The following is a 72,089-nucleotide window of genomic DNA, read 5'->3' as shown; positions in this document are numbered from 1 at the left end:
CGGGATCGGGGTGAACTTTTCTCAGCTTGGCAGCCAGCCGCGCTGTCTCCCAGGAAACTTCGTTCCATTCCCCCATCTCCCCAAATGCCTCCTTGCTTGCTGAGCAGACTCAGTTCACTTTGAGCTTTCCTGGCGCACTCAAACACTCCCCATCATTTCCCTTCCCCCCCAAAATTATTATTATTGCATTTGCAAATCTTGGAGTTCACTCAAGCAGGCATGCACCTCTTTCTTGCTCTCAAGTGGGTGGGTGACAGCACCTTTTGCTATATTAAAATCTATACTCTGAGAATGAGTCTGCTGTTAGTATCATGTTGATGTCCTTTTCCCATACAAAGAGCTTTTACGGGTTTTTTACCACGGGGAAAATCCTGTAAGTCGGGGGTAGTGAAGTCGTTTGTTGGATCATGGCTTCTGTCAACCAGTGGCCCAGGATGATGAAAGTTATAGTCTAGAATAATAACAATAACAATAACAATAATTTATTATTTAGACCCTACCCATCTGGCTGGGTCTCCCCAGCCACTCTGGGCGGCTTCCAACAAAGTATTATAATACAGTGCTCTGTTAAACATTAAAAGCTTCCCTAAACAGGGCTGCCTTCAGATGTCTTCTAAAAGTCTGGTAGTTGTTCTTCTCTTTGACATCTGATGGGAGGGCATTCCACAGGGCGGGTGCCACTACCGAGAAGGCCCTCTGCCTGGTTCCCTGTAGCTTTGCTTCTCACAATGAGGGAACCGCCAGAAGGCCCTTGGCGCTGGACCTCAGTGTCCGGGTAGAACGATGATGGTGGAGACGCTCCTTCAGGTATACTGGGCCAAGGCCGTTTAGGGCTTTAAAGGTCAGCACCAACACTTTGAATTGTGCTCAGAAATGTACTTGAAGCCAATGTAGATCTTTGAAGACCGGTGTTATGTGGTCTCGGTGGTCGCTCCCAGTCACCAGCCGTATTCTGGATTAGTTGTAGAAAAGGGCAGGTGGGCACTGTGTTGGCTAACCTGGCTGTGAGTAGATTAAGGTTAAGGTACTGTAGTCTGGCTAAGGTTAGAGAAGAGTCTGCTTGGGATACGCCCACGTTCCCAGGCTTTTATCTGCCTTTGGGGTGCTTTGTGAAGCCAGACGGGAGCTGTGTGCTCTTAAATTCCCAGACGCATCCTTCCAGGGAAAAAAGGAGGAGTCTTGCCTTCTGGTTCCCTCTCCCTTTCCACGGAAATGACTTTTGGCCGCAAACACTGTGACATGACAGCTTTCCCGCTTGCTCAGTAGAGGCGGGTTTCTGGCTCTGCTGGGAGAATCCTGATCTGCTGCCAGAAGTCACTCCGCATCCGAGGTGGCGTCTACACGGACAAGAGCGTGAGAAGCAGCACTTTTGCTCTCCCTCCCTGGAGGACGAGGGATCAGGTTAGCAGCAAAGTTTCGCAGAGGAGCCTGAACAGAAAGAGGTTTTTCCTCCGTTCCTCATCATACTAGGTCCGGGAGTCATCTGAAAAAGCTGAATAGAATCAGAGAATTAGAAGGGATCCCATTGGTCATTTCGTGAGTCCAACCTCCTGTAATGCAGGAATCGAATGTTGGGAGACTCAGAAAGCCATCTTCTTGACCATTGGACTCACTATTGGTCTTTTCTGCCCAATCCACCGAAGCCTGTCTTCGCATGTAGGGAGAGTCCCTGACTCACCGAGGGTTTGAGACAATTATGCCACTGAATGCCAGGATTTTATAAGCTATTGCGTTCATGCCCAACTTCTGCTCTTCCCTTAGATATCTGTTCAGCCACTCTGGGCATGGAATGGATCCCTGAGCATTAGGTCCAGTCGTGGCCAACTCTGGGGTTGCGGCGCTCATCTCGCTTTACTGGCCGAGGGAGCTGGCGTACAGCTTCCGGGTCATGTGGCCAGCATGACTAAGCCGCTTCTACCAACCAAAGCAGCGCATCGAAACGCCGTTTACCATATTTTCCCCTCTATAACACGCAGATTTTTTCTCCTAAAAAGGAAGGGGAAATGTCTGTGCGTGTTATAGAGCGAATGTGTGGTCCCTGGAGCCGAAAAATCAGAACAAAGAGCAGGGAAAGCCCCTCCCCTCCAGGCAAGCAGAGGGGAATTCCTCTCTGTGCTCCTCGGAGTGCTGCTGGGGGAGAGGGAGAGAGAGGGGGGAAGGGAGAGAGAGGGCGGGAGGGAGGGAGGGAGGGAGGGAGAGAGAGAGAGAGAGAGAGAGAGAGAGAGAGAGAGAGAGAGAGAGAGAGAGAGATGGCTGGCTTGGGTGGGGGAAAACATTTGCCTTTCTTTCCTCCCTCCCGTTAAATCCCTCTCCTGCATTCTTAGCCAGCTGCTTCTCTGCACACCCCTCTCATCTCCCTTCTTTGTTTTTCCTTCGCTCCCCACTTAAAATGTGGTTACAAAGCATAGATCCACATGGATCCTCAGGATCTTTGCATTGGGTCACCCCAAATTCACCATCAGATCACATAGCATGTCCATGGCTACAGCCTGCCCCCCCAAAATCACGCACCCACTGTTGCCTGGGGCTGCAATAGTGCAAAAATGTGGTTACAAAGCATGGATCCACAGGGATTCTCAGGATCTTTGTATTGGGTCACCCCAAATTCACCATCAGATCACAAAGCATGTCCATGGCTACAGCCTGCACCAAAAAAATCACGCACCGACTGTTGCCTGGGGCTGCAATGGTGCAAAAACGTGGTTACAAAGCATGGATCCACAGGAATTCTCAGGATTTTTGCATTGGGTCACCCCAAATTCACCATCAGATCACATGTCTTTGGCCACAGCATGAAGCCCAAAAATGATACATCCACTGTTTCATTCAGAATGTTTTTTCCCTTATTTTCCTCCTCTAAAAACGATGTGCGTGTTATGGTCAGGTGCGTGTTATAGAGCGAAAAATACGTACCTTTCTGCCGGAGCAGTACCTGTTTATCTACTTGCACTTTGACATGCTTTCGAACTGCTAGGTTGGCAGGAGCAGGGACCGAGCAATGGGAGCTCACCCCGTCGCGGGGATTCGAACCACCAACCTTCTGATTGGCAAATCCTAGGCTCTGTGGTTTAGACCACAGCGCCACCCACATCCCTGGACATGAAATACTGGACTCGAAATCCTGGCATTCAGTTTCATAGTAGTCTCAAACCCTTCATCGATAATGAAGATGCAATGGGATGAACCTTTGACCTTTTGCATGCAATGGATGTCCTCTCCCACTGAGCTTGCACCCCTTCCCTTGACTTGGCCACTGACTGATCAGTTCTGTGAGCTAAGCTAAGCTGGAAGATGGAAACTTGACAATGACGACCCAGTGGGCGCACATTTACCTGCGATCACTTAGAGATGGAGAAGCTGCTTTGCTCGAATTACCAGCATCTTCAGGAAGACTGGGAGAGGTCCCCAGCCCCAAACCCTGGAGAGCTGCTGCCAGTCAGTGTAGACCATACCAGGCTAGATGGTCTAGTGGTCTGACTCCGTATAAGGTGAATTCCTGTGTTCCTAGTTATGCATCTCTCACATTAGATAGCTCAGTTGGTAGATCACGAGGCTCTTAGTTTCAGGGTCATGGGTTCGAGTGCCATGTTGGGCCGATTTCTGCATTGGAGGGGTTGGGCTAGATGACCCTCGGGGTCCCTTCCAACTCCACGTTTCTATGATGTTCGACGTTTTATCCCACATGGCCTCCATTGTCGTCAATGCCGATCCAGTCCTGTCCATGACACATATCAAAGGGCGAGAGGGTAGGTCCTTAGGGGGGTTGCAATCTAGAAATAGACATGAGGGGAGGCTGAAGAGAAAAGGCAGGGCGAACAGGGGAAGGCTAGATCATTAATTTCAATTAAATGTACTTTGGCTTAGTTACAGTAGGATATTGGGACTCAGAGAGGTGTGCCAAAAGTTTAGTGCATGGGTGGGAAAGCATAATTCCGCCTGTTTTCCTTGCAGAGGAGTTGAAGTTTTGCAGGCAGCGTGGAGATAAAAGACCAGCGGCTTTAGCTTTACTCCATAAATGCTTAGTGCCGCCTTCCCCAGCCAGCCAGAAGTTGGTTGGACTACAACTCCCATCATTCCTGGCTGTTGACGGTGCTGGCTGGGGCTGATGGGAGCTGGAGTCCAGCAACATCAGGAGGGTGCCAGATTGTGTTTACAGGATTTCTGGTGCTTGAAGACGTGCTCCTCGGATGCAGAACATCCCAGATTCTGTTCCTGATAAGGTAAAGGGACCCCTGACCATTAGGTCCAGTCGTGATCGACTCTGGGGTTGCAGCGCTCATCTCTCTTTATTGGCCGAGGGAGCCGGCATACAGCTTCCAGGTCATGTGGCCAGCATGACTAAGCCGCTTCTGGCGAACCAGAGCAGCGCACGGAAACGCCGTTTACCTTCCCGCCGGAGTGGTACCTATTTATCCACTTGCACTAGGGTGCTTTTGAACTGCTAGGTTGGCAGGAGCAGGGACCGAGCAATGGGAGCTCACCCCGTCATGGGGATTCGAACCGCCGACCTTCTGATCGGCAAGCCCTAGGCTCCGTGGTTTAACCCACAGCACCACCCGCATCCCTTCTGTTCCTGGTATGCCTGGTTAAAAACAAGAAGTGGCTGCCTGTCAGAGCGAGTGAGGTCCCTATGAATGCTAGCACTTGCCTGACCCCTGTGTACTTGCTTCTGTAACCCTGCTCAACTCAGGATGAGCAATTAGATTATTTACAATAATCTCCAGCACCGTCTTCCTCCAAGGAAAGATGACTCCCCTGAGGCGGCTTGGAGGAAGAGAAAATACGTTCCCAGACAATGTAGGAAAGCACCTTCTCATTAACATGTCCTGCGCTTTGCATGCTGTTGTTAATGCACACTCCTAAGGCGCACACTTAAAATTGCAATCCTGAGTACACCCAACTAGCAGCAGTCTAGTCGGTCAGATTTACCTCTGAGCAGACTGGGCTGTGAAACATTCAGAACTTCAAACCTACAGCAAAATTGTGGGAACGTGTTTCTGCGTTAAGAGCGATGCACGGAATTCGCACCAAGGTCCTGTGTTTTCACCTGTGTGCCATTCAGAACGGCTTGTATTTTGTCTGCTAAATAAGTGCGGTTGGCAGGGAAGTTGCATTATTGATCACAGATCTAAGTTATATTATTTGAGAACGCAAGGGACCATCTGTTGACATAGTGTGTGTGTGTGTTTTGGGGGGAGATATTGTACCCTATATGGGATGCAGGTGGCACTGTGAGTTAAACCACAGAGCATAGGACTTGCCGATGAGAAGGTCAGCGGTTTGAGTCCCCGCGACGGGGTGACCTCCCGTTGATCGGTCCCTGCTCCTGCCAACCTAGTAGTTCGAAAGCACGTCAAAGTGCAAGTAGATAAATAGATACCGCTCCGGCGGGAAGGTAAACGACGTTTCTGTGCACTGCTCTGGTTCACCAGAAGCAGCTTAGTCATGCTGGCTACATGACCCAGAAGCTGTACGCCATCTCCCTCGGCCAATAAAGCGAGATGAGCACCGCAAACCCAGAGTCGGTCACGATTGGACCTAATGGTCAGGGGTCCCTTCACCCTTACCTTATTGTACCCTATACCGAAAGTTAACCCCTTATAGTTAAATGCGTCCTGTTTCCAACATATGCAGAGATCTGGAGCAAGCAGCAGGAGCCCATGCCAGTGAGATACCTGCAGGGGCAAAGAGTTTAGCCGAACAATTTGCTCCAGATGGCTTCAGTCTGCAAGTGGCTATTCCAAAATGCACCTCCACCAGGAAATCCGAGTGGAAGTCGACAAGGAATTCTAACAGAGAATTCAGATCACCCTCACCAGACTAATTCCCAGCTTTATTTGGTGGGAAGCACTGGCAAATCCGGTATAAAACTGGTACGAGTTCGTAGGATAAAATGCCTTTATTATATAGGATCGTGAGCCCCGTTTCCTCTCCCAATGCATTGAGGATTCCCTTGTATCCCCACAAGCACTTTAGAAATAGGGGGTGCATTCTCCTTTCTCACGATCATCCTGTTTGTTTCATCCCTTAATTGCTTCTGAGGAGTCCAAACCACAGTGGAATTCCTTTGAAAGCTGGAGTAACTGTTTGTGAGAACAAAGCCCTTGGTGAATCTTGGTTTTTTTTCCCAATGAGGCAAACTTTCTTAATATCCTCTAAATGTTTGCGTGGTCTGCAAAGCACGTATCTGAAGATAACATCAGAATTTTTTCTTTCATGAAAAGTGGAGCTGAGGGATGCTGATTTCATCTACGGAGGCCTTTTAAAATGCCTCTTCATCTTGTATCACTTCAGATGAAAGGATTTAACTGCACAGCACAGCTAACCATCACAGCTAATTAGGTGTAATGCTCTTTTCACACCAGCACTGATTTGCAAGGCAAAACTTTGGGCAGGTCTCCCTTTTCCCTAGGTACCTTGAGTCTGGAAAAGGGTTGTGAGGTTTGCATGAAGACAGGGAGAAACAGGCCTGGCCTGATCCACAGACAGATAGCCATGTCATTTGCCAAGTCCCAGACAACAGGCTTCTAAGTATGGCTGCTCATACAGGGTTGCCATGAGTCCTCCTTTTCCAGGACATGTCCTCTTTTTCAGGATCAAAGTTTCTGTCCAGGTATATTTTCAAAATTTGGCAAAATGTCTGGGTTTTTTTTTTTAAATTTCTTTACAGTAAGCCAATAAAAAAATTCTAGTGCATGACACTCAGATGTAAGGCACCCAGCTAAGCAGAGAATCACAACAGAGCAGCATCTTAAACTAGCTACATCACATATAAATCCCTTCTCTTGTCACCAAACTCAAAGGACTCTGGCTCAGCTACAAGATTTTGGAGAAGGAGTCTGGGAGGCCGAGAGTTAACATCCCCCCTGCCCTTAAGGAGAGTCCATATGTACGTTTTAAACAGTTTAATTAAATTGTTCTGTGCACACTGATGTTCACAAAGATGTGGACACGAGCCCCAATACTTTCGTGTCGCAGGTGAGGGAGCAATATCTATTATTATTACTATTTTCTTGTTGAAAGTTAAGAACAGCTACTAGCAGTGTATCACAGCTTCTATAGCAGAGGTCAGCAAACTTTTTCAGCAGCGAGCCGGTCCACTGTCCTTCAGACCTTGTGGGGGGTCAGACTATTTTTTTTGGGGGGGGGAATGGACGAATTCCTATGCCCCACAAATAACCCAGAGATGCTTTTTAAATAAAACGGCACATTCTACTCATTTAAAAACATGCTGATTCCCAGACCATCTGCGGGCCGGATTTAGAAGACGATTGGGCTGCATCCGGCCCCAGGGCCTTAGTTTGCCTACCCATGTTCTATAGCCTACATATAGTTAGGGATATTTAAAATGAGAGTTGTCATAGCGATCCATAGATAAAAGTAGGAGTCGGCAAATGTGTCCTCTTTTTTGATCTTCAAAATATGGCAACCCTAAGTAAGGATTGGGTGGTTTGGTTGTTTTTGTGTGTGTCTGAGTGTTAGTATTCAAAAACACACACACACACAATTTTATATACCACTATTACTCGGGTGGCGCTGTGGTCTAAACCACTGAACCTCTTCGGCTTGCAGTTCGGATCCCCGCAACAGAGTGAGCTCCCATTGCTCTGTCCCAGCTCCTGCCAACCTAGCAGTTCGAAAGCATGTCAAAGTGCAAGTAGATAAATAGGTACCCCTCCAGCGGGAAGGTAAATGGTGTTTCTGTGCACTGCTCTGGTTTCGCCAGAAGCGGCTTAGTCATGCTGGCCAGTAAAGCGAGATGTGCGCCGCAACCCCAGAGTTATGCATGACTGGAATTAACTGTCAGGGGTACTTTACCTTAATTACTACTAATGATAATGATAATGATAATATTATTTTCACCAGCATCTGGTTGGTCACTGTGAGAACAGGGTGGTGAACCAGATGGGCCATTGGCCTGAACCAACATAGCTCTTCTGTTCTTAATTGTATTTTGCATATGTGTCAAGGCAAAATGCAAGCAAAACAATTTACAAGCAAAATAATAAAAACAGCTGCTTTGGCTACATAAGCGAAGGTTAGTAATCGAATTGGACTCAGAATATAGAGTTAGAATAAGCTTTTACATGTCCAAATGAGATAGTTCTGAGAACAAAGGCCAGGATCTTGATTGCATTAATCATTAATTTGATCCGCAGCGCGAGGGAGGGCCACTTACTCCGGCTCTCAACGTTGTAATGGAAATGCAGGAAAACAGGAATTGATGGTTGTTCCCTCTGGCATGTCACTGTGGCATATCATCTTCAGAATGAAGCTGATGGAGAAGGCAGGATACAAACATCATTGTGTTAGGTAAAGTTGGAGGAGTTATCTGTGAGGTCCATTTGGGAGAGTCTGCATAGCAGTGTGCAGCAATCTTATACCCTAAAGGCTCAGTTTGGGGGCGGCTCATGGGCTGGTTGAATGACCTCTGTGGGCCGCAGGTTGGGAACCCCGGACTAGAGGATGCTCAGGGTCCATTCCAACTCTACAATTCTATGGTTCTATGGAAACCCACAAGCAGGATCTGGGAACAAGAGCACTTGTCCCCCCCCCCCAAGCAACTGGCATTGCTGCCTCCAACTGTGGAGTCACAGCCTAGCCATGGTGGCTAGTAGCCATTGACGGCCCGCTCTATGAATTTGCCTGATCCTCTTTCCAAGCCACCAAAGTCGGTGGCCATCCCTGCCTCCAGTGGCGGTGAGTTCCATAGGTTAACTGTGTGAAGAAGTACTTTGCCCGTCCTGAATCATTCAGCTTCCTTGGATGCCCACAAGTGTTGCGGGAGAGGGAGAAGAACTTTTTTCCAGATGGAAAGGACAGAGGTCTGTCGCCCCTGCTATCTATAACTGAACTTACTAGGTGGGCTGCCCTGCAGCCTTCCCACTCCTACCTGCGGGCCCGGCTTCAGAGAGCGCCTTTGGCTGACTTCACACAGGTTCCCACGTTGACCCACATGCTGTTTGAGATCTCTGCGAAGCTGTGGTTAGGGGGTTTGGAGTGCCATTTTGTCGGTGTGCAGAAGACACCCGGGCAGTGGCGTAGTGTGGGGGGTGCAGGGGGGGCCGGCCGCACCGGGCGCAACATCTGGGGGTTAGGGGGTGCAAATCCACGGGTTAGGGGGTCCAAATTACTTGCCTTGCCCCGGGTGCTGACAACCCACGCTACGCCACTGCACCCAGCTTTGCTTCTCCCTTGCATCCCAACCAAGTCGTGGACCGACACACAGAGATATTGGTGGGGTGGATGAAGGCCGGTCAGCAGAAGCTTAAATCGCAACAACCTGGAAGCCTGGAGTGGTTGGTGGTCTCTGGGTCAGGAATTTGGTAAATTGCGTGTTCTGGGTGGGGTTCTCCTCCCTGTGAAGGAACAGGTGCAGTACCCCTGGATCTGTCGCTGGAGGTGACTGCAGTGGTTTCAGGGGAGCCAGCCCGCAATATATCACATGGTGTATGTGAAGTTAACTCTTTATTAGAAGAAGCAAAGATGGCCTGCTCAGGGGTGCAGCAACGTACAGCAACGCTTCTCACTAGGCTGTTGCTTTCAGATACAGTGGTACTTCGGGTTACAGACGCTTCAGGTTACAGACTCCGCTAACCCAGAAATAGTATCTTGGGTTAAGAACTTTGCTTCAGGATGAGAACAGAAATCGTGCTCCAGCGGCAGTGGGAGGCCCCATTAGCTAAAGTGGTGTTTCAGGTTAAGAATGGACCTCCAGAACGAATTAAGTTCTTAACCCAAGGTACCACTGTATTGTTCCTTTAAAAGAAAGAAACAGGACATAGCATAATTTCTTTTTACCGCCAGTTGCTTTGGGCACCTGTGCTAGCGTATGAGTAAGGCTGTGTGAACTCTCAGGGCCATATACCCAGCTGCTCATTTCTTTCTTTTTTTGCCTCTAATCCGCCTTGCTATTGGCTGATGTTGTCTTTACACCCACAGTGTCCTTCGGTGTCGGCCTGTTCCATTTGATAACACCCCAGCCTTTACCTGCTCTGCACAATTCCTTATCGCACACAAAGTGATGCCTTTCCTTTAGTTTGGCCCGGCGTGACGCTCATTCGGGTCATTTCTCCTCCTGCTAAGTTCTGTGTTCTTTATTTCATTCCTCTGTTCCCCTGCGGCTTGATAGAGGTAGAAACCTTGTTACGCTGCCGTTTCTACGGGGATATACGCTCGGTATTTATTACCCCTGCTATGCAGAAATCTCCAAATGAATCCGAACTTCAATGTCTAAAATCCCTGGTAGAGGACAAGGATCCTGAGATCACGTTCAGGGTGGCCAAATTCTGTGCGATTGCCATAAAACCTAGGGAACAAGCTCTGCTATCGTAATGATTAAGGTTTTAAATGATAATTTTAGGTTATATGTTAGTGACTAAGTTTTAATTTATATATATATTAACTGTTGCTATATCTGTATTGTCCCTGTTATACCTAATGGCAAACTCAAATCTATCCCTATCATGTTTTATGACTTCCTTGATACAGTGGTACCTCGCAAGACGAATGCCTCGTAAGATGAAAAACTCGCAAGACGAAAGAGTTTTTTGTTTTTTGAGTTGCTTCGCAAGACGAATTTCCCTATGGGCTTGCTTCGCAAGACGTTTTTCCTTTTTCTTAAAACCGTTAATACCCAGGGAATCTGTGCTTCGCAAGACAAAAAATTCGCAAGACGAAAAAACTCACAGAACGAATTAATTTCGTCTTGCGAGGTATGTGGGCTGGAACTGGTCTGTAACAGAAATAATAAAATCATTCATTGATTCCGCTACTCCTGAAAGCGATAGGAAAATATTGCCACTGAGCTTCTGGGAACAAAAGGGGAGCCTGCAGGATCCGGCCAGGGACCCCTCCGGTCCAGCACCCTGTTCTTACAGTGGGCAACCCTGTGAGAAACCCACAATCAGGATTCGAACACAAGAGCACTCCTGTGTTTTCCAGAAACGGGTGAACTTTGTAGCCAGCATTGTCTACACGGACTTGTAGCAGCTCTCCAGGAATTCCGACAGGAGTCTCTCCCTAGCCTATCTAATATGTCAGGAATTAAACCAAGGCCCTCCTGTATTTTCTTTTCTGGTTTCTATGGATAAAATTGTAGAGTTGGAAAGGGGACCCCAAGGGTCATCTAGTCCAGCCCCCCTTGCAACCCAGGAATTTCTGCTAAAGCATCCCTGACAGATGGCCGTTTGCTTAAAAACCTCCAAGGAAGGAGAGTCCACAACCTCCCGAGGGAGACCATTCTACAGTCAAACAGCTATTACTTTCTTGTAGCTTGTAATGAGTCACCCGGAGTGGCCGAGTGGGGATTCGAACCCTTGTCTCCCAGGTCCTAGTCTGACATCTAACCACTGCACCACCCCTGGCGAGCCAGTTCTGGCCTTTGCACACACACACCTCTTTTTATTTTTCCGTTTTGGAAATGCTGCTTGCTTTGCTACCAGAGAGGCGTGCCGTTGAGTTGGGAATTTTCCCCGAGACATCAGCCTCAGACTTGCAACTCCCGGGAGCAAATGACAGCCTCCAATCTTCCTGTCCTCTCCTTCCTCTGGCCCTTTCACCTGGAGTGACTTGTCAGAGTAGGCAGCTAGTTAACTCAGACAGCTTTATAGGCAGGGCGTTCGCTCGCCTATTAAAGAGCATTAATGGATTCAGGCGTGTCTGCCTTCTCAAAGGAGAGCATCGTTTGGAACCATGGGCGGGTCTTTTGCTGCCCTTATTTGCCAGTTTGCTGTCTTTCAACGGGGCTGACAGATTAGCCAATCTCTCCTCCCTAATGGCGGTGGAATCTGCGCCGAGCCTTTAGGGGAGAGAGAATATCTTCAAGTCCTTAACTCTGCCCCCGGGCTCAACTGGGTGTTTGGGGTCTGGTCACAGCCACTCTGTCTCCTGCACATCACAGCAGTGAAGTGCGCAAGACGTGTGCCCAGTGTTAGGAACTCAGATATAGAAGCCAGGCGCCAAATGGCTCCTTAAACCAAGGTTGCAGTCGCCAAAACGGAACGTCTGGTTGCCAATTTTGGTCAAGGCGACTCTGCTGAAAAATAAACGAAGGACTGACCGTGATTGATTATCAGTTAAACACCTGTCTAGTTCAGATGACAACCTTGATCTGGGTTAAGAGCTTTGAGAACTTAAAGAAGAAAAGTCAGCTGATTCTGGGGCAGTCCACCGATATACAGTGGTACCTCGGGTTAAGAACTTAATTCGTTCTGGAGGTCTGTTCTTCACCTGAAACTGTTCCTAACCTGAGGTACCACTTTAGCTAATGGGGCCTCCTGCTGCCCCCACACCACCGTCGCGTCACCATCACAGAGAGGGCAGGGATGGTTTGTGTGTGTCATTTAGGCAACAATAGCTTTATCTATTTTGAATGCCATTGGCTGTTTTGAGTTTATTGATTTATCTGTTTGTTTTGGCTGCAAACTCGTTTGTTTCTTAATTGCTGTGCTGTCCAGAGATTTCATTTTTCTGTGTGTGTTTAATTTCATACGGTGTGAAACCCTGGGGAGCCACTGGTAGACAGACACCGCAGAGCAAAGGAGGCAGGTGGTCTCAACATAGAATCATAGAATCCTGTAGTATTGGAAGGGTTGACCCTCGAGCATCATCTAGGCAAACGCCCGGAATCTCAAATCAAGCATCTGTAGCAAGGGATCTTCCTAGGTTCTTGTTGTCCTACATGTTGTTGTTGTCGTTTAGTCGTGTCCGACTCTTCGTGACCCCATGGACCAGAGCACGCCAGGTACTCCTGTCTTCCACTGGCTCCCACAGTTTGATCAAACTCAGGTTAGTAGCTTCGAGAACACTGTCCAACCATCTCGTCCTCTGTCGCCCCCTTCTCCTTGTGCCCTCCATCTTTCCCAGCATCAGGGTCTTTTCCAGGGAGTCTTCTCTTCTCATGAGGTGGCCAAAGTATTGGAGCCTCAGCTTCACGATCTGTCCTTCCAGTGAGCACTCAGGGCTTATTTCCTTCAGAATGGAGAGGTTTGATCTTCTTGCAGTCCATGGGACTCTCAAGAGTCTCCTCCAGTACCATAATTCAAAAGCATCAATTCTTCAGTGATCAGCCTTCTTTATGGTCCAGCTCTCGCTTCCATACATCACTACTGGGAAAACCATAGCTTTGTGTTCCTGCATACCCCAAGTAAATTGGTTAGGTAGCATCAAGCGCCAACTTTTAAGTGTCACACTCTGTCGTGCATGACCTAGATTCCCGTGACCTTCCTTGCCCTGGACTTGTGTGTGCGATTAGCCGAGTTGTAATTCTCAGTAATCCCTCTGTCCGTTTTCTGTCCTTGGGTGACTGGCGTCGGCTGGAGATGAGCAGCGTCAGAAATGCCATGGGTTTGGGAAATAGTCCTGACTGCCCGTACGCCCTGCCCCAAACATGGCTGCTCTCTCGACAGCTGTTCCAGGCCTTTCGCAGGGGCACACACCCCGGTTCCTATTGCAGGAGCAGCTATGAAGTCATTCGCATGCCTTGCTAATTCTCTCTGCTGGGGAAGTGCTTTTGCAAGCAGAGGAGGGGAAGACAGGAGGGCTGGGAGTGGCCTTTGGCTCGAAAAGTGGGGAATGGAAGCAATTGAACTGCAGCCTTCCCAACACCGTCACCTCCCCAAAGGCAGAGTCTTTGGGAGGACCCAAAAACTTGTTTCTGCTCTTTGATCCTCCGTAGCAAGCAGAGCGGAGGAGAGTTTTCTGTGATGGTTCCCCCACCCACCTGATCCTCTTTTGATTACGGCCTGTAATGTGGTTTATATGTGCGCCGATCCGCCTGGAGTTTTATAAGCACCATCGCCTTCTCCTTGAATTTTCCTGGAGGCCGGTGCCCTGTAGACCCAGAACTCTAATTAAAGCAAGTTTCTGTGAGTTGAGTTGTCTGCGAGAAATTGCCTCTTTGCAAGGCTGCGCCCAGCATAACTGAGTTTCACCACCAGGAATTACAGGTGTGTGTGTGTGTGTGTTTGAATGCCTGTGCACATACCTTCTTGACAAGGCTACTGTCGCCCTTGGTTTTATGCAGATCATTTCCAGAATTCATCATTTTGTGTAGTTTTTATTATTATTACAGTGGTACCTTGGTTATAGGAATACGGGTAGTGCTGTGGGTTAAACCACAGAGCCTAGGACTTGCCGATCAGAAGGTTGGTGGTTCGAATCCCCGCGACGGGGTGAGCTCCCGTTGCTCAGTCCCTGCTCCTGCCAACATAGCAGTTCGAAAGCATGTCAAAGTGCAAGTAGATAAATAGGTACCGCTCTGGCGGGAAGGTAAACAGCGTTTCCGTGCGCGGCTCTGGTTCACCAGAAGCGGCTCAGTCATGCTGGCCACATGACCCAGAAGCTGTACGCCGGCTCCCTCAGCCAATAAAGCGAGATGAGCGCCGCAACCCCAGAGTCGGCCACGACTGGACCTAATGGTCAGGGGTCCCTTTACCTTTACCTCGGTTAAGAAGAGTCCTGTTTACCAACAATTCGGTTTACGAACTCCGCAAAACCGGAAGTAGTATCCCGGTTTGTGAACTTTACCTCTGTCTAAGAACGGAATCCAAACTGTGGAAGGACACCGGCAGCGGGAGGCCTCATTAGGGAAAGTGCGCCCCGGTTTAAGAACGGTTTTGGTTTAAGAATGGACTTCCGGAACAGATTAAGTTTGTAAACCGAGCTACCACTGTATTGCTGTACCCCAGAGACAACTTGTTACAGTGGATGGCGTCCTGTGGCAAGGGTGTGTCTTAATTTGATAGGCAGTTCTGATCAGGGAACTTTCAGTTCACCGAAAAGCAACTCTTAGGCCTGACTGCCTCTGCGGATGTGTCATATCAGCTCTTGAGTTCCTCCTCTTCCCAGACATTCTGGTTTCTTGGATAAAAGCCGCTGGAGCTTGGAAGCTGCCCAGCAGCCTCATCCTCTGCCCTGGGGCTTCGTCTCGGATGCGCATGGGCTCATCCCTGTTAGAGTCACGGAACCACAGAATCGTAGAGTTGGAAGGGGGACCCCAAAGGCCATCTAGCCCAGCCCCTTGCAACTATAGCTCTAAGCTATGGCTCTTCCCCAACCTTGGCTAGACTACAGTGTATAGAGGCCTGCAGCCTAGGTTTAAGGTGCCAGTTGGCGATTAGCTTATATATTTGACTTTCTCACACTGCCAGAGAGCTTGGGGAGCCCACCGTGTGTCCAGCGCGTGATGCAAATGTGCAAGGTGTTTTGAGCACTCATGCGCTTGACAGACTCTGCTGCTCATGGGGAATCACACTTCCAGTGTTTTTCTGCGCTCCGCAGTACGCTTCACCCGGCCTGCGCTCCTCATAACGTTGCAGTTCTCAGAAAACCAGCACGGGAATAATACGAGTGTCCACAGGCTTCTATTTGCACAGAGATAGCTCGGAGGAAAACACTGCGGCAGGAAAAACAAATACATTATTCATTTGAACCTTCGATCCCTGAGTCATTTCCTTGATATATATCCCCCCCCCTATTTATACCTTTCTGTGCTTACAACCCTGGTTCTATTTTCGGCACCAAAGCTTTTAATCCTGACGTCGTCGTTGTGTCTGAATGCAGGTAGCTGCTAAATGGGTTTATGTCCGTTCTGTGATTCAGAGAAAAAGGGCGAAGTGGGGGTGGGAGTGGATCTTAACAAAAGCACATCGTAGTTTTGTATCTGCAAAATGGAAAAAGGTGAGGCTTCGTGCAAGAGGTGTAGAAGGGTGTCTCTGGAGCATATTGCACCCCCTTTTACTGCTTGCCTTCACACAGTTAAATTCCCCCTTCGTACAAGTGATCAGCCACACCATGAAACTGCTCCAACCACCATTTCCTGCTACATCCAAACCAGGAAACCACCATAAATACTTTCCAAACAAACCAGGCTCTGTAAGCCAACAGGGGACCGACCACGCCAGGAAGCCGTAGTTAACCTTCGTTTCCTGTTACATTCAAACCAGGAAGCGATGGCTCTGTAAACCAACCAAACCGTAGCTTCACATTCTGACACAATTCATAGTTTAAGAAATGTTGGGGCCTCGGAGCGTCTCCACCTCCATCGTTCTGCCCAGGCACTGAGGTCCAACGCCAAGGGCCTTCTGGCGGTTCCCTCGCTGCGAGAAGCCAAGTTACAGGGAACCAGGCAGAGGGCCTTCTCGGTAGTGGCACCCGCCCTGTGGAACGCCCTCCCAGCAGATGTCAAAGAGAACAACTACCAGTCTTTTAGAAGACATCTGAAGGCAGCCCTGTTTAGGGAAGCTTTTAATGTTTAAGAGGTTATTGTATTTTAGTGTTTTGTTGGAAGCCGCCCAGAGTGGCTGGGGAAACCCAGCCAAATGGGCGGGGTATAAATAATAAATTATTATTATTAGTTGGGTGGGGGACCTCAGACTCGGTGGCACGAAAGTCACCCTCCAAACCTCTCCATCTGGCCCTTGAGTATCTCCCCAAGCCCCACCCCCTGCTGTCCCTGATTCTCAATCCACTTGATAGTTTTTGCCTGGCTGGCTCCAACCCGTGAGTCAAGTTTCAGAGATGCTTAACTTGGGCAGAAACAGAGGCTTTTACTGAATCAGACCATTGGCCCTCCTGGTTCAGCATCGTCCGGCAGCATCTGTCTGCGTTTTCCAGACAGGGATTCTTTCCCAGCCTTAACCTGAAGGTTCTGGGAATGGAGCCAAGCCCTTCTGCATGCAGAATGGGTGCCCCACCCCAAGCTATGCCCCCAATAATGCTGTCATTTCAAGGATTTCGCAAGCAGCTCCTCCTGTTATGTCTTCTTACGTCTCTCTGTGTAAGATCCAGTGGGTTTTTTCCTGCTTCCCGTGTAACATGGCCTGGATAAATTGCTCCCCCCCCCGCTTCCTCCGAAACGTCACCGTCACCATTCCCAGGGGTCTTGCGTGAGGGTCAAGGCTCTTAAATTTGATCCAGGTGGTAAGATTCCCTATTCCGATCGAAAGAGCTGGGTGGGCCCCACAGTGGCGATTTCCTTACATGAGAAAAATATGGAGACCCAGCGTGAGACCTTGGGCTCCTCATTTGCCATTGAGCGATCACGGATGGGGGTGTGGAGGGCGGGCGGGTGGGCAGCGGTAACCCGAACCGTGGCCAGCATGCTACATGCTGAGCACGTTCCACACTCTGGGATTAGAAGCTCTGGCCGAGCAGCTTGCAAACTGCAACCCTTGCCCGTAGCTTCTGTGAGTGGCGGTTCTAAACCCTGCTATCACATGCTGTGTGTTTTTACCTGCACATAACTGCAGACATGCCCTTTGCAAGCAGCAGATCCAGCACGTGCATAAATTATGCAGATTAATTGGCACTCCCCGCCGCGTTTTGCATCAATTACCATGCGTCTCGCGGGGAGGAAAATAATGCCTGTCGCTGAAGCCTCATAGCGGCTATGGGGAAGCTCATGTTTAGCTGTCGTCTGGCTTCTGAGATTTCGCCAGTTAGTGCCCCTGTGAGACTATATCTGCGGAGGCCCCTTAGCAAAATTATTGTTATTATTATAGATTCATAGAATCATAGAGTTGGAAGAGACCACAAGGGCCATCGAGTCCAACCCCCTGCCAAGCAGGAAACACCATCAGAGCACTCCTGACATATGGTTGTCAAGCCTCTGCTTAAAGACCTCCAAAGAAGGAGACTCCACCACACTCCTTGGCAGCAAATTCCACTGTCGAACAGCTCTTACTGTCAGGAAGTTCTTCCTAATGTTTAGGTGGAATCTTCTTTCTTGTAGTTTGGATCCATTGCTCCGTGTCCGCTTCTCTGGAGCAGCAGAAAACAACCTTTCTCCCTCCTCTATGTGACATCCTTTTATATATTTGAACATGGCTATCATATCACCCCTTAACCTCCTCTTCTCCAGGCTAAACATGCCCAGCTCCCTTAGCCGTTCCTCATAAGGCATCGTTTCCAGGCCTTTGACCATTTTGGTTGCCCTCCTCTGGACACGTTCCAGTTTGTCAGTGTCCTTCTTGAACTGTGGTGCCCAGAACTGGACACAGTACTCCAGGTGAGGTCTGACCAGAGCAGAATACAGTGGCACTATTACTTCCCTCGATCTAGATGCTATACTCCTATTAATGCAGCCCGGAATTGCATTGGATTTTTTAGCTGCCACGTCACACTGTTGAATCATGTCAAGTTTGTGGTCAACCAAGACTCCTAGATCCTTTTCACATGTACTGCTCTCAAGCCAGGTGTCACCCATGTTGTATTTGTGCCTCTCATTTTTTTCTGCCCAAGTGCAATACTTTACATTTGTCCCTGTTAAAATTCATCTTGTTTGTTTTGGCCCAGATCTCTAATCTGTCAAGGTCGTTTTGAAGTGTGATCCTGTCCTCTGGGGTGTTAGCCACCCCTCCCAGTTTGGTGTCATCTGCAAATTTGATCAGGATGCCCTTGAGTCCATCATCCAAGTCATTGATAAAGATGTTGAATAAGACCGGGCCCAAGACAGAACCCTGTGGCACCCCACTAGTCACTCTTCTCCAGGATGAAGAGGAACCATTGATGAGCACTCTTTGGGTTTGGTCAGTCAGCCAGTTACAAATCCACTGAGTGGTAGCATAGTCAAGACCACATTTTACCAGCTTCTTTACAAGAATATCATGGGGCACCTTGTCAAATGCCTTGCTGAAATCAAGGTAGGCTACATCCACTGCGTTCCCTTCATCTACCAGGCTTGTCATTCTGTTAAAAAACAAGATCAGGTTCGTCTGACATGACTTATTTTTCAGAAATCCATGCTGACTATTGGTGATCACAGCATTCCTTTCTAGGTGCTCACAGACTGTTTGCTTAATGATCTGCTCCAGAATTTTCCCTGGTATTGATGTCAGATAATTATAATAATTATTAATTGCATTTAAGTTCCACCTTGAGGGAACTTAATAAGGTGGACCCTAATCAGCCATGGCTTCCCCCAAAGAACTCTGGGAGCTGTAGTTTGTAGAGGGCACACAAGATTTCTTAGGAGATACCCATTACCCTCGCAGAACTACAACTCCAGAATTCCTTTTGAAAAAGGATTGATGGTTCCCTCCATGAATTGTAGCTCAGGGCGGGGAATGGATGTCTTCTAAGAACCCTTAACAGACTACAATTCCCAGAATTCTTTGGGCAGAAGCCAGGGCTGTTTAAAGTGGTACGATAGCGCTTTACTTTTATGGTGTGGATGTGGTCTACGTTGTGTGGGAAGTTTACGCAAGTAGAAGCCAGCTGTCTGCTTCAGAGAGCTGTCTTCAACTGGGGCAGGATGTTGGTTGGATCCTGCGTTCTCATCCACACTCCTCTGTCCTGCTTCCAGATTGCTATAATGGCTGAATAGGGCTGGTTGTGTGAAGCTACTTAATCCAGGGTACAAGCCTTTGGTTTTGTTTCCCCTTCAGTAAGTGTGTCCTCTTCCTTCTTTACAGGTGTGGTGGCCAAGGCAAACCTAGCAGCTCCTTCCATTGAGGAAAGTATTTCTGAGCCTTGGAGATGTTCATCGGTTTGTTCCTGAAGACGAGAAGAATTTTGCATGGGTGTGCATCTTCAGGGTTTGGTGGCTGTGGTTGTTTTCTTCAAGAAAATATATTATTAATGGTCATTATTTGATCAAAGAAGTGCGCCCCCAAAGGCATCGCAGTGAGCTGATGGTTGGAGGTGTCAAGAAGGCAAAGAAGGGAACTCTTGAAATCCCATCCAAAGGAAAAATCAGAAAAAACATCAATGGTGGTGAAAGGGAAAGCGGAGAGGTCCGTGTAACAGAAATGACAGAGGACTCAGAAGCACCTGTGTGAATTTGGAGGCCCTTGCCAAACCAGCGAGCGAAGATTATCCTTGCAGGTAACAGAATCTGAACCCCCTCCTCCTTGTTCCTCCCAAATTTGTACGGCGCATCTCTAGCTCCACACCTGGGGCTAGATGATGATGATGATGATGGGGCTAGATGATGATGATGATAATAATAATAATAAATTTTATTTATACCCCGCCCTCCTTGGCCAGAGCCGGGCTCACCAATAAAATCACAGTAAAAAACATAATGGGGGGGGGTGCAATTTAAAATACAGGTTAAAATGCAGCCTTGTTTTAAAAGTAGCCAATAAATCGAGACCATGAGGGGAGGGAAACATAAGGGTCAGACTGAGTCCAAACCAAAGGCCAGGCGGAACAGCTCTGTCTTGCAGGCCCTGTGGAAAGATGTCAAGTCCCGCAGGGCCCTAGTCTTTTGTGACAGCGTTCCACCAAGTCGGGGCCAGTACTGAAAAGGCTCTGGCCCTAGTTGAGACCAATCTAACCACCTTGTGAGTTGGGACCTCCAAAATGTTGTCATTTGTGGACCTTAAGGTCCTCCGCGGGGCATACCAGGAGAGGCGGTCCCGTAGGTACTTGGGTCCTAGGCCGCATAGGACCATATACCTTTTGTCAGATTGTAGTGCTGCCTCTGTTAATATTTTTCGTTTGCCCCTTTCACCCAGATGCTTAAGGCATCAGACATATCCTTCACCCTCATTTTATCCTCTCTGTGTTTTTCAAATAAATAGCCCCCTGCCCCCATCAACGCCTCACCTTAATGTACACAGCCGCGATCATTCTCCCATTCTTGTTTAGAAATATTCTTACAACCAAACAAACAAATAAATAAGGCCACTAGAGATGCCTGGAGCTTGCAAAAACTCTCCCTTGGTAAGGCAAATTTGGAACAGGCCTGGGGTCTTTCGAAAAAAGAGCATTGATAGATAACACGCCCTTTGTCTCCTGTTTGTCTTTTGTGCGGACTGACTGGTGTAGCTGCAGTTTTGCACAGCCGCCGCTCGCAATTTTAAGGCTGCCGTGTCTTCCAGAAGCATTTTGCAAGAAAGTTTTTTTTTGGGGGGGGGAACCCCGCGACGTTTCAAGGGTAGTTTATATAGCTCAGATGTTTATAAAGGATAGTTTATATAGCTCAGAGGTTAACCGGTTCACTTGCTGCCCAGCAAACGACCCTTCACAGCTGATCGCAGCAGATTGTTCTGCGATGAAGCCAGCGAGCAACTTAACAGCTTTCAGCGAATGCAGAAAGCATGTGCTGGAGACGTGAGCAAGGTTTACTGGGTGAGATGGTCCAAAGAAAGCAGGCAAGGAGAAAGTACCCATTTGGTAGGAAAAGGGCAGAGACCCCCCCTGCGCCCAACAGGTCTACCAGTTTAAGGCTGTGTGTACATTCCCTTTTCCCCACAGGTTGGATGCAGAATGAAAATGCGAGTGGGGAATATTTCTTGATTAAGGACCCCACACCTGCTCCCTGCACTCTCAACTGTAGACCATTATTATTATTATTATTATTATTATTATTATTATTATTATTATTTCCTCCCTTCCCCCTAAGGTCCCAGGGCGTGTTACAGCAATTGAAACTCAATATTAAAAGGAGTTTAAAACAACTTAGAGAATGGCAGAACTAACTGAAAGTTTAATTACGCTGGCATCATTAATATCCGTCCTGAGGCAGAATTGCTTTGAAACTTTGCATCCTAATCACTTCTGGCTTTTGACCGTTCCTCTGCACTATCCGCCAAGGGCCGTGGCTCAGTTGTAGAGGACCTGCTTTCAAGGCAGAAGGTCCCAGGCTCAGTCTCTGGCCAGTGTGGCGTAATGGTTAGAGTGTTGGACTTAGGACCTGGGAGGCCAGGGTTCGAATCCCCACTTAGCCATAAATTTCATTGGGGGCAATCTTGGGTTAGTCACCACCTCTCAGCCTAACCTACCTCACAAGGTTGTTGTGAGCATGAAAACTGCTTGCCTGAAACCCTGGCGACGTGCTACAAGTCATTGTGGACAAGCTTAAATGGACCCAGTGATGTGACTCTGTGTTTTTGTATATATCCCCTGCATTGCTTTGTCTTTGACCTGTTGGGAAATTACGGGTAGGTGGGTTTTGTGTGTGTGTGAGTATTTATGTGTGTGGTGGCCAGGGCCGGATTTAGGTTTAATGAGGCCCTAAGCTACTGGAGGTAATGGGGCCCTTTATATGTCCAGCTGTCCTCTGTCAACAACAAAATGTCGCTGTTGTTTTGTGTTGAATATATGCTATATGGTAATTTATGGACCTAACGGGTATCTAAAGCCATTTGCACATAACAAAATTTGTATTTTATCAAAGTAATTGTTGAACTGAAATACAATTAAGAAGAAGTACAGTGGTACCTCAGGTTACAGACACTTCAGGTTACAGACTCCGCTAACCCAGAAATAGTACCTTGGGTAAAAACACAAATGAGTGATCCCTTGTCATTGGTATAGGGATGATTATGATGGTTTTATAGTGCTTTGAACTAATGTGCCTAAGCGGTGTACAGTAAAATCAATACAGTGGTACCTTGGGTTACATATGCTTCAGGTTACAGACACTTCAGGTTACAGACTCCGCTAACCAGAAATAGTACCTCAGGTTAAGAACTTTGCTTCAGGATGAGAACAGCAATCGCGTGGTGGTAGCGGGAGGCCCCATTAGCTAAAGTCGTACCTCAGGTTAAGAACAGTTTCAGGTGAAGAACAGACCTCCAGAACGAATTAAGTTCTTAGCCCGAGGTACCACTCTATATTAATAGTGAAATGCAATTAAGAAGAAGTATATTTTGGGGGGGCCCCCAAGAGAGTGGGGCCCTAAGCTATAGCTTGTTTAGCTTATACGTAAATCCAGCACTGGTGGCGGCCTATGTTTTCCTTAGATAAAACCGACTTGATGACGTGAGAATGGGTTGCTTGTGCAAATTCTGGGAGGTGGGAAGTTATAAACACCTTCAGCTAATAGAGTTTCCAGAGGAAACAAATGAGCTCTTCAAGTTAATTGAGGTGAGGCTCCCAAAATTCTCACACACATCCTGCCGCCTCCAGTGATTCTAATTAGGATACAGAACAAAAGCTGTTGTTGGGTTTCGATGGGGAATCACTGATGGAATGCAAGCCTTCCATTGACCCTGGACGCCATAGCCTGCTTCTGAAGGAAAGATTAGACTCTGTCCACTCTGTGTGGATATAATGAAAATACAACAGTTTTAACAATGGAGTAGACCATTATTGATCGTCTTAAACCAAATGCATTTGTTGAGTCTATTGTTTGCTTTTTAATGCAAAAGGTCGAGCCCTTAAAAAGCAGAGTGTTTTAAATGTAAAAGGTAAAGGACCCCTGACAGTTATGTCATGTTGCGAACGACTCTGGGGTTGCGGCACTCATCTCGCTTTACTGGCTGAGGGAGCTGACGTTTGTCCACAGACAGTTTTTCTGGGTCATGTGGCCAGCATGACTAAGCCGCTTCTGGCGAAACCAGAGCAGCGCATGGAAACGCCATTTAGCTTTCCCACCGGACTGGTACCTATTTATCTACTTGCACTTTGATGTGCTTTCAAACTGCTGGGTTGGCAGGAGCTGGAACCGAGCAACGGGAGCTCATCCCGTCGCAGGGATTCAAACCGCCCTAGGCTCAGTGGTTTAGACCACAGCGCCACCTGCGTTTTAAATGTAATGTGCAGTTAGAAAGAAGAAGTAATTTGGAGTGTGACAAATAGCCCTCAAGAGGGCTTATAATAATCAAATACAGGGAAATTTCTAACAATCTAGATACATGTGGGGAACGTCACCGTGGTTCTGTGCAAACTTTCAGTGTCTGGGGGTCTGCACAGAACCTGGCATCATGTCCCAGAATTTGAACTTGCTGACATCTTTCTCCGCATGATTTTAAAGCAACAGTGCAGTCCTACACTTGACTACTAGAAGTAAGTCCCATTGAATTCAATTTGGCCTGCTCTCAGGTGAACGGGTAATAGAATTGAAGCCCAAGTTTCTAGCCCTCTGGTTATTGCTGTTATTTTTGTAGAGGAAAACTTGGGAACCCATGGGCAGTGCTTGGTATAGCTCTGAGAGCAGCCAAGGGAAGGAAGGGGAGGCTTCTCAATGGCCAGAGGACAGAGAGAGACACTCTGAGCTTCAAGCACCTACTCTCTTTGTAGCTATTATTCCAGGAGCGGCTGGCCAGGTGGGGCTTTGAATCATAGAATCATAGAGTTGGAAGATACCACAAGGGCCATCGAGTCCAACCCCCTGCCAAGAAGGAACACCATCAGAGCACTCCTGACAAATGGTTGTCAAGCCTCTGCTTAAAGACCTCCAAAGAAGGAGACTTCACCACACTCCTTGGCAGCAAATTCCACTGTCGAACAGCTCTTACTGTCAGGAAGTTCTTCCTAACGTTTAGGTGGAATCTTCTTTCTTGTAGTTTGGATCCATTGCTCCGTGTCCGCTTCTCTGGAGCAGCAGAAAACAACCTTTCTCCCTCCTCTATGTGACATCCTTTTATATATTTCAACATGGCTATCATCACCCCTTAACCTCCTCTTCTCCAGGCTAAACATGCCCAGCTCCCTTAGCCGTTCCTCATAAGAGAGTCACTGGACCTCCTTCCGGCTGGGTCACTGCAGCAGACCAAGATGGGGAGGGGAAGGGGTACTGTCGGTGCCATGCAAACGCACCGGCAGAGCCAATGCAGCATTCTTGCCAGCGCATTCACACCGCGTTGACCTCACTGCTGCCTTCCTCTTCCTTCTCTCTGTCCCAGTATATTGCAGTGACCCAAACAAAGCGATGTCAGGTGGGCAGCACAGCTTCTTCATTAAATCCATTGCTCTATTACTCTCTGTGTGCTCTTTGACTTAGATTCAGTTCATCGTCACAAGCAAAAACTGGAAGAAATCATGCAAAGCAAAGGTAGATGCAAAAAGTTAAGTTGTGCTTTTTTGCCCGCAAGGCCCCAAATTTGCACCACCTGCATGCAGCAATGATGAATTCACTTTAAACCCTGCTGATTTATGTGAGGCTGGATAACTCAGTCAGTATTGATGCTTTTGAAATATGGTGCTGGAGGAGACTCTTGAGAGTCCCATGGACTGCAAGAAGATCAAACCTCTCCATTCTGAAGGAAATCAGCCCTGAGTGCTCACTGGAAGGACAGATCCTGAAGCTGAGGCTCCAATACTTTGGCCACCTCATGAGAAGAGAAGACTCCCTGGAAAAGACCCTGATATTGGGAAAGATGGAGGGCACAAGGAGAAGGGGACGACAGAGGACGAGATGGTTGGACAGTGTTCTTGAAGCTACCAGCATGAGTTTGACCAAACTGCGGGAGGCAGTGGAAGACAGGAGTGCCTGGCGTGCTCTGGTCCAGGGGGTCACGAAGAGTCGGACACGACTAAACGACTAAACAACAAGAGCATGGGACTCTTAATCCCAGAGTCGCGGGTTCAAACCCCGCGTCGGGCCAAACATTCCTGCATTGCATGGGGTTGGACTAGCTAGGATTTCAAGGCTGTGGAATCTTGTTTTGGTGGTGTCAAAATCTTGGTGAAACAGTTTGGCTTGAACCTCGTTTGAGTTTTCAGTTTGTGCCTCTCCTCCCCATGGCGGATAGTGTGGCACTTGGTATTGCATCAAATTGGGGTGTGTGTGTGTGTGCACGCACACACACACACACACACCTTTCCCTCCCCATCACCCTCCTCCCTGCCCTGTTCCCCACGTATGCTTAGCTTCAGCAAGTGAATTACCTTGCTCATTTGCTGCGAGTTCTCCTGCAGCCTGCCATGTGTTTGAGCCTGATAGAGATGCTTATCTTCCAGGGCTAAAATTACCCAGTGAAGGATGACATTTCTTATCAAGGGCTTTGCTGAATCAGACAGAAGTGGTGTAGGGCTGTGTGTGTGTGTGTATGTGTGTTGGAAACTGGTGCCCATTTTCAGGAAGTTGGGCTGCCAAAAGGACCTTGCCCTTTCAGAGCTTCCGATCCAAGAGCTCGTTGGGAAAACGTTCCTGGTTGTAGCCAGAAAATGCAAACAAGAGGATACGTTCCGACAGCAGCTAGGATTCTCTGTGCACAAGGAAGGAAGGAAGGAAGGAAGGAAGGAAGGAAGGAAGGAAGGAAGAAGTTCCCACCAAAGAAGAATTGCAGAATTGGCAAAGCTAATAGCAAAAATTAGAGAACCCAGTCTGGACTCTTTTGTGGAAGAATGGCACACTGTTAAAACCTTGTTCGTGGGAGACAATCTTACTCGGCTACGAGTGATCTCCAAAGAGAAGAGTCGTTTTGCCGGTAACGTGGGAAACTGCCTTATGCAGAATCCGACCATCCAGCTCAGTATTGCTATTTACACTAAGTGGCAATGACTCTCCAGGGTTTCAGAAATCATGCAAAGCAGATTCTCTGCCACTGAGCCACGCATGGGCCTTTCCTCTTAAATTTTTAAGGGATGCATGGATGTGAATCCTTGCATTTATGACCATCTGCAGCAGAGCCCTTTCCCATCCATAAAGGGCCAATAAAGCCATTTACCTACAATGTTAAAACTGTAGGCATCAATTAAAACTGGGCGGGCAAACATTGGAAAGCTGCCTTAAGCTGAGTCAGGCTGTTGCTGCATCTCACTCAGTAGTGCCTGCTCTGGCTGGTAGTGGCTCTCCAGGGCTGCCGGCAGGTGACGCCCCCAGCCTTAGCTGGTGATGCTGGGGATTTGAACCTGGGACAAGGGCTCCACCGCTGAGCCATTAATTCTTGAGCTAAAGGTAAAGGGACCCCTGACCATTAGGTCCAGTCATGGCCGACTCTGGGGTTGCGGCGCTCATCTCGCTTTATTGGCCGAGGGAGCCGGTGTACAGCTTCTGGGTCATGTGGCCAGCATGACTAAGCCGCTTCTGGCGAACCAGAGCAGCGCATGGAAGTGCCGTTTACCTTCCCACCAGTGCTGTACCTATTTATCTACTTGCACTTTGACGTGCTTTCAAACTGCTAGGTTGGCAGGAGCAGGGACCGAGCAATGGGAGCTCCCCCTGTCATGGGGATTCGAACCGCCGACCTTCTGATCGGCAAGCCCTAGGCTCTGTGGTTTAACCCACAGCGCCACCCGCATCCCAATTCCTGAGTTACTGATTCCCAATTAATAGGAAATAGTGGTAGAATCCTCCCCAACTTGGGTATCAAAAGTTTGCTTCTGGAGTCACCCAGAAAGGAATATATATGACACAGTACAGGGCAAAATGAGAAAACGTGTTTGTGTGTGATATTTCACCTTCTCATTCCAAATTGGGTGGAGGCTTACATCCTCTGATTGCATTCTGCTGAAAGCAATGAGTGGAACACTGTTGGCAGGTTTGTTTGGTTTTGCACAAGCTGTGTCCCCTGTTCCTGGGGGGTGGAGTGGGGGCTGCATTGAGGGACACCAGCAGAAAGCCTCCCTGCCAGCTTGCTTCACTATTTCATCTCGCCAAATTGTGCCTGGCACCTCCTTTCTCCCCACACTGAGACTGCACCATGTAATAGTCCCCACCCCACCTGTTCTGTTTGTTATTCACAGTCGGTCACAGTTGCCCCTGAGCTCACAGCCTTAGCAGATCCAGATCACTGCGGATGAGGGCTGTTTGCTGGGAATCTTTTGTCTGACGTGGGGGACCAGTGGCCCTGAGATTAAGAGCCTCTTACTCTACTGCCTGAGTTATCCTGAGGCACTGCGGCAATGGATTTTTAAGAAGAAGAGTTTGGATTTGATATCCCGCCTTTCACTCCCTTTAAGGAGTCTCAAAGCGGCTAACATTCTCCTTTCCCTTCCTCCCCCACAACAAACACTCTGTGAGGTGAGTGGGGCTGAGAGACTTCACAGAAGTGTGACTGGCCCAAGGTCACCCAGCAGCTGCATGTGGAGGAGCGGAGACTCAAACCCGGTTCCCCAGATTATGAGACTACCACTCTTAACCACTACACCACACTGGCTTTAAAATCATAGTTCAGTCTTGGTAGTTGTGCTACAGGGAGCAGGACAATGTTGGAGGAAGCTTGAGCCTATACGCCAGTTTCTGGAAACCACAAGAGTTCTGTCGTGCTCAGGGTCCTGCTTTCGGGCTTCTGAGAGGCATTTGTTGGCCACTCTGCTGCAGGATGCTGGAGTAGATGAGCCACTGGCCTGATCCTGCAGGGATCTCCCGGTATGCCCCACGGAGGACCTTAAGGTCCATAAATAGCAACACCCAAGAGGTCCCGGGCTCTAAGGAAGTTAGATTAGCCTCAACCAGAGCCAGGGCCTTTTCAGCACTGGCTCCGGCCTGGTGGAACGCTCTGTCTCATGAGACCAGGGCCCTGCAGGATCTTACACAGGCCTGTAAGACAGAGTTGTTCCGCTTGGCCTTTGGCTTAGAATCAATTTGACTCCCTCCCCCTCTTTCTTTTATTCCTTTCTCCTCCTGTGATGAGGCTGCATTTTAATGTTTTAATGTTGTCTTTTGCTTTTGTTAAGTTGTATTTCAACCAACTTGTTTTTATTATTGGTTGTTAGCCACCCTGAGCCCGGTCTTGGCTGGGGAGAGTGGGGTATAAGTAAAATTTGTTATTGTTATTGTTATCTGAGGTGCTTCTGCAAGGCCACAGGTCAGCCCTGCTCAGCTGCTAGTGGCATTCATCCACAAACCACAACATTGCAGGTGTGTGTGAAGGGGCCCTGGCAGCTTACCCCACATGACGGATCGGGAAAAGTGCCGGCGCACACACTGGCTGCATTGCTCATTCTCAGGATCTGTGCAACTCACAGGTCTCTTCTCCAGAGACGCGCAGAGATCTTTGAGCATCTGTAAGAGTCTTGCGTAGAAGCATTTGAAACAAACATGCATTTCTGAACTGGATCGAGAAGATAGAAACCACAAGGGTTTGTGCTTTCTTTCTTTTTTATAGAAATGATAAAGCGTCAGAGGAGCGAGTGAGTCACGCTTCCTTTCTCTGAGTGCGTTCTTCCCCTTGTGCGATCTGCATTAAGCCACTGAGGTGTTGAGAAGTTGGGGTCAGGGTTTTCCAAGACGGGGAGTGCTCTCCGCTTCCGAACGAAGGGTCCAGCAAGCGTGGGCCTAGGCAAAAGGGCAAGCAGATTGGGTTGGGGCGGGGGGAGAAACCTTAACTTTCTAACCTTCCTGTTGACCTTGCACGGAAAGGTGAAAACAAATGAGCGTCAGAGGCGAGAATCGGAGGGCCCAAAGGAGGCAGGCTCCCCCTCTAGCACAATAAACAAGCACAGAGAATTGCACCCTTTATTTTGCAGGCTGGAAGGGGTTTGCTGTTCCTTGTTTGACGGCACTCCTGGAAAATGTTTTTAAATTATTGGTTGGTTTGTTTTATATACCGCCCTTCATCAAAAGATCTCTGGGCGGTTCCCAAGATAAAAACGCGAATAGTTTAAGCAAAAACCAACAAAACAGTAAACACCCCCACAAACATATTTAAAAGACTGTAGAGTATTAATTAGGGAGGACGTCGTTTTGCTCACCGGCCGCCCTTTGGGAGGGATGGAGATTTCTGATGATGGAGCCCACGGGGTCTTTCACAGATGAAGCCCCTCATGCACACAAGGGGAGAATGAGGTCATACCCACTGCTCACGCACTCCACTGCCTCTGTGCCCGCTGCCTGTGCCCTCACCCCACTGGCCAGCTAAGCTCAGCATGTACAGCTGTTGGCATGTGTCCAAGGGAACAGGGACATCAGGCAGGCCCCTATCTGGCTCCAGCCCACCGGCCAGCAGCCGAGCGAACTCCGGTCTCCCTTGGAAGAGCATCAAAACAGCAGCACACAGTTTCAGAGGCCTTCAGAAACTTGAGCACGCCTTAAGCTGCAGAGTGAATCTCACGCAACAGAAGTGGCGGGCAGAGGCATATGTAAAGTGTATTTACAGTGGTACCTCGGGTTACATACAGTTCAGGTTACATACGCTTCAGGTTACAGACTCTGCTAACCCAGAAATAGTACCTCAGGTTAAGAACTTTGCTTCAGGATAAGAACAGAAATTGTGCATCGGCAGCGGGCGGCCCCATTAGCTAAAGTGGTGCATCAGGTTAAGAACAGTTTCAGGTTAAGAATGGACCTCCGGAACAAATTAAGTACGTAACCGGAGGTACCACTTTACAAGCATTTTACAAAGGAAAAGGACAAAGGAAAAACATGTCTGCTGCCCTTCGTGTCTGTCAGGGAACTGCCATCGGAGCCAGAGGGAGAGGGAGGGCTCCAGAGGGGTTCAGGAGAGCGTCTCGGGAGGGAGAGAAGCAGCCCATCTGCTGGGGGAGGAATTCAGCGTAGCACCAGTTGAGAAGGGGGGCAGATGGGGGAATCGGCGAGGTGGCTCCATGACTCCTCGCCGGAGACCAGCGGGGAGAGCACGGGTCTTCCGCTGCCCACACCCTCCCTGCGCAGAAGGCTTCCGCGCAGGGAGAGTAGGCGGTGACTAGGCGTCAAAGAGCTTCTTTGCTGGAAGAAGTTCAAGAAACGCCCACTGACGGATTCTGCCAGCGATTGAGACGGCCACAGGTGAGAGGCTGTCCAGACAGAAAGAGTTCACCCAGGTAACCTAGCCAGGTGTGGTGTTGATTTACGCACGAGCAACCCCTAGAACCATTACAGTGTCCAAGGAGCAGGAAGCACAAAACAAAAGCAATTCACAAACGGAAGTTCCCAGCAAGCTGTGCTGGAATGTAAACAGGCATGTGACATACAACAGCTCCACACATCTGTTTAGGTGGAACGGAGCATCAGTATCCTAACAACAGCTTGCTCCTTCCCCATTTACGTGGAATGCATATGGTGGCCGTGGGGGTGTGGCCAGCATCAGTCCCTCCCTGTGTTGCAGGGAGACATTACCAGAGTGTGCAGTCTGTTTGTCTCTCTCTCTTATGTGTACACTAAGCACTTGATGGGATTTCTGTGTCAATTGCTCACTTTGAGACTTTGCAAGCTCAGTCAGTACAGCATGAGACTCTTAATCTCAGGGTCGTGGGTTCGAGCCCTGCCTTGGGCAAAAGATTCCTGCATTGCAGGGGCTTGAGACTCGATGACCCATGTGGTCCCTTCCAGCTCTACAGTTCTATGATTCTGTGCTCGTTCCTTGCTCCATTTCAGAGTTATAACTGGTTGGGCACCTTACGAAATGCGCTCTTGAGCATTGGCTCTGCGCGAGAAGGTAGGCAGTTAGTTTGTAGAGAGTATAGAATCAGGTACCACCTGCCCAATAATAAATGTTGGAAATGTAATGAAACTGAAGGTACTTTTTATCACCTTTGGTGGACGTGCCCGAAGATTAAGGCTTTCTGGGAAATGATATATAATGAAATGAAGAAGGTATTTAAGTGTACTTTTCACAAGAAACCAGAGGCCTTTCTCTTGGGCATTGTTGGCCAATTGGTGTTAAAGAAACATAGGACTTTTTTATGTATGCTACTACAGCAGCAAGAGTTCTCATCGCAAGGTATTGGAAGACACAAGAACTACCCACCTTGGAAGAATGGCAGACGAAGGTGATAGACTATATAGGACTGGCTGAAATGACTGGCAAAATCCGAGATCAAGGAAAAGAGACGGCGGAAGAAGATTGGAAGAAATTTAAAATTTACCTTAAGAATTATTATAAGATTAATGAGTGCTAAAACGTTATTAAAAAAAGAGGATTACAGCTGTAAATGATCAAGTAAAAGAGAAAAATAAGGGGTAAACTAGATAATTTTAGAAGAGAGGATTTGCTGAAACGAATTTGGAAATAGGGATGCAGAAAGGGGAGGTATGGGGAAGTCGGTGAAGTAGGGTTTAAGAAAAAAAAAGGATTTGAAATTATATTTGTGTGTTTATGTGTTTGTTTGTTTTGTATTGTGCATTGTTTGTGTTTAATAAGTGTTGAAAAACCAATAAAAAATTCATTTAAAAAAATGAGAGTATAGAATCAGGGAGATCCTGTGGATTATCTGGTCCAACCCCTTGCAATGCAGCTGTCCCATACGGGGATCGAACCTGCAACCGTAGTGTTATCAGCACCATGCGCTAACCAACTGAGCTATCCAGCTGAGTCCAGTCTGTCCAACCCCCTGCCTTTTGCAAACTTCTCTGGCAGTATTGAACAACTGCTGTTTAGGAGTGGATCTCTCCTCAACACAAACTTCTTGCAGAGTTGTTCACTTACTTGATTTCATTGCCTTCACTTGATGTGTCATCATCTACAATTGTATTCCAGAGTCAAGTTTATGTAATGAGAAGACAGAAGAGGCTGGGATGGAAGAACAGAACTGCTTCTTTGCTTTTTAGGCCAGAGGTTTTCAACCTTTTAAAGTCCACAGCTCCCTTGACCAACTGCATTCTTTCTGTGGCACCCCTGTGGGACTCAGGAGCCAAGTTATGTCACCTGTTGCCTGCAGAGACGACAGCCTCACCCTTTTTTGAACACCCTCCCTTGGGAAGTGTCCCCTCAGCCTCCTCTCCTCTCCCCTTGGGAGTCCTCCAGGCAGCAGCTGCTGCCGTCTCTGGTCTCTGAGCTGCCCCCCTCTGTCCCTAAAAGGGGTGCCTTCCAAGGCACCATTCGCCTGAGGAGCTTGTAGTTGGGGCTGCTGCAACAAACAGCTGTGCAAGCCTTTGGGAGGCAGAGATGTGAGAGGGCATCTGAGGAGGGCGGGAAGGATAGTGTTGCCAGCTGCACCCCGACCATCCTTCAAGGCACCCCAGGGTGCCATGGCACACTGGTTGAAAGCCACTGTCTTAGGTTATAGGCTCTTAGGCTGCTCTTTGTTATGCTTTTTCGGGTTTTAGCTTCCCCAGCAGCCGCGAAAGTTGCACGGCAATTCATCTGACAAAAACATGACTCACTTTGGTACTCGGCTTGGGCGTTACACCACCCTGCATAAAATGAAAGTATTATTCTGCCCTCACACCTTTGCATAATTCATCTAACTTAACCGGGCTGGGCTGGCGGTTGCACAAGTAATTTTTTTATCATTTCCGCAAGAGGCGCAGGACAAAAACACTCTGCACCTTTTAAACCGCGAGCTCCTGCCGGTTTCTATTTGCTGATTCTGACTGTGGGCGGCATGTTGCGTACACTCGGTGTGTGTGTGTCAGGAAAACTTAATGCAAATGGAAGCAGAGTTTAGAATTTCCTCCAGTCATGCAACGCTTCCTTACGCAGAGTGAGAGCCTTGATCCTTCTAGCCCAGAATTCCCCAACCTGGTGCCCTCCAGATGCGTTGGACTGCAGCTTCTACCAGCTGGGAGTTGTGGTCCAAAATGTGTGGAAGGCATCGCATTCGGGATGCCTACTCCGGTCCCGAAACCTCGATCGGCTGCCTCTCTCTAAGGGATCAAGCAAGGGAATTTCTCCAGCTCAGCTTCCTGGGTTCCTTTTCAGCTGGTGACTTGGAAGACTGAACCCAAGAGCATTTGCATGCAAAGGATGTGCAGCAGCCCAGGGATGACTAACAGCTGATTGACCTCCAGGTGGACTACAACTCCCATCACCCTTGACCGTCGCCCATTCAGACTGGGGCTGATGGGAGTTGGAGTGCAGCAGTATCTAGAGGGCCACAGGTTGCTCGCCCTGATTCCAGCCTCTGACTTACAACCTGTTAGCATTTGAAACTCGCCGGTCGCCAGTTGCATTTTGTAACGACTGTGCCCCCAAATACCCCAGTAATAAGATCATTAAGTTTGCAGGTGATACAACGGTGGTTGGTTTAATCAGGGCTGGAGAGGGGGAGGCGGCCTATAGGAAGGAAGTTGAGAAGTTGGGGGAGTGGTGCAGGAAAAACAACTTACTCCTTAACTTAAAGAAAAAAGATTATTGTGGACTTTAGGAAATGTAAATTGAATATTCAGCCACTTGTTGTTGAGGGGAAGTGCGTGGAACAGGTCTTGGTGTTTCGATTTCTGGGAATGGAGTTGAGACATGATCTAACCTGGGGAGAAAACAGCAAAGACCTGATGAAGAGAGCACAGCAGAGGTTATATGTTCTGAGAATCCTCCGGAAAAACAGTCTCTCAAAGGACCTGTTGATGGGATTTTACTATTGTACTGTGGAGTGTGTATTAACTTATGGTCTCTGTGTGTGGTTTGGGAGCTGCACGGTCAGGGGAAAAACAATGCTGTCCAGGATTGTAAAGACTGGGGAGAGAATAATTGGGTGCACTCTTCCCACCTTGGATCAAATCTATGCTGCCAGGTGCCATAAGAAAGCTGCAGAGATAGCGCAGGATAGTGCGCACCCCGGAAATGATCTCTTTCAGCTTCTGCCTTCTGGAAGAAGCTAAAGGGTTATAAAGACTAGGACTAGCCACCTGAGAAACAGTTTCTACCCAAATGAGATTTTGGTTTTAAAAGCAGTGTAAGGTAGTCTCTATGGGAGTATATTGCATTTAAAAATGGGGTATCAGAGTTTTTAGGGGGCTAACCAGGCTGGGATAGCAGACTTGTTGGGTTTTGAAAGTTTTATGTAGATTTTTCAATTTCGTTGTTCTGTATGGGGCAATGACAATAAAGATTATCGTATTGCGAGCGATTCAAGAGGTCCTGTCTCTGCGTATGGCAACGGAGACTCGAGATGAAAATGCCTCTCCCCCTGACCCCAAAGTGAGATCTCTTGCCAAGTGTTACTTCCCCCCAGGAGGAGGACTGCCACGCCAAGCGCCCCCAAAATGAGATTGCTGACTGCTGACCTTCCATGTGCTTATCTGTCTCGATCTTGATCTCTCTACATACATGCTGATATTTGTAAATAATAATTATTCAAATGACTTATGGATTTGGCCACTATTGCAGGGGCCGAACCCCTTTTATGTTTGTAGTGGCCAGTTAAGAACTGCTACTTAAAATGTGACTTTATCTATGTGTCGCTAATGTGAATTTTGCATTAGTTCATGTGTTTTGAAAAAAACAAATAGAAAATGCGACCGAATTTTTTTTGGGGGGGAATGGGGGACATCTTGAGACTAGATATTCTCTTGTGGCACCTGTAGCCCAGGTTTCAGGGGCTGTCTGGCAAATATCTCATCTGTGTGAGTTTCTGTGCATTTCGGCGGCTGCCTTTTGCGGTCCGGCAGAAGATATTTACCCTCGCGAGACTCTCTCTCTCGTGAAGAAGCCGCTCAGTGTTTCAGCGCTTCAGTTACCCACGCTAAGCTCTCCAAACACGGAAGGTTTTCTGGGACGCTCCCTTGTCGACCTTCGAAGAAATTGAGCGACAGGCACGTTGCGCCTTTGCTGAATCAAGGCTGCTGACTGGGAGATAAGCATCTCTCATTAACCAAAGGCGGAAATTAATAAATGGCTGCAAACTTCTGGGTGAGAGCTATATTTACACTGTCAGCACAGCAGGTTTAGAAACTACTTCACAACTCTGATGTGCGCAAGGGGGAAAGCAACTAGTCACCGACAGAGTGCAGGCACAAACTGTAGCCCTGAAGACTCAAATTCTGTGGCGGGGTTTTTTATGTCCGTTTAAGCATGGGTGCCTGAACATTCTTGAGCTGCATAAGCAGCTCAGGGAACAAGAATTGGGAGTTCTGCTGAATTTTGGTGCGCTGACTCATACAGTGCATCTATTTCTGTGTATGCTTAACGGTTATTTAGCTTCAAGTAGGTAGCCGTCTTGGTCTGACGCAGTCGAGATAAATAAAAAAAAATAGTCCAGTAGCACCTTAGAGACCAACTAAGTTTATTCCGGGTATAAGCTTTCGTGTGCATGCACACTTCTTCAGATACACTGAAACAGAAGTCTTATATATAGTAGGAGGGCGGGGTGGGTTTTTTTTCAGAAGGATAGTAGGAGATGAGTGATTGACTCAATGGGTATGGTAAACCTGTGGATGACTGTTAACAGATTAACAAAAAAATTCCTTCCAGTAGCACCTTAAAGACCAACTAGGTCAGTTCTTGGTATGAGCTTTCGTGTGCATGCACACTTCTTCAGATACACTGAAACAGAAGTTTCCAGACCCTTCTATATAGTGAGAAGGTGGGGAGGGGTATTACTCAGAAGGGTGGTGGGAATGGGTGATTGGCAGATAGCTGTGATGAGCCTGCTGACGACTCTTAACGACTGCAATAGGTCTTACAGGAAAAAGCAAGGGGTGAAAAGGTGAAAAATGGCTTAGTCATGTATAATGAGATAAGAATCCTAGGTCTTTGTTCAGACCAGGACTCTCCATGGTTTTAAGTTTGGTGATAAGTTGCAATTCAGCAGATTAACAAGTTATTTAGCTTTTTACATTTCCAACCTCATTTTTATTCTCTCTTTTTTTGTAAATATTTATTTGATTTTCAAAAATATAAACATACAACAAAAACCAATTCAGAATCCAAATATTGAGATTACTCTGAATCTCCTGACTTCCCCTTCCCCATCCCTTCTATGGGTCCTATTGATAATATTTTCAACTGCATATCAATACTTCTCCAATTTTTCTCTTTCTAAATTATCCATACATTCCTTTACATTACAAGTGTGGTTAAAATCCTGCCAATGTTTTAACTTGCTAACAATGATCTTGTATATAAATTATAAACTTTTTCCCATTCTTTTTTTCCCCCAAAGCTCTTGTCTTCTTGAGTTCTGAGCTTCCCAGTTAATTTTGCTGTTTCGGCCACCTCATGAGAAGAGAAGACTCCCTGGAAAAGACCCTGATGTTGGGAAAGATGGAGGGCACAAGGAGAAGGGGACGACAGAGGACGAGATGGTTGGACAGTGTTCTCGAAGCTACCAGCATGAGTTTGACCAAACAGCGCGCGGCAGTGGAAGACAGGAATGCCTGGCCTGCTTTGGTCCATGGGGTCACAAAGAGTCAGACACAACTAAATGACTAAACAACAACAACAACATAGAATTGTAAGTTGGACAGGATCCCAAGCGTCTTCTAAGTCCAACCCCCTGCAATGTAAGAATCTCAACTAGATCATAAATAACAGATGGCCATCCAGTCTCTGCTTAAAAACCTCCAAAGAAGGAGAGTTCACCACCTCTCACTGGAGCCTGTTGTACTGTTTAACACAGGGTTTCCCAAACTGGAATCTCCAGCTGTTTTTGGACTACAATTCCCATCATCTCTGACTGCTGGTCTTGCTAGCTAGGGATGATGGGAGTTGTAGTCCAAAAACAGCTGGAGACCCAAGTTTGAGAGACTCTGCTTTCACAGATATTTTAAACATGCAAAATGAACGGTGGTCGATACGGTTTCAGATATGGAACTTGACTTTTCAGAGTCATAAAGAACCATCCTAATTACCAGCAAAGAAAATCCCATTGTTTACAGTGCATAGAGTGTAAACCAAAATATGACAGACCGTAAATTTGGCATCCCAAACATGGCGGCCTCCATTTTGGACTGCAACCTCCATGATCCTGAGCATTGGCCAGGCTAATGGGAATTGAAGTCCAACAAAACCTGGAGTTCCCCATCCCAGCTATAGAGAACATAGCACTTTTCAAATGGTCCTCATTGCAAAGGGAGGTAGGATTAGGGGCAGTAAATCCATGTGGTTTTATCACCAACGCCATCATTTGTTTACTTAATTGAATTTTTTTTTTTTGCTTGCCCTTTACAATACAAACCTAGGGAAGTAATTGAAATTTAGAGGCGCCATATTAAAAACAGCTTAAAATTATTTGCACACGTCTTGGGGAATCGTACAAAAGGTGTACTATGCACAGAGATTGTGGAAATAAGCATAGGGAATGTAAAAGCCATAGTGAATCATCATCTATTTATTTACACCCTTCTTTTCTACCCAAAGCAGCTCACAACATTTCGAAGAATAGTCATTCAGTTTAATCAAACGTCAGCCTTATACAGATGTTACGCTTGCAATTTGAGTAAGGTTCGTGGGTAGGTTGGAGCAGAGTTTGTGGCCATGTGTCCTGTTGTCCCCCGCCTCCAAAAACACACCTTCAGTGTATATTTATATAGGAAGTTGCCTCGAGTTATGGTGAATTATGCTGGTTATGGGTAGAGCAACAAAGTTATGCTGGAGTTCCACTCCCTGAAATTTTGCCTGTACCTCCTTCCACTTTTCCCCCCTCAGCTGTTCACCAGGCATTCAATTTATTTCCAGTCCCTTGAGGACCAGAAACCTGTTCTTTTTAAAATAAAATCAAAAATTATCTTTCCCTGGGTATCAAATTTCTGAACCTGACACAGGTTTCTGTAATTGTATGACCGTGGCAAACAGCGCCGACACAAAAATTATTACTTCACCCCCCCCCCTCAATGTGTGTCTCTCTCTGTGTGTGTCTGTGTGGTAGTTTTAGACACATCGATTCCTCAACGTGCACGGCTTCCTCTGGGGAGAGAAATAATGGATGCAGCTGTCTTTCAGGGGAGGAAAACGCAACGACTGCATAGAAATCTACCTCGTATGCCTTCAGCCAGTTAAGGTTATTGTGGGGGCGGTTCTGTGCTTTTGATTTAGCTTTCAAGAAATGGTTCAGTAAACTCTCAGTGAAAGCTTTTTTTAAAAAAAAATTAAGGGCAAACAGAGTAGTAGTACAGGAAAATCCAGCCGATACGATTGCTATGTAGTTTTTGGTAGGGTATTTTATTTTATTTTTAAAAAGCATTCCCCCCCCCCCCGGACTTTCAGAAGTGTAGTGGGTTGCCTTTTGATCTTTCTGTTCCTGGGGTGGAGGTGAAGATTGAGGTGGAAATGTGAGCAATGCTCTTCTGTGAGAATTTAAGAGGGGGAGGCCAGCATTGTGTGAACTCGCTCCTCCGGGGAACTCCTTGGGGGTGCCCTCATCTCACAGATAACACCTGAGGCGAGGTTTTCTTTTTTCAGAGGTCATGCTTTTAAAAAGCCCACACGTGCCCAAACCCACCCACGGTTTATTGGAAGTTGCAGAAGACCAGTGAACTGAAAAGTTTCACCTTCCTGGGAGTATGAGCTTGAAAAATATTATATTAATAAGGGGATTCACCCCCTCCTAAAAAAAAAATCAGCTAAAAATACCCTGCATATTTTAAGATGGCTTGGAAGGCCCAGCTGCACTATACATTTAATAATAATAATAATAATAATAATAATAATAATAATAATAAGTATTAGTATTTATAGCCACCCAGAGTGGCTGGGGAAACTCAGCCAGATGGGCAGGGTATAAATAATAAATTATTATTATTATTTAAAGCTGCACCATTAGCAAACTACAGTTCCCAAGGAGCCAATTCCTAAAGTAGCACCCAGAGTGCTTTAGATGCATAGTGTAAATGTCGCCGAAGTGCACACTTGCACTCTGGCACCTCTCTCTGTAGCAATCAAGCAGTGCGCCACGGTGCGCCAAAACACCGCACGGCCGTTCGCTGCCTTAATAATATTATGATAATTTACTATACCCTGCCCATCTGGCTGGGTTTCCCCAGCCACTCTGGTCGGCTTCCAACAGAATATTAAAAATATGGTACAACTTCAAACATTTAAAACTTCCCTAAACAAGGCTGCCTTCAGATGTCTTCTAACAGTCAGGTAGTTGTTGATTTCCTTGACATCTGATGGGAGGGTGTTCCACAGGGCGGGCGCCACTACCGAAAGGCCCTCTGCCTGGTTCCCTGTAACCTCACTTCTCACAGGGAGGGAACCACCAGAAGGCCCTTGGAGCTGGACCTCAGTGTCCGGGCTGAGTGATGGGGGTGGAGACGCTCCTTCATGTATACTGGACCGAAGGCCATTTAGGGCTTTAAAGGTCAGCACCAACACTTTGAATTGTGCTTGGAAACATACTGGGAGCCAAAGTAGGTCTTTCAAAACAGGTGTTATGTGGTCTTGGTGGCCACTCCCTGTCTAGCTGTGGCTTTCCGGATTAGTTGTAGTTTCTAGGTCACCTTCAAAGGTAGCCCCACATAGAGCACATTGCAGTAGTCGAAGCAGGAGATAACTAGAGCATGCACCGCTCTGGTGAGACAGTCCACAGGCAGGTAGGGTCTCAGCCTGCGTACCAAATGGAGCTGGTAGACAGCTGCCCTGCACACAGAATTGACCTGCGCCTCCATGGATTGCTTTGAGTCCAGAATGACTCCCAGGCTGTGCACCTGGTCCTTCAGGTTACCCCATTCAGGACCAGGAAGTCCTCCATACCTGCCCGCCCCCCCCCAAAAAACAGTACTTCTGTCTTGTCAGGATTCAGCCTCAGTCTGTTATCCGCCATCCATCCTCCAACCACCTCCAAACACTCACACAGTGCCGAGAGCTACCTGAGTGGCCGTTTGCGCCCGGCTTTCCGAAGAACAATAGCTCGTTAATCAAAGGAATTGGGCCAAGCGGTTTCCCTGCCAGGAAAGTAGAAGCCAGGCCTGTTCTTTTGTTACAGGTGCCGCTTCAGCCAGCTCAGTAACAGACCCTCTGGCCGTTGGCACAATGCTGCATTTGTGGGCAACGTACGTTTGCTAGGAGAGGCCCAAAGCCTCTCTTAATATGATTGGCATTCAGTGACATAGGGGTCTCACAACCTCCACCTGTATGCAAAGAAGGGCTCTGGCAGTTGGAGGGTACGAGAACCATGGCGGGTCTAAAGGTCAAGAATGTGGTTTCAACACATGCCACATAGAGGGAAGTGGGAGCCCATCCATGAGAAGGAAATCTCCCATCCTAAACCTCCTTTGACTTGCGGGATATCTGCAGGAGCAGAAAAGTTAAGGAGAAAACCCCGCACAAATATGGAGTGGAGTCCCTAAGGCGGTTGGAGAGTGTCTTGTGTGCCTCCTTCCGGCATCTGCTGCACCCAAGCTGCCGCCAATCATATTGCTCTGCTTTCCTTTGGACCCCATCAGTGAGGCCGAGAGGAGAGGTCATGTTGTCTGGGCAGCCCAGGACCTCCGTACACACTACCCAGGCTTGCACCCCAGAGAGGTTTGACTTCACCCCCGGAGGCGCACTCCGTTGTTTTTCGAGACAGATGGATGCCATCAAAAAACAAGCCGGCTGATTTGTTTGCATGCTTGCAAACCTTTTTCTATCCAGGCAGGAAGCGACACCAGAGTTTTAGGGCACATCCCAGACAAGCAAAAATATGGAAGGTGTGTGCATGGTAGAGATAGTGATGGGTGTGGCCTAGGGAAAGGGGTGTGGCCTAGGGAAAGGGGTGTGGTCTATGGAAAGGGGTGTGGCCTAGGGAAAAGGGGTGTGGCTTGGGGAGTCCTGAGGGCCTTTTTTTTAAAATTTAAGGGCACATAACTGTTCTTTATCGCCACAATGTAGACACTTTAATTTGAGCACACAATCAATATAGAGTGTGTTTACATTATGCAATGCTCATGGTATTTAACAGGTAACTTGCTGGCATGCTTTCAATTAATTCCTTTTTTTAAAAAAACCAGAATAAAACTTTATTTAGAGTTAAACAATAACAAAGGGAAAAAACCACAGTAGTTGCTACATCAAATCATTACAATTAACCAATGTAAACAATATATAAATACTAATAAAGAAATTACACGACATCACTTTTAACTTACTGAGGTTTTCATATTACACTTTTATCTCTTTATCTTTTTCTTAACATATCCGATTAGACTCATTGTATTATTATTTCTACAATTTTTCCCCACACACAGTTCCAAATTATTGTATTTCTTTGTTCTCGTCAGATATCAAAAAAACATTATATTTGTTTGTTTTACAAGGATCGTTCTATTTCTGCCAGGAGATACTTGTTATTGCAATACTTTTCCAAATACTCATTAAAGATTTTCCATTCTTTCTGTACTTTCTGTTTTGGATACCCTCTAATTCTCCCTGTCATCATGGCCGTCTGTAGATATTCTATCATTTGGACCTCCAGCCTTGTGTTAAACAGAGGGGAAACCCAAGAAACATTGATAGCCACAGATATTCAGAGATACTGAGGGAATGTGAGTGGTGGAATGTTCCCTTTTATCTGTATTCGTGTGTGCCCTGGTTTTCGTGGTACTCATCTTTTTCATGCAGTTACAGGTTTAGTGGAGAAGTTCTCTCACCTGCCTTTGGCCCGAGAGGAAAGAAAAAGAGGCTGTGACCTTAAAAAGGAGTTTAGTGGGGAAAGGTGGGGAGTGTTGATCTGAAGAGAAAGGAATAACTGCTAAGCAGCAGCCTTGAGCTCAGACTGCCTGTTGATGCTTTTACAATAAAATCCCCCTTTTTTGCTTTTAACAGATCTCTGAGAGGAACAGAACTGGGTGACGGAACAGCATTTATTAGATAAGTATTACAAGCCGCTTACTCTGGGGTGATTCAGGCGGGTATAAAATGGGTTTATTTCCGTTTTATTTCCAACTTCTGGGTTTCAAAGAATGGTGCTGTGGGTAATTCTTATCTATGCAGTTAGTGGCTTTCCTCTATTTTCCTTTGTTTTTCAGTAGCGGGCTACCAACTTCTTCTGCCGAAGTTCGATTTGAGGAAGATTTGAGGAGATTAGAGGTGGTTGGCAGCAGAAATACAATATTTTATCCAATTAATCGGTTAAATCAAGGTGAGTCAACCTAGTTCCATCCAGGTGTCACTGGACTCCAACTCCCAGAAGTCCATGCCAGCTTGGCTAGAATTGTAGCTCAACAACAACTAGAGGCCACCAGATCTTGGCTACTTCTGGGTCGGAGTCATCAGTTAAAAAACAAAGATGACCTACTGTGAATGTGCCCTGGTTAACCAGGCAGAAGATAGATGATAGATAGATAGAAGATAGATAGATAGATAGATAGATAGATAGATAGATAGATGGATGATAGATAGATATAGATAGATGATAGATAGAGAGATGATAGATGATAGATAGATAGATAGATGATATGATATGATAGATAGATGATAGATAGATAATGATAGATAGATATAGATGATAGATAGATAGATAGATAGATAGATAGATAGATAGATAGATAGATGATAGATGATATATTCTTAAACCCAGCGCCGTATACTGGTTGAAGTGGCAGACTTAAGACTAGGAAAGCCTACATTCAAATTCTCACTCACCCACTAAGTTGTCTAGGTGACCTCAGTCCAGTCACAATCTTGAAGACTAGTCTTATCTCATAGATTGTTGTGAGGATAAAACAAACCAGGGAGGAATCATCTACGTCTCACCGAGCTTTTTTAAGGTATTGCAGGATACAAATGTGGTAAATAAATCAGTAAAACCTGGATTGCGGGCACCTTCTTCAGTGTTACTGAATTACTGAACCATCATCATCATCATCATTATTATTTTAGGAAGGTGTTTGGGTTTTAAAAAAATGTTTCATTATGTGTTGGAAGCCGCCCAGAGTGGCATGGGCAACCCAGCCAGATGGACAAGGTTTATTATTATTATTATTATTATTATTATTATTATTATTATTATTGCCTCGTAGTTCTCACACAAGAGAGAATGATTTTCCTACAGAGGGATGAGGGCCCTGTGATTCCCTTCCTTATATTGTTGGGCAACCACTCCCAGAGTCGCTAACCATTGGCCACACTGTCCGGGGCTGATGGGAGCCTGTGTCCCACAACACCTGAAGGAGCCCCAAGTTCCCCACCCTGTCCTACAGCAACGGCTGCTGCAACCCACACATGTATGAGAGGCAGTGTGGCTTAGTGGTTAGAGTGTCGGACTGGGACTTGGGAGACTAGGCTTCAAATCTCCACTCGGACATCGAAGCGTGCTGGGTGACCTTGGAGTCAGTCACTGCCTCTTTGCCTAACCTACCTCACAGGATTGTTAAGAGGATAAAACGGGGGAAAGGAGAATCCCATTCACCACTTGGAACTCCTTGTAGAAAAAGGTGAGGTTTTAATGCAGTGCAGTATGTATATGTCTGTGTGCGTGTGCATACACACACACACAGTAGGCTTCTGCCTGTTTCGCTTCAGAACCGTTGTTTGACTCATATCCAGATGTATGCAAATTTAACGGAACCGTTTAACGAAAATGCAGCATGATTAATCAGCTGAGGTTTCTGAGCTGAGCTTGATAGCAATCTGAAAAGCGGTTCCTAAAAATCCTGGGGCCTGTGGAACAGCAGGCCACAAGAGAAGCGCAATGCTGAGATGTGCACCTTCCCACCCAGACATGTCCCTCTCTCATCCAAACATCACCCCTTTCTCTTTCTACTAATCGCTGCCCGTTAAATTTCCCCAAGCGAATCCCCAATTATTTCTTTTTGCACTGTTTTAATAAAATAAAAACAACCCCTAGCTTTATAGAGCTTTGGGCACCAGTACCGGTACTTTCAACATAGCTCACTTGGCAGCTGGTGCAATTCCTAGTGCCATTCATAGATCTCATGACGGCCTTCTGCTGATAGTAGAGGATATATATATATGGCTTTCAGCATTTTCCCACAGTGGATTCACAGCTGAGATGGCAGGTCCCCATGGTCAGAGAAGAAGGAGCTTCAAATGCTTCCATGTCACGCCTTCTTGAAAGCATTTCCCAGCTCTTACAGAACCTCGATCCATCTTCTTGAAGCAGCGAGTGCAGAAAAAGTAACCAAGACCCAAGAAAAACGAACGCTGCAATTAGCTTAATGCTTAAGGTTTTCAAACTGTTTGGAAAAAATGCATGTTCTTTCGTTTCTTGAGCAAAGCAACAGAGCAGCTGTCTTTCCAGCACACACCTGCCCAGCCTTTGACGCAGAGGGCAGCAATAACCCCATGCCAAAACTTTTCCAGTTGACTACTGTAAAAAAGGGGGAGGCGGGTGGCACTGTGGGTTAAACCACAGAGCCTAGGGCTTGCCAATCAGAAGGTCGGAGGTTCGAATCCCTGCGACGGGGTGAGCTCCCATTGCTCGGTCCCAGCTCCTGCCAACCTGGCAGTTTGAAAGCACATCAAAGTGCAAGTAGATAAATAGGTACCACTCTGGCGGGAAGGCAAATGGTGTTTCCGTGCACTGCTCTGGTTCGCCAGAAGCGAATGTTGAACAATGTTGAAAACCGGATGTTTCCCATCCCTATTTGGCTTACTGGGAAATGATATACGATGAATTGAAAAGGATGTTTCAAAATAACTTTTGTAAAAATATAAATTTTATATATATATATATATATATATATATATATATATATATATATATATATATTTGCTTTCGTAGATTTTCACGGGTACAGGAATGCAGGTTTTGGTGTCCTCGGGTGTCTTCCCGTGTAAAAGTTGGGGTGTCTAGGCGACGTTTCGACGAGGTCTCACTCGTCATCTTCAGGCTGGTGCTTTCGGCTTCTTGTTACTGGAACAGAGCAGGATCTCAGTGTTTGAGTTCCTGTAAATACTGTTGAGGGGGTGTGGTGTATAGCCTCCAATGTTCTGGGCAGAGAGGAAGTTCCCAGGCTAGTGTGCCTTTTCTTCTTTTGTTCCTTAATTACTTGAGGGATATCTTGAGTGATTTCTTGAGTGATTTCTTGAGTGATATCCTGAGACTTTAGCAACTAATCCACACCTAATGACCCACCTAAGTGGTACTCAGGATATCACTCAAGAAATCACTCAAGATATCCCTCAAGTAATTAAGGAACAAAAGAAGAAAAGGCACACTAGCCTGGGAACTTCCTCTCTGCCCAGAACATTGGAGGCTATACACCACACCCCCTCAACAGTATTTACAGGAACTCAAACACTGAGATCCTGCTCTGTTCCAGTAACAAGAAGCCGAAAGCACCAGCCTGAAGATGACGAGTGAGACCTCGTCGAAACGTCGCCTAGACACCCCAACTTTTACACGGGAAGACACCCGAGGACACCAAAACCTGCATTCCTGTACCCGTGAAAATCTACGAAAGCAAATATCTCACCTCTACGGGGAGGAAACCTTCCAGCTGACAAGAACCTACGAGAAACTAGAAGTCCGAAGAGCCACCATCTTATGTGATCTCTTGTTCCTACGCAACTGCCGAGACAACAACTTAATTCCCACATGCTTCCAACTTAAATTCCATTCTAAAACCCCAGCTACCGAAAGGATCCTGAAACGAACTGAACTATCCCTAATCAGAAACGAACTACACAAGAAAAGATACCTACTAAACCAAACCAACAAAGATCTGCTCACTCTTCACCTCAAACTCTGTAACAAAATCCACCCTGCACTCTGGGACAAATGCAAACAACTAGCCGTCTGGAGAGCTGAAACAGAGACCTCACATAAGACAGACACACACACCAACAAACTCCACAAACTAGAGAAACGCCAGAAGCCCAGCCACCCTCCACAACAACCCATGAAACAAACAGTACATAACATATCAGACAGGATCCTCACCACAACTGAAACCAAAGTACTCTCCAAAGGTTTCAACTTTGCAGTCGCCCCGAGACGCATCCCCACGGAAAACATCATATGCGGAGTCGAAGCTAGCCTAACCAAAATCAACCCAGATGAAGCCAATAAAATCAGACTTGAAGTCACCAACATCCTCTGCTCCAGCAAACCACCCAGAAGCAATTTACACAAAGAAGAACAGAAAGCACTCACCAACCTGAGGAAAGACAACAACATAATCATTCTCCCAGCAGACAAAGGTAATGCCACTGTTGTGATGAACACATCGGACTACCAAGCAAAACTATCAAATCTACTCCAAGATCCTACCTACCAACCTATAAAAACAGATCCCACCACCTATCTGGAAAAAACCACCAAATCCAAAATAAAAGCCTCTCCTATCAGTGAAGAAATCCAGCTAAGAATCATCCCCAGAGAAAAATCATCCAGATGCCCCAAACTCTACGGCCTCCCCAAGATACACAAAGAAGGAACACCACTCAGACCAATAGTCAGCTCCATAGGCTCACCTCTACAAAATCTCGCTAAATTTCTCGCCAAGCAACTTCAGCCCTATGCAGAATCCATCTCTTCACACGTTCCAAACTCCTTCCAGTTCATAGAAACAATAAAGAAGCAAAACCTACATCCTAATGACCTACTTGTGAGCTTCGATGTTGTATCTCTCTTCACACAAGTGCCCATTAATGAAGCCTTGACAGCCATTCAAAACAAATACAATCCCCCCGAATACATCTTGGACCTGACCAACCACTGCCTAACCAACACGTACTTCATCCACAACGGACAAAGATACAAACAGATAGAAGGAGCACCTATGGGATCACCCCTCTCACCGGTCATCGCAAACCTGTACATGGAACACTTTGAAACCAATGCTTTAGACAAGTCAGAACACAAACCCAAACTTTGGCTCAGATATGTTGACGACACCTTTGTAATTTGGCCACACGGGAAGGAAAAACTGGATAGCTTCCTCACACATCTCAACAGCCTACACCCCAAAATACAATTCACTATGGAAATAGAAGCCAACAACCAACTTCCCTTCCTTGACGTCCTAATCTACAAAAAACCTGATGGCTCCCTAGGACACACTATCTACCGGAAAAAAAAACACACACCAACCGCTACTTACATGCACAATCACACCACCACCCTGCACAAATAAACTCCGTAGCCAAGACTCTCATCTCCAGAACCAAACGCCTGGCTGACAAAGACCACTTGACAACTGAGTTACAGAATCTCTCAAATGTGTTAATTGCCAATGGATACCAGCAAAACAGGGTTACGAAGCTAATCCAAAAAGAAACACCCCCCAAAAACCAAGACACAGAAGAAAACAATGGCATGGCCCTCCTTCCTTATATCAAGGGCACTACAGATAAAATTAGCAAAATCCTCCATAAACACAATATCAAAACTGCCTTTTGCACCAACCAAAAAATAGCCAATATCCTCAGAAACCCCAAGGATAAAATCCAGTTGGAAAACCAAGGGGTCTATGAAATACCCTGCAAAGTCTGCCCAGCCACGTACATTGGACAAACAAACAGACGAATAAATGCACGTATCGCAGAACACAAGAATGCCGTCAAAAAAGAAGAAAAAACTTCCTCTCTTTTCCAACACATGAAAGAAACAGGACACGAAATTAATTTTGCAGATTCCAAATTGCTCTTTAACATGGAACATCACCACAAGAGAATAATCATGGAAGCCATCGAGATAGAGAAACACCCTCACAACATGAACAAGCGTGACGACACATCCCGCTTGCCAGACATCTGGAAATTAGCCCTCCCCACAAAAACTGACACCAGATCCAGAGGCACACAGAACGCCATCACCAATCAACCACACCAGACCCAAACCCAGACCCTCTCCACAGATAAATTACAGACACCATCCAGTAGCCAAACCATGGTGGCACCTCCGGATGCTGCACCCCCCTGCAATCCCTACACAGATCTGGCTGACACAGGCCACAAAACCACAGCTCGCCCCTATACACGAAGCCAAGCCAGAGCACAACTAAGTGCAGTACAGCCATCTTCTCAGAAAAACTCTTCACAAAGTTCAAGAGGTCAAGACACAAAGACTTTAGCAACTAATCCACACCTAATGACCCACCTAAGTGGTACTCAGGATATCACTCAAGAAATCACTCAAGATATCCCTCAAGTAATTAAGGAACAAAAGAAGAAAAGGCACACTAGCCTGGGAACTTCCTCTCTGCCCAGAACATTGGAGGCTATACACCACACCCCCTCAACAGTATTTACAGGAACTCAAACACTGAGATCCTGCTCTGTTCCAGTAACAAGAAGCCGAAAGCACCAGCCTGAAGATGACGAGTGAGACCTCGTCGAAACGTCGCCTAGACACCCCAACTTTTACACGGGAAGACACCCGAGGACACCAAAACCTGCATATATATATATATATATATATATATATATATATATATATATATATATATATATATAAATTCCACAGGGTGGGCACCACCGCTGAGAAGGCTCTCTGCCCGGTTTCCTGTAACCTCGCAGTGAGGGAACCTCCAGAAGGCCCTCGGAGCTGGATCTCAATGTCTAGGCTGAACGATGGGGGTGGAGATGCTCCTTTAGGTATACTGGGCTGAGGCCGTTTAGTGTGCAAGAATGGATAGTTTTTTGCCAACCTGGCACCCTCTGGGTGTTTCGCACTCCAGCCCGGACTGCTTGGGCTGGTGTCAGTGGAAATCGTAATCTGAAACTTCTGGCGGGTACCAGGTTGGCAAAAGGCGGGCTTAGAAGGCTGATACCCTTTTGATGCAATGCAGTACTGCCAGAAGGTGCAGGGAAAGCTCATATGAACATGCTTCTTTATTTTAGAAGAAGCAGAGTGGGTTGTGTGCACCCAATAAATTCATAGAAAAATGTAGTTAATTCATTGCAGTTCTAAATTTCAAGAAGATGCACAGTCCTGCCAGCTGTCTGAGGATGCCAAGTAATGATGGCAGCCCTGAATGTCAAGGGCCAAATAGAGTGGCACAGAGGGCTGCATTTGCCTTAAGGTTACCCACCCTAACCTAATTCATGGGAACCTAGGAAGCTGCTTTCCTGAGTTTCTCAAACTTGGGTTCCCAGCTGCTTTGGGGCTACAATTCCCATCATCTGTAGCTAGCAGGACCAGTGGTCAAGGATGATGGGAGTTGTAGTCCAGAACCAGCTGGGGACCCAAGGTTGAGAAACGCCACCTTAGACCAGGCATAGGCAAACGCTGGTCCTCCAGATGTTTGGGACTACAACTCCCATGATCCCTAGCTAACAGGACCAGTGGTCAGGGATGATGGGAATTGTAGTCCCAAACATCTGGAGGGCCAGAATTTGCTTATGCCTGCCTTAGAGCCTCCAGTGTCTGGCAATGATGGGAATTGTAGTTCAGCAGTTTTTTTGGAGTACTGAAGGAACTGTGAGGGGAGAGACTCCATCATGCAAGGCCTTCTTCCGCCTGCCTTGCCCCACCCTCCAGTCCCTGCTTCTCAATTTGCATTGTATTATTTTATGTACTGTGGCTTGCCGTTGTTTTGTTGATTGTAGTTTAGAAATTATTTATTGTAATTGTTAAGTGTGGATTTCTGTTTAATTTCCATCTGCTGATAATATTATTCTATACTGTTCTAATGATTGTTGAATGTTACTTTATTTGAGGCAGGTTGCTTATTTCAAAGTTACGTTTTATGATCACATTTTTGTATTGCATTAGATTGTTATGAGGTGTGCATTCTTTGTTTCTTTTTTTAAATCATTTTTATTGATTTTCCAATAAAAACAGCCAATTAACATATCCATATCATAATCTAATTAAAAACAATAAACTAAAATAAAAAAGACCGAATTACAGTCCAAATTATTTTTTCTTTTTGGGGCTCCCCATAGTCTGGACCTCTGAAGTGTATCTCCAATATCTTGGTTCCTGCCTCTTCTCATTCTTTGTTTCTTCAGCTTGTAAACCACCTTGGGTATTGTAAGATAGAAAGACAGTATTCAAATTAAAAGTGATAATGATGATGGTGATGTTTGCAGTTCTGGTGACCTCGGCTCCAAAAGGATAATGCAGAGCTGGAACAGGTTCAGATCACCAGAACGATGAAGAAGTTCTGGAGAAGAGGAGGTTAAGGGGTGATATGATAGCCATGTTCAAATATATAAAAGGATGTCACATAGAGGAGGGAGAAAGGTTGTTTTCTGCTGCTCCAGAGAAGCGGACACGGAGCAATGGATCCAAACTACAAGAAAGAAGATTCCACCTAAACATTAGGAAGAACTTCCTGACAGTAAGAGCTGTTCGACAGTGGAATTTGCTGCCAAGGAGTGTGGTGGAGTCTCCTCCTTTGGAGGTCTTTAAGCAGAGGCTTGACAACCATATGTCAGGAGTGCTCTGATGGTGTTTCCTGCTTGGCAGGGGGTTGGACTCGATGGCCCTTGTGGTCTCTTCCAACTCTATGATTCTAAGAGCAGCTCCTTTACGAAGAAAACTCGCAGTATTTGGGTCTTTTTCGTTTAGAGAGAAAAGTGGTGAGTCAGACTACCGATGCAAACACTGGCTGGCAACTTTCCTCCAGGGTTTCACAGAGGGCAGCTTCTCAGCTCCTAACCTGAAGATTCTCAGAATCGAAACCAGTACTTTTTTTCATGCAAAAGAGGTGCTCTACAACGAGAGACCTGTGGCCTCCCGCACCCCGTCCCCAGTTAACACAGTTGACATGAGAGTGTTATCAGTTGTCATAGTCATAGTAATGATGCAGATATGATGTGTGGGAGCCTCTTAGTCATTTGGTCCTCGGTCTGAACAGTGGAAAGGAAAGTCCGCTTCTGGCCTTTTCCACCCTTCTCAGGGGCATCGCAAAGCCCCTTGACAGGTACTTCCCCCTCTGCACTCTCAGGAGGTTCAGATATTCAAATCTGCCAGCAGGTTTTCTCACCCTGTTGCAAATTTGCAGGCTCCCTTTAAAGGGAGTTTCCAGCCCTGTGGGCTGATCTTAGTAAGCCAGCATTTAAATAGATACCTCGTGGCTTAGCAACCTTGGTTGTAAGAAAAGGGCGGGGTGCAGAATAGAGAGGCATCCTTTGCAGGTTGGTTTCTGAGAAGCGTAGCAAACTTCCCCAAGCGTGATTGAAAACAAAAGACATTTTTTGAAAAATTGCTCAGGTGATGATCAAATGTTCTTCGGCTTGGACCTCTTATAGAGAGCAAAGAAACAAAGTCTCTCGCCCTCGCCCCTTTTCCACGGTGCTCTTCAAAGGGGTTTAAAGGAGAGTTTGGGGGTTGCGGTGCATCTTCTCGATCCTCAAAGCACTTTGCGGTCTGCGGTTTGTGGAGGTTCGGCTGGAATGGTGGAATCAAGCAAACCGTTTGCTGGCAGCGCTGCCTGGTGCATGCTTGCTCAGGTTTAATCGCTCAGTTTTCACAGTTGAGGCTTACTCCCTAGTAAGTGGGCTTAAGGTTTTTTAAAAAGAAAGGAAAGGAAAGGGAAGGGAAGGAAGGAAGGAAGGAAGGAAGGAAGGAAGGAAGGAAGGAAGGAAGGAAGGAAAAGAGTATTTATTTATTTATTTATTTATTTATTTATTTGGAAGGAATACTTGTGAACTGCATTTCCGTATAAAATAATCATAAGGCGATATACGACCTAAAAATAAATAAATATGCAAGGGTCACAGGGAGCTGCCTGAGACGAGTCAAATCATTGGTCCATCCAGCACAGTATTGTCTACACAGGCAGGCAGCAGCTCTCTAGGGGTTGAGGCAGAGGTATTTCAGAGCCCCACATGGAAACGCCGCAAATCGAATATGGCAGGTTTTGCATGCAGCACATGGGCTGAACTGCAGTTGCTTCCCCCTGAATTCTGCACAAAGTGTGAATTCTGCGACCTGCATAAATCATGCAATCAGAGCACATTTATATGTGCCCTTTTTATTATTGCAAATTGCAAAAAGGAGAGGGGCGAATTGCTTTGCGTTGAAGGTTTGCCCCTTGTAACCCTCCTTTGACACACTTCTGATGGTTCATTCGGCCTTCCCACCCATCTTTGTACTAGAAGCTTGCTGCCCCCCGTTTGGGGGAGAAAAAGGAATGCAAAATGCTTTCGATTTTTGAGTTCCATTCCAATTCCTGCACTTTTCCGATTGCAGAGTGCAGGTTCCCTCGAGGAAAAGCAGCTGAGAAGCACACACTTTTAACGACTGGCGCTGTTAGTTGTGCAAAAGGCCTTGCATGCCTTTTTAGCAGCTGGGTGCAAAGGCGAATTCTGGAAACTGCATGTTTTTTTACTACTGCATCTTCCTTCCCTCACACGCCAGCTGCCTACTTACTCCATTTCCTCACTTTCCCCCCCTCTCTCTTCCTTCCAGCCTCCCTTACCCTTTGAACACCACCTGTTTCCACCCAGAATCAGGCCCTAGACCTGTGGGGAGCTGCTGCTAGCATTGCTCTGATCCCAAAGGCGGCGGCATGTTTTGGGGGTGTACCAGGGCGCTGAGCACCACCCGAAAATGCTCCAAGGCTCCCATCACACACTTTGAGAAAATCTTTCCTATACTTGCAAAACCATATTGAAAAATCTGAACTCCTATTAGAATAAACAAGTTCCGTTTTAAATACTGGAATACTAAATAAGATGGATAACAATGTGTAATAGAAAAAGAAGCATGGAATTAGGTTAAAGGTGTGTGAAAGAAAGTAATAGAAGTGGAAAGAAATTGCAATTGAGTAGATTGGAAGTCTTAACAGAAAGGTGGGGTGAGGGGTGGTGGATGGTGGTGGGAAAAGGAATTATCCTATTCGCAATATGTGTGTATTAATGCTGAATTACTTTAACAACAAAAGCTTTTCAAAAAAAGAAAGAGAGAAATTCCTTCCTAAAGTTTAGGGCCTAAACAAGCCCCCAGCTGCTGTTTCCCCCTCTTCCACCATTTTGAGAGCTCAGGCTTCCTGGATTTTTGAGGGAATCCTCAGACACAGCCGCCAGCTGACCGGACTGCTCTCCTCCTCCCTGATTGATATTCCTGGCTTGGTGCAATTCTGACAGACCACCGTGGGGAACGTAAAAATAACATGCCAGAAGCACAGCTTTTAACAGTTAGCCGCTCTGCTTTGGAATTTGCCTTCCTCCCAATGAGGCGTGTTGTTTTCTGAGGCGTTTTTGACTGCCTCCTCCTTCCTTTATGAGTCCAAAATCATGTATTGCCATTTCTCCTTTCTTTTTGCCCTCCTGTTTTATTTTTTAATATATCTTTATTAATTTAAAATAAATACATTTATGGAAAAAAACAGATGTACATACAAGTAAGCAAACATACAATCAAACAAACAAATAAGAATCAAACAAACCACCACACTATAAGATAAAGGGACCCCTGACCTTTAGGTCCAGTTGTGGCCGACTCTGGGGTTGTGGCGCTCATCTCACTTTATTGGCCGAGGGAGCCGGCATACACCTTCCGGGTCATGTGGCCTGCATGACTAAGCCGCTTCTGGCGAACCAGAGCAGTGCACGGAAACACCGTTTACCTTCCCGCCGGAGTGGTACCTATTTATCTACTTGAACTTTGATGTGCTTTTGAACTGCTAGGTTGGCAGGAGCAGGGACCGAGCAACGGGAGTTCACCCCGTCGTGGGGATTCGAACCGTCAACCTTCTGATCAGCAAGTCCTAAGCTCTGTGGTTTCACCCACAGCGCCACCCGCGTCCCTTTTTACATTATAAGATATAAGAAGATTAATATAATTATCATCATATTCATTAATTGGAAGTCAGTTTTAAATTTCTTCTCTATAAGATTTATATTTGTGTTCAATACCAGGGCTATATATGATGGTTTTATCGTGTTTTTAATATTTTGCTGGGGGCCACCTAGATGGGCCGGGTATAAATAATTACAATATATTACTACTACTACGATGATGAAAGACAGGTAAGAAATAACAACAACAACGTAGTAGTAACAATAATTATTTTATTTTATTTATTTTTAAACATAGGCTCCTCCAAGAGAATTCTGAGGTCGATCGATGTCCATTGGGCGTGTATTCAAATTTGCCACCATTTTTCATATCATTTGGGGAGCTGGATCAGAGAGGAGCAGAAACCAATATGGCACCTTCCAGACATTGTCCACTACAATTCCCACCACCCCTGGCCATTGTCCATGCTTGCTGGGGCTGATGGGAGTTGTAGGCGGACAGCTGTAGCTGGAGAAAACCACATTGGCTGCTTCTGTTAATAGAGTAACGTCATGGAATTGCAGGAAAGGGAGAAATGAGTAGTTTCTTCCACCTACCTAGCGGCCTACAACAGAAGCCCATTGCCTCATTGCATGCGCAGTCCACAGTGAGGTCCATAATGTCCGCTTATTAAAAGCCAGCTCCATGCCTCAGTTAATCCCAAGTATTTGAAGGTCAGTATTCTGGCTTCATTCCCCTGAACGCAGTGGAGTGGGTATGCCCTAGAATTTCAATACGCCTGGGTTGCGGTTGTGCACTGCAGGTTTGTTCGATTAAAAGCGGCGTAAAACGCCTCTCCATTTCCATCCCATATTTCGCCGTTGGCTCTTTATGAAGAAAAAAGCCACTGGATTCTGGACTCTGCCAGGAAGCCGAGTTGGGTCTGCCAGGCTGGAAGTCGTTGTGGTAAAATGGTGGCCTTGCGAGATGCAAATCCCAGCATGAGCTGGCGGGCGAAGACAGCGAAACGTTTTTATATAAGTTAAAGAAAAACCCCAAGCAAATCTTGGCCTGTGGATCAAAGCGAGAGGGGAGGCTGTGCTAAATTTATTCCCCACACAACCAAGCCATCAGGGCTTTGTGGCATTTCTCTGTAGGGAAAATATTGATGGTCTTGTAAATATAAAGTTATGACAATGGGAGTCTGCATGTTCTGAGGGCCCAGGACATTGGATAACTTAATTTCTGGGCCCACGGGAAGGATGTAACGAAATCCTACCCTGACAAATAATATTATTTAGCACTGGATAGCTCAGTTGGTTATTGCGTGGTGCTGATAATGCCAAGGTTGCAGGTTTGATCCCTCTACGGGACAGCTGCCTATTCCTGCATTGCCGGAGATTAGACTAGTCCTCGTGGTTCCCTTCCAACTCTATGAAGTGTTTTGTACTGTTCAAATATCTTCACATGCATTACCTGAGGAAACCTAGCTTGCAACAACCCCAGTCGTCAACAACAACAGTAGTAAAAGTAAAGGGACCCCTGACCATTAGGTCCAGTCGTGGCTGACTCTGGGGTTGCGGTGCTCATCTCACTTTACTGGCCGAGGGAGCCAGTGTACAGCTTCCGGGTCATGTGGCCAGCATGACTAAGCCGCTTCTGGCGAACCAGAGAAGCTCATGGAAACACCATTTACCTTCCCTCCGGAGTGATACCTATTGATCTACTTGCACTTTGACGTGCTTTTGAACTGCTAGGTTGGCAGGAGCTGGGACCGAGCAACGGGAGCTCACCCTGTCGCGGGGATTCGAACCGCCAACCTTCTGATCGGCAAGTCCTAGGCTCTGTGGTTTAACTAACCCACAGCGCCAACCATGTCCCAAGAACAGTAGTAGTAGTTTATCACCGTATTTTTCGCTCCATAAAACGCACCCGACCATAAGACGCACCTAGTTTTTAGAGGAGGGAAACAAGAAACAAGAAAGCAACACAAAGCCTCTTGAGCGAAGAGGCAGGAGTGCTCCGGCTGCGCTCAAGAGGCTTTGCGTGGCTATCCCTGAAGCCAGAAGAGCAAGAGGGATTGGTGCGCACTGATCCCTCTTGCTCTTCTGGCTTCAGCGATAGCTGCGCAGCCTGCATTCTCTCCATAAGACACACATTTCCCCCTTTTTAGGAGGGGCGCGTCTTATAGTCCGGCCTCCCATGTTGTCTGAGGGATGGTGGACTGGCCCACGGCTGAAAAAGGTTGCTGACCCCTGCTGCACAAGCTCTCTGCCCTGGGCACACAGCACAGCTCTGGAGACCAGCAAGCCGACTGACTCATTCCTGAATCTGACATGCTACCAGGGCAGCAAGGCATGACATATGCCCCTCTGGCTGCCTGCGACACTCCCCTCCATGCTGCCACGTGGGACGGCAACACCAGCCAAGGACCAGTTGCATGAATACGCTGCGCAAAAGGAAGCTTGGATGCTGTTAGTGGCGCTTGCGCATGGCATGTCTGTTTTTCCCCCCAGAGGGTTCTCTGCAATCCCTCTTCTCGTGAAAAGCGTCAAGGCAAGAATTCAAAGGCCCGTTGACTGGCATTTAACTCTGTTTACCAAGTCCTTGGAGGGCACAAAAGGTCGTTTTCCTGAAGGCCGCCGGTTGGGGCAAGGCAGGCTCATAAACAGTGTGACCGCATGGGCCTGTCACATTCCTTCATGAAAGGAGAGAGTGTCTGCCGGGGCGAAAATCTGACAGAAAGAAAGAAAGATGAAAGCTAGGGGTTGGTTCAACGAGGGGGGGTTTGTTGAGGGGAACTCTGGGTGGGTTTTTTGTTTTGTTTTCTGTCTTTGCTGTCTGTCTCTTTCTGAAACCCCCTCCCAGTTCTTGCTCGTGCAGCAGAGGTGGCAGTTGGGAGGAGAGCGAAGGCAGGGTGGGGTGAGGCGCGAGACATCTTTTGAATGGTTGCCAAGGCTGAGCTGATTTAATTAGCTGCATTGAATTCATTAACTCCCCACCTCCCCTCTGCAAATGACGCGTCGGCCGTGAAGCACAAATTAGGAGTTGCAAGCATCGGTGGAGCGCGGGCGCTGACCTGCCAAAAGACCCAGCAAAGCAGAAAAATTGACCTACTTTCATCAAATCTGAAGGGATCGCCTTTTAAAGCTCTTCTTGGATAGACACTAAGCTCCGACTCTCCCTCTCCCTCCTCTGTTCTCTGTCTGTCTGGCTCTCTCTCATGTACACGCAGCTTTCTCTGCTTTTAATCTCCCCCGCTGCCTGAGGCTAAACCAGAAAATCTGCACCTCTGATCATCAAATGCAAGCGAGGTTCCCCCATGTGGAGCTGCCCACATGCGCGGGCGCACAGAGCACCTTGGCGAGTCAGCGGGTTGCATTGAGACCTCAGGCGCTCTTTGCGTGCAGGGTAGCTGAGATGATTCTGAGCGGGATTTCTCTGGCCGCAAAGGGACACAGAAATTGCATAGTTGCAAATGCCTAAACCAGGGCCGACCCGAGTTGCACCTTGTGGTAGCATTACAGGTATACACAGAGCCCTGGAGTATCTCATTCTTCTTTGGCCAGCCTTTCTCAACCTGTGGGTCCCCAGATGTTGTTGAACTACAACTCCCATCGCCCCTAGCTAGCAAGGCCAGAGCTCAGGGATGATGGGAGTTGTAGTCCAACAACATCTGGGGACCCACAGGTTGAGAACTGCTGTCTTTGGCAATCACTCGTAGCCGAGTAAGATTGTCTCCCACAAAAACGGTTTCAACAGTGAGTCTGTAAGTGACTGTGGAGGCCAATTCTGGATCCACACATCCTTCCACAGTGGGGACATCGGTTTCTGGGTGGGAGTTGATCACGGTGAGGGTTTGCCAAGCATGGCTTCCTCTTAGCGCGTTTCTCCCTTTCGTCCTGAGTTTGAGCATCTTCAAAGCCCATGACACCTTTGGTAAAGGCTGTTCTCCAATTGCAACGCTCACAGGCTAGTGTTTCCCTGTTGTCGGTGTTTATACTAGTTTTTGTTAATGATTGTCTTTAAACCTCTTTTGTTGACCAACAGCATTACACATTCCATTTTTAAGTTCGGAATAGAGCAGTTGCTTTAGAAGATGATAATCAAATATATGGGGTATTAGGGGAGGGGTAGTATCTCTGGTGGGGGACACATCATGCTCCTTCTGGAGTAGTTTGTCCACCTTTGGTCCCCACCCTGCACTCAGCTCTCACCTGTAGCTCCTAGTAATAGTAATAGTAACAGTAATAGTAATTTATTATTTATACCCCGCCCATCTGGCTGAGTTTTCCCAGCCACTCTGGGCGGCTTCCAACAAAGATTAAAAATACATTAAAACGTCACACATTAAAAACTTCCCTGAATAGGACTGCCTTCAAATGTCTTCTAAATGTCAGGTAGTTGTTCTCCACTTTGACATCTAGTGGGACGGTGTTCCACAGGGCGGGTGCCACTACCAAGAAGGCCCTCTGCCTGGTTCCCTGTAGCTTAGCTTCTCGCTGTGAGGGAACCGCCAGAAGGCCCTCAGCGCTGGACCTCAGTGTCCGGGAGGAATGATGGGGGTGGAGATGTTCCTTCAGGTATACTGGGTCAGCATGTGACAGCAGCCACACCCTGGGAACTGGCCAGCTAAACCAGGAGAGGGTAGCCAATGGGTCTCAGACCCTTGGTGAGTTAGGGATTTCCCCTGCATGTGAAGACCCACTCCAACAGATTGAGCAGAAAAGACCAATAGTGGGTCAAACGGTCAAGAAGGCAGTTTATGCACATACAGTAGAGGGAAATGAGAGGCAGATGGGGCCCGTCAGCCTGCAAAAGTAGCCCCTCTCTAGAAGGAAAACAATTCTGCTTTGTAGGATATCTTCAGGAGAAGAAAAGACTAAGGAGCAAACTGTGCCAGCAAGTTCCACAGATAAAGGATGTGCCACCTCCCCTAAATCGACTGCCACCCAGTTTCACCAAAGTTTTTATTTCATGAGATATGTGGAGAGAAGAGAGAGAGAGAGAGAGAGAGAGAGAGAGAGAGAGAGAGAGAGAAAGAACCCCACCATATACAGTGGTACCTCAGGTTACAGGTGCTTCAGGTTACAGACGCTTCAGGTTACAGACTCCGCTTACCCAGAAATAGTACCTCGGGTTAAGAACTTTGCTTCAGGATGAGAACAGAAATCGTGCAGTGGCAGTGGGAGGCCCCATTAGCTAAAGTGGTACCTCAGGTTAAGAACAGTTTTAGGTTAAGAACGGACCTCCAGAACGAATTAAGTTCTTAATCCGAGGTACCACTGTATGCCTAATATGACCCCTCTGTGTTTCAGAGAAGCCTGGGGGTTTCTGAAGAAGCTTATCAGGGATTCCTCACGGAGAAGATGAGTAACCGCAGACAAGTTTTCTCACTCCAAAAGACAGCTTGTGCACAGTTAGCGGCAGCGAGTGTGCTCTGAGTTTGGACTCCCGGCTCATCCATGGAACTCTGTGTGTGTCCTGGAACGATTCCCAGAATATGCAGGAGTTCCATGATAGGCAAGCCTTTATCAAAAGGATTCCTTGGAAGTTAAAAAGACCGGACACCACTGGCCTACAAGATCCCCAGAGCAAAAGAAGAGAGGTTGTATGCATGCCCAGGACTCTCCAAAAGTCCTGAGGCATGAGAGGCCACTTTCCAGGAGAATGCCCTGTTTCCATATGGGCCTCTGCAGAGGGAGTGCTTTACTACACACAGGAGGGTGGAAGCAAAATCTGAAAATTTCGGTGCCGATTGGTTTATCTTCTTTGAACATGTCAACCAGGAGAGGTATTCCCATACGCCTCTGGCTTTTCATTCTTCGTTATGACTGGGGTATTTAGATACCACTTGATATTCAGTGAAGTGTCATACTGGTTTGCTGCAAACACACATTACTTTTTGCTACTTGCCTGCTTTATTCAGTGTCTAGCAGACCCTCCAAATGTCCCTCTTTTCCAGGGACAGTTCCTGACTCACAGAAGCTGTCCCGGTTTCTAATTTGATCCCAGAACGTCCCGCTTTTCCTTAGGACACCCCTATTTTCATCAGAGAAATGTTGGAGGGTACAGAGTTATGTGATCCCCAAGCTAAGGAGATAAGTAACTATACAACCTTTAGATGACATCTGAAGGCAGCCCTGTACAGTGGTACCTCGGGTTACAGACGCTTCATGTTACAGACCCAGAAATAGTACCTTGGGTTAAGAACTTTACCTCAGGATGAGAACAGAAATCGTGCTCTGGCGGCGTGGTGGCAGCGGAAGGCCCCATTAGCTAAAGTGGTAGCTCAGGATAAGAACAATTTTAGGTTAAGAATGAACCTCCAGAACGAATTCAGTTCTTAACCCAAGGTACCACTATACAGGGAAGGTTTCTTTTAATGTTTAATGTTTTCTTATGCTTTTATATATGTGGACAGGGCTGCTTAGACAAGTGAAACCGACCACATGTCTCCTTGATCCTTGCCCATCCTGGCTCATAAAAGCAAACCGGAAAGCCCACTACCACATGGGCTCCGTGTGGTAGTGAATGATTCCCAGATGGACAGGGTATTATTATTAATAATAATAGTTATTCTTATTGTTATTATATGTTGGAAGCTGCCCAGAGTGATTGGGGAAACCCAGTCAGATAGGTGTGGTATTATGACTATGATTATTGAATAAGATGTCCCTATTTTTATTGGAGAAACGTTGGCGGGTTTGGTCCATATGTTTGTTCACGTAACAAAAAATTAATAAAAAATTGAAAATAAGATAAAACGGGGTGCCCAAGTAACCCATATTCTAAGAAGGCCGAAAACGCTATAAACCAAGCAAATTTTGCATTGGAGCATCGGAAGTTGCCTATGTAGAGCCCAGGCCTTGCTCTCCATCTAGCTCAGAATTGTCTGGGTTGTGGGTCTTCAGCTGTTGGGTTGGGACTCTCCACTGAGTTAGGGCCTGACTTAAGGCAGATTGCAGCAGCAGCTGCGCCCTCCTGCAAAGGGTTAAAAAATGGGCCCCACAGTGCATGTCGGGGTTAAAGGTGTGTCTTGGATAATAATAGTAATAATAGTAGTAGTAATAATAATAATAATAATAATAATAATAATAATAATAATAATAATAATAATAATAATGTTATTTATACCCCACCCTCCCCAGCCAGAGCCAGGCCTCAGGGCGGCTTACACCAGTAAAATTACACTAAAAACATAATGGGGGGGGGGGACACAATTTAAAATACAGGTTAAAATACAATTTAAAATGCAGCTTCATTTTAAAAGTAGCCCATAGATCAAAACCATAAGGGGAGGGAAACATAACGGTCCGACTGAGTCCAAACCAAAGGCCAGGCAGAACAGCTCTGTCTTGCAGGCCCTGCGGAAAGATCTCAAGTCCCGCAGGGCCCTAGTCTCTTGTGACAGAGCGTTCCACCAAGTCGGGGCCAGTACTGAAAAGGCCCTGGCCCTAGTTGAGACCAATCTAACCACCTTGTGACCTGGGACCTCCAAAATGTTGTCATTTGTGGACCTTAAGGTCCTCTGCGGGGCATACCAGGAGAGGCAGTCCCATATGTATGTGGGTCCTAGGCCTAGGATCAGAAGAAGACTGTTGGTCTACACCAGGGGTCAGCAAACTTTTTCAGCAGGGGGCCGGTCCACTGTCCCTCAGACCTTGTGCAGGGCCGCACTATATTTTGAAAAAAAAAATGAACGAATTCCTATGCCTCACAAATAACCCAGAGGTGCATTTTAAATAGAAGGACACATTCTACTCATGTAAAAACATGCTGATTCCTGGACCGTCCGTGGGCCGGTTTTAGATGGCGATTGGGCCGGATCCAGCCCCCCGGGCCTTAGTTTGCCTACCCATGGTCTACACCAGCGGTTTTCAACCTGTGGGTCCCCAGATGTTGTTGGACTACAACTCCCATCATCCATAGCTAGCAAGGCCAGAGTTCAGGGATGATGGGAGTTGTAGTCCAACAACATCTGGGGACCCACAGGTTGAGAACCGCTGGTCTACACTGACTGACAATGTCTCTTTCTCAGCCTCACCATAGCTGGAGATGCCAAGGATTGAATTTTGAGGGTGTTATGCGCAGAGCATCGCGCAACCAAACTGAGTTACAGGCCTTCCCTGGTTGATCCTGATTTCTTTTTTTTTATGGGGAGGGCCAAGTTGCTATGAAGCCACTCAGAATCATGAGCCACCGCTCTGTCTTCTTGAAACTTCATCCCACACACATTCCAAGCATAACTTCATATATCTCATAAAGCTGGGAACTCGGGAACAGATTCTCCGGAAGGTGGTTTGTGGGTCTGATACCGCATTCCTCACATTTTCTGTGACAATGTGAAATCATGGCATACACCCAGCCTTTACCTATCTGTGCCTTTGCCTCAGTGCAAACTGCACACAGCATTTCTCATAGTACTAGGTATTTTATTATTATTATTTAAGGTTTCTTCCTATCCTTCTCCTCAAAGGAAGAAGCTCTCTTGGCAGCTTGCAGGCCAAAAGGAAACAAGGCAGTCGCTGCCCTCAGGCTCACGTTCTAAGCAACGTGACACAAAAGGAAAAGGGAATGGGGAGGGAGGAGGAAAAAAGCAAGCTCAGGCACCATTTCTTATAACAATCAGATGGGATAGAAATAGTAGACACAGTCCCGACTTGTGGAGAGCAATGGGTGTAGAAATGGAAGAGACAGGGCAAGTTTGGTAAATAATAATGAATAATAAAAATCATATTAATATATAATATAATTTAATATTGTTGTTGTTTAGTCGTTTAGTCGTGCCCGACTCTTCGTGACCCCATGGATCAGAGCACGCCAGGCACTCCTGTCTTCCACGGCCTCCCACAGTTTGGTCAAACGCATGTTGTTAGCTTCGAGAACACTGTCCAACCATCTTGTCCTCTGTTGTCCCCTTCTCCTTGTGCCCTCCATCTTTCCCAACATCAGGGTCTTTTCCAGGGAGTCTTCTCTTCTCATGAGTATTGGAGCCTCAGCTTCAGGATCTGTCCTTCCAGTGAGCACTCAGGGCTTATTTCCTTCAGAATGGATAGGTTTGATCTTCTTGCAGTCCATGGGACTCTCAAGAGTCTCCAACACCATAATTCAAAAGCATCAATTCTTTGGCGATCAGCCTTCATAGCTAGTCCTTACCCAAAGGAAAGCAGAGTAATATGTTTGGCAGCAGCTAGGTAATAAGTAAACAAACAAAACCTGCAAACCTCAAGATTCACCCAAGCATACTAAGACCTCACACTTTTTTGTTAGTAGACCCAGTTTGGTTACGATCCTGCCGGCACTTGCCACCTGAATTTGCTGTTAGAGAGAGAGCAACTATATCCCTTTGTCGGAATACAGGCGACGTCATGTCCTTGCATTATGTACAAAACACAATTTTATTTTATTTTTAAACCCAAATAAATACAAAGTTAGGTTCCCTTTGCATGTTTTGTTGGGCCCTTTGTATTGTGTGAGTTATAACATCTATTGCAATAAGTGAGTATATGCACTACTGTAACTGAAGCTCAATGAAAACCTTCATATCTTAGCTCCTTGAATAGCTTCCCTTGCATCTAAACCAGGGGTCAGCAACCTTTTTCAGCTGTGGGCTGGTCCACCGTGCCTCAGACCTTGTGGTGGGCTGGACTATATTTTGGGGGGTGAAATGAACCAATTCCTATGCCCCACAAATAACCCAGAGGTGCATTTTAAATAAAAGCGCACATTCTACTCATGTAAAAACACCAGGCAGGCCCCACAAATAACTCAGAGGTGCATTTTAAATAAAAGGACACATTCTACTCATGTAAAAACATGCTGATTCCCGGGTCGTCTGCGGGCCGGATTGAGAAGGCGATTGGGCCGCATTCGGCCCCCGGGCCTAAGGTTGCCTACCCCTGGTCTAAACACTTGTGTTGCCCAGTATACACCCAAAGGAAGGAAACTAGAGGGAGCTGGGTGTTAATTATGTTCTAAAACCCACGATGTCTTTGCAAATGGCTTGTCCTTATTTTGGCTCCGAGGACCAGACTTTCACAAGAGCTCCTCTGATGCTCCTCACACAGCTTTCCCTTTCCCCCTTTGCTTCCCACGGGGCTGCATGCATGATGGGTCGTTTCAGATGGGCCCTGTGAATTAACATATTGTAACTCGGTGCCGCTCAGGTAATTGCACACTCGGGTCAGCCGCTTGCCCAGACACAAAACATCCTTCACCTTCTTTCAGACCGCGCTATAAAGTATCGCCGGCTGGCTCTCAACTCAGGGGAACATGTGGGGTGGAGGCCTGCCAGTCACAAAGGCAGGGCTGTCTGCACCTCGTCTAGGAAGCCGGACCACAGTTGGGGAAATCGGATTAGCGGTGGAGGAATGGCAGAACATCGGTGCTGGGAGGTTCAGAACATTAAGATAACATTCATTACGGCTTGGAGCTGTTACTACCTCTGTCCCTAACCAGGGTGATTTTGCTCACCACAGGGAAGAAAATTATACTTGATCCTTCATCCTTTGAAAGTGGATCAGAGGACATCTCGAGCTTCTAAGTTTTACTTTTCATGTATTTGCAGATGGGTTTTTGAAGAGGACATTGCAGATAAAGAAGCAAGGTTTAGCTTGCATGCCCTTTCTCCCTCGCCTGCAAGCATCTAGCTTTCTTGTGTTAAGGTAAGTATAAATTCCATACTGAAAACATAAAGAGAGCCCGCTGGATCAGGCCCAAGGCCCACTTGTTACATACATACCTAATTTTATTTGCAAGCCACCCATGCACAATTCAAACCATGCCCAAGGCAGCTTACAACATGAAAAAAATGCATTGAGTAAAGGGACCCCTGACCATTAGGTCTAGTCGTGACCAACTCTGGGGTTGCGGCACTCATTTTACTTTATTGGCCGAGGGAGCAGGCGTACAGCTTCTGGATCATGTGGCTAGAATGACTAAGCCACTTCTGGTGAACCAGAGCAGCGCGCGGAAACACCGTTTACCTTCCCTCCAGAGCAGTACCTATTTATCTACTTGCACTTTGATGTGCTTTCAAACTGCTAGGTGGGCAGGAGCTGGGACCAAGCAACGGGAGCTCACCCTGTCGCGGGGATTCGAACCGCGGACCTTCCGATCAGCAAGCCCTAGGCTCTGTGGTTTAACCCACAACTCCACAAGAAACAACAAAGAACATTAAAAAGTGCACAAGTATTGCCACACAAATCACAGGAAGATCTAAAGATACAGAAAATCAACAGCACCCTCATCTCACAACAAGATGAGCCCAAGAGTTTGTGTGGGAGCAGGTTTTCCTAGACCCACAGCCCAAATGTTCCCTCATCCTGTTCTCACAGTGGCAGATTGGATGCAAGAGCATTCTCCCCTCCTGGGATTGACAGGAACTGGCATATGGAGGCTTCATTGCCTTCAAATGTGGAGGCAGAGGATAGACATCATGGCTCTAGCAGCCATTGATAGCTCTCTCGTCCATGAACAATTGCCCTCTTCTGGTTGGACTATTTGCCTTTGCCTTCCGCATGTGATACTATTTGTGTAGATTCTTTTTCAGCCACAGAATGCTGCCGCAGTTTTGAAAAATGAGACAAACTTGTCCCACCCTCTTAGCTGGCTGTTGTTCGCTTACTGTCCTTCTCTGGTCCAGCTAATCGCATAATTTTGACGGAAATGCAACGCTCCGTTTTTGCAGAACCGCTAAGGGCATCTCAGTGCATGATTTCTTACTCTGCATAAATTATTCTCCATAACTGAGACATCAAAAGAGAGAAATGATGATTCAGGGCATTGGCACTGCACCCCCTAAAAATGGAAAATTCAGTTTGGCTTCTGAGATTTTGCAGCTTTCAGCCACAGGGGCTAGAAACTTAGCTTTTAAAGCTGAGGTTCTTAAGCAGCTGGACTCGCACCAAGCACCACATGTACCTGTAGCTTTTTCTGTGCTCCTGTAGATTTGCAGCATTCATCAAGCTCAGGGCTAGAGACGCAATGGAACAAAATTGTGTTTCTACTGCCAAAAGCGGGCAATTAAAGTTCCTTGTTTTTTAAAAGCAATTACAGTAATAAGTGAATAGGGACAGCAAAAGAGCCCCGCAAAGGAGGAGGGTTCAGAAAAACTGAATGAATTCTTGACATCTGTCTTCACAGCAGACGAAGAAAGTCCAAGGAACTGAGGCAGACAGTTGTGGTCAGAGGTGAAGTTCTAGATCAATACAATAGGATCCAGAATGCAGCAGTCTGATTGGTCCGCTGGAGCCACCCAATCCAGCTCCAGGTGGAAGTGAATCAGCGACCTGATTGGCCTTCAGGAGCAGCCAATCAGGCTCCTGGATGGAGTGAATCAGCAATACTTTTGTCTGGGTGGCACTTTCCCAAGAATTTTCAAGGAACTTAAAAGTGAGAATTCTGGTTTTTAAAATAAATAAACCCTTTGTCTCTAATTTTTAAAAAGGGATCCGTTTGACTTTACCCCTGATGGTGCACTCTTCCATTGTGTCTCGAGACAGACGGATGCCAACATGGTATAACAGCTGCTCCATGAAAACTGGTGCAAAACATTGCTCAATATAGAACTTCCAAGTATCGAAGAACAAGTCTCGCTGAAGCAGAAGCAGCATGGCTTTTGCAAGGGTAAACCTTTCTCACTAACCTAGGTGAGTTATTCCAGAGTGTCAACAGGCCCATGGAGGCGATCCAGTTGACCAGCGGTCAAGAAGGTGGTTTCTGCATGTGTTGTAGAGGGAAATGAGGGCCAGATGGGGCTGATCAACCTGGGAAGGTAGCCTATCTAGGAGAAGAAAAACTTGACTGCATGGTGGGATATATTAAGGCAAAGAAAAGGCTAAGGAATAAACCCTGCACAAATCTGAAGGAGCCCCTAAGATGTTTAAAAGGTAAAGGTAAAGGGACCCCTGACCGTTAGGTCCAGTCGTGATCAACTCTGGGGTTGCGGCACCCATCTCACTTTATTGGCTGAGGGAGCCGGCATACAGCTTCCGGGTCATGTGGTGAACCAGAGCAGCGCACGGAAACGCCGTTTTCCTTCCCGCCGGAGTGGTACCTATTTATCTACTTGCACTTTGACGTGCTTTCGAACTGCTAGGTTGGCAGGAGCAGGGACCAAGCAACGGGAGCTCACTCTGTTGCGGGGATTCGAACCGCCAACCTTCTGATCAGCAAGTCCTAGGCTCTGTGGTTTAACCCACAGCGCTACCCACGTCCCGATGTTTAGGGAAGCTTTTAATGTTTAACAGACCACAGTATTTTAATAATTTGTTGGAAGCCACCCAGAGTGGCTGGGGAAACCCAGCCAGATGGGCGGGGTATAAATAATTTACTATTATTATTATTATTATTATTATTATTATTATTATTATTATATGATTGGAAGGTGCTTTGTGCACCTCCTGGCGATTCCTGCAGCCAAGCCTTTAGTCATGTTAACACCTCTATCCCAGATGAGGCCCTGGCTTGGAAAGGAAACTTAGCCTGTATTTTCCCACTGATCTGCAGCCTTCCCTTCAGTACTCCAGATAACCAAAACTCTACCATTTATTAATTTCTAGGGTTGGGGGGCTCTTCCCCCCAAAAAATTGGTAGCACCACTGTATTTTGGTTAGCTAACCTGCTGTGTCTTTGGGTGTGCTAGGGTCAGTGGCATAGCGTGGGGGGTGCAGGGGGGGCCGGCCGCACCGGGCGCACCATCTGGGGGTTAGGGTTAGGGGGCGCAAATCCACGGGTTAGGGGGCACAAATTACTTGCCTTGCCCCGGGTGCTGACAACCCACACTACGCCACTGGCTAGGGTCGAACATCAGTGCAGTAGTGCCCAAGGTGAGCTGGACTGGACACACCTGGGGTGCATGTACAGGTAAATTCTACAGGGATGCCTTGTGTAAATCAGGCCCCTCTTTCCTGTAAGGATGAGGCGTGTCAAAAGTATTTGAAACCAGCCACAGTTCTGACCTTGCAGTGTCTAGGCCGGGAGTGTTTATCATTGTTAAAGCATGTTGCACTTTTGAGGTCTGCTGGTAGCAAGACAAAAATGTTCTCCTTCAGGGAGAATCTCGCTGCTTCTAAACGAGATGATATTTCGCGCATTTTTATCTAACGTGGCACAAGGAGCGGAGACCTTGGATTGCATTTTAATGCTGGATTTCGGTGACAGGAATAGAACAAAATGACGCTCTCATCCGCCTGCCTGACATGGCCTTGTCTTGTTTTGTTGCTTCAAAAAGACCTCCATTTCCCTCCTGCGTGTTACTGGGAACGAGAGGCAGAAACAACACAGCATTTGTGTGGGCTGCAGATGTCCCCGAATGGAAACGAAAGGAGGAGATAAATACAGGAAATCTGCAAAATAAGTTGAGCCTGGAATGCAAGTAAGGGTTGGACACTATGATAGGCATCAATGTTATACTGTACTTCCCTTGAAGTAGTGAAGTCTCCCAAACCGACTGACTGAGCTCATGTGGCGGCATGAATCTACATAAACATTCCAACTTCTCAAGGAAAGGCACTGCAGCAAAGTTTGTCGTTTGGTTCCACAAAACAAGTTCCTAGGGTTTCTTGGCTTGTAGCCAGCACAATTCAATTAGTTTGAGAACTGGATTAACTTTCTTGTGTATAAGGAGGAGCATTTCCTGTTCCAGATTCACGGCTAAAACTGCACAGTTTGTAACTAAAGCTACACTCCCCACCTCTCTGCCGTTGGCATGTCACAACAGTTAACGCAAGTCTATCGTCTTCTGAGGGAGTCTGTTCCACTCTCAAACAACTCTCTTACTCTCAGAAAGTTCTTCCTGGTGGTTTGTTGGAATCTCCTTTCTTGTAACTTGAAGTCATTGGGTTCAAGTCTCACCCTGCTCTTACTTGAGGTTGAATCCTGACAAGACAGAAGTACTGTTTTTGGGGGACAGGGGGCGGGCAGGTGTGGAGGACTCCCTGGTCCTGAATGGGGTAACTGTGCCCCTGAAGGACCAGGTGCGCAGCCTGGGAGTCATTTTGGACTCACAGCTGTCCATGGAGGCGCAGGTCAATTCTGTGTCCAAGGAAGCTGTTTACCAGCTCCATCTGGTACGCAGGCTGAGACCCTACCTGCCTGCGGACTGTCTCCACAGAGTGGTGCATGCTCTAGTTATCTCTGGCTTGGACTACTGCAATGTGCTCTATGTGCCTTTGAAGGTGACCCGGAAACTACAACTAATCTAGAATGCGGCAGCCCACTGGCTCCCACTATGTTTCCGAGCACAATTCAACGTGTTGGTGCTGACCTATAAAGCCCTAAACAGTCTCGGTCCAGTATACCTGAAGGAGCGTCTCCACCCCCATCGTTCTACCTGGACTCTGAGATCTAGCTTTGAGGGCCTTCTGGCAGTTCCCTCACTGCAAGAAGCCAAGTTACAGGGAACCAGGCAGAGGGCCTTCTCGGTAGTGGCACCCACCCTGTGGAACGCCCTCCCACCAGATGTCAAAGAGAAAAACAACTACCAGACTTTTAGAAGACATCTGAAGGCAGCCCTGTTTAGGGAAGCTTTTAATGTTTAATAGATTATTGTATTTTAGTATTCTGTTGGAAACCCAGCCAGATGGGCAGGGTATAAATAATAAATTATTATTATTATATGGAAGTTGCACTCTCAATGAACACCTGGAAGGAGAAATGTTGCCCACTCTTAATCTAAACTGACTGGCTGTCCAGGTATTTCAGACAGGGAGTCTTTCCCAGTCTTACCTGAAGATGCTGGATATCAAATCCGCAGTTTTCCTGCATGGAACACAGATGCTGAGCTATGGCCTTTCCTTGGTGGGCTGACTTTGTATAAGGTTAAGTGGGTGAGGAGCACAAAATGTTCCCGAGAAGGACTATCTCAAGGCCCTTTCGCTAGAACAGCCAGCTGGAGTTCATAATATGCACTCTCCAACGGTTAGTTGTATTGGCGATCCTGCCTCCCTTTGTACCCAAGCAGCGCTGAACACTCAGTTTGGAGCAGGGTGGAGGGACGCAAGCAGTTCAAAGGATCGGTTAACTGGTGAAATTTACAATAGCTAAGATTGGCATGGGCAGAGAACCAAGGCTGCAGCACAATGCCCCCACCACCCGACTTGGCGCACTCATGCGTCCTGGGGGTGTTGATTGCCCCTCTGAGTTTCAGTGAAACATCTGCAGGATCTAGACGGAGAATAGCAATGGTTTCTTCTCCCCCGTTTACCCCCCTCTTTTAAGGGGGAACTAGGCTATTTTTGAAACGCCTCCTCACACATATTTTCAGCCAACAGCCAGCTCAAATTAGTCACTTGGGAGTTCCTGTTCCGTACGCCGAAAAGGAAGGCAGATTTTCATGAATGGGGTTTGCAAAAGATGGCAAGGTCCTGCGAACGCCTGCTTTGTTCAAACAGAAAGGTCGTGGAGCTCGTTTTGTTTACTTGTTTTGTTTGGCTGCCGTGCGCTTCTGAGACGTGTGTGCTGGTGACTTGGCTCATTTCTCTGAGCCATACAAATGATTATTTGAATGAATGAATGAACGAAGGAACGAATGTCCCAAACCTGGTGCCCTCCAAATGTTTTGGAAAATAGCCCCAGCCAGCGTGGCTGGAATGACCATTGTCCTTTTCTGCAACAGAACTAGAGTCCTTCTGAGCTGCCTATCAGCAATGCTCACCCACTTGTTTCTGGAAGGGGAGAAGGGGTTCAGAAGCAGGGCATGATGGGAATTTCCACTTTCTGGTCCATCCCTAGCATCTGGCAATCATCCTAGAACTTAAAAAAAAAGGGGTTTCAGGTTTTTTTTGAGGGGGAGGGGAATTTCGTTCAAATTTGCCTGCAGAAATTTGCATTAACCATTGCATACAGATAATTTTAAAACCCCACGAATCTCAACTTGAGAATATTCAAATGTGCTTCTTGCGAATCTCAACTTGAGAATATTTAAATGTGCATACTGAGAATCTTAACGGGAATATTTAAATGTTACACTCTTCAGTTCTGTTCTGGAGCTTAATTTCAGGGTATTTTTGGGGGGAGAGAGATTAATTTGCAAACATAAATGCTGTCATCGTTTGCAATTTGCTTTGTGGGTCCCCCCCTTTCCAATCAAGCAGTTTATAGATTTTATGAAATAATAATAATAATAATAATAATAATAATAATAATAATAATAATAATAATAAATGTGAGTTTCAGCCCCAAAATATGGAACCCGCTGGTAGTTCAAATTTATCACATCTCTATGGTTGCTAAGGTGACAAATTCCAGAGTGGTACACTAACATCACAACTGTGCCTGTGAGGGTGGTAGGCAGGGTTGCCATGTGTCCTCTTTTTCCAGGACACACCGTCTTTTTTCAGGAGTAAAATTTCTGCCTGGGTGGATTTTAAAAAATTTGCCAAAATGTCTCTGGCTATACTTTCTCGATGACACCTAGACATAACTGGTGATTGAAGACTTGCTTTCTTCTCTTCTTCTCCTGCCCACCCCCCCTCAGCAGTATATCATGGCTTCTATAGCCTACATATAATAGGGGTATTTAAAATGAGAGTCCCTCATAGCATCCTCTTTTTTTGCTCTTCAAAATATGGAAACCCTAGACTGGTAGGACTGAGAGAAGGGCCTCCACAGAAGTTCTCAGAAACTGGGCAGGTTCGTACGAGGGAAGACAGTCCTACAGGAGAATTTCAGGGGAAGCCACAGATAACAACCAGGAGTTTATAGCTATGTCCATAGGTGGACATTCTGGCTTGGGAGAGATATATGGTGTGCTTGTTCCTCCTCAACATTCGGACCAGGGCTGGGAAGCCTGTGGCCATCAGAAGCTCTTGGACCGCAGCTCAGATTATCAATGTCCGTTGGCCATGCTGGTTAAGACATCGAGAAGGCAACAGGTTTCCCAACCCTGCACCAAAGGACTGCAGGAAACAGAGTTGGGAAAGAACCCAGTCTGAGATCCCAGAGAGGCCACAGCAAGTTGGGGCAGGCCGCCCCAGGCTCGGCGCTCTGACCTGGAACCAGGCGGCTTCCCGTGCCACTTTGTACAGGAATTCAGTCACCCCTGAGACGCGGCTCTTTGTGCCAGGCGAAAACAACAGCCCTCCTTAGAAAACCCGTCGAAAGGCAATGGCAAGTAAATGTCAGGTTTCTCTCCCTCCCTCTCTCTCTCTCTCTCTCTCCATTTTCAGTCAAGTGCGTTTAACTTCAGGGAAAAGAGAAATAACTGTGCCAAAGGTCGGTGTGTTCCTGGGCACGTTGCCCCGGCTTTGAAGTGCAGAAAATTGCTCGCGGTGTATTGAAAAAGAAAAGAAAGCAGAGACGCTGCC

The 72,089-nt window shown here is 46.8% G+C and overlaps 1 long non-coding RNA gene across 1 annotated transcript; it reads left to right on the top strand.

Moving 5' to 3' along the window:
- The first annotated feature begins 36,657 nt into the window (after window positions 1–36,657).
- Window positions 36,658–44,516, top strand: LOC309374260. Its single transcript, XR_014170465.1, has 3 exons — window positions 36,658–36,672; window positions 41,964–42,279; window positions 44,123–44,516. It is a non-coding gene; the product is annotated as an uncharacterized lncRNA (long non-coding RNA).
- Window positions 44,517–72,089: the final 27,573 nt, after the last annotated feature.

Source organism: Podarcis melisellensis (assembly GCF_964234715.1).
Source record: "Podarcis melisellensis genome assembly, chromosome: 7".
Classification (NCBI taxonomy): Eukaryota; Metazoa; Chordata; class Lepidosauria; order Squamata; family Lacertidae; genus Podarcis; species Podarcis melisellensis.
Note: the sequence above shows the minus strand (reverse complement) of the source record. Positions and strands in the feature narration are given on the sequence as shown.